Source organism: Phyllostomus discolor, chromosome X (genome assembly GCF_004126475.2).
Source record: "Phyllostomus discolor isolate MPI-MPIP mPhyDis1 chromosome X, mPhyDis1.pri.v3, whole genome shotgun sequence".
In the NCBI taxonomy this organism is placed as follows: domain Eukaryota; kingdom Metazoa; phylum Chordata; class Mammalia; order Chiroptera; family Phyllostomidae; genus Phyllostomus; species Phyllostomus discolor.
Window position 1 is genome coordinate 67644885 of NC_050198.1, and position 71938 is coordinate 67716822.

General features: G+C 37.1%; 2 protein-coding genes across 2 annotated transcripts; one reads left to right on the forward strand and one right to left on the reverse strand.

The window, feature by feature from the left end:
• Window positions 1-28162: 28162 nt before the first annotated feature.
• SLC6A14 (solute carrier family 6 member 14) lies at window positions 28163-54328 on the forward strand. Its single transcript, XM_028523355.2, has 14 exons — window positions 28163-28388; window positions 29514-29679; window positions 32864-32995; window positions 34727-34888; window positions 35674-35809; window positions 37203-37335; window positions 39198-39338; window positions 44600-44828; window positions 46563-46688; window positions 48430-48548; window positions 49184-49283; window positions 49560-49669; window positions 51773-51940; window positions 53342-54328. Exons 1-14 carry the CDS (start codon window positions 28341-28343, stop codon window positions 53507-53509), a joined length of 1938 nt encoding a protein of 645 aa, XP_028379156.1. The 5' UTR covers window positions 28163-28340; the 3' UTR covers window positions 53510-54328.
• A 1179-nt stretch (window positions 54329-55507) lies between these two features.
• CT83 (cancer/testis antigen 83) lies at window positions 55508-57764 on the reverse strand. The gene is made up of 2 exons (XM_028523394.2): window positions 57379-57764; window positions 55508-55992 (listed from the first exon to the last, which is right to left on the reverse strand). Exons 1-2 carry the CDS (start codon window positions 57451-57453, stop codon window positions 55702-55704), a joined length of 366 nt encoding a protein of 121 aa, XP_028379195.1. The 5' UTR covers window positions 57454-57764; the 3' UTR covers window positions 55508-55701.
• Window positions 57765-71938: the final 14174 nt, after the last annotated feature.

The window sequence follows — 71938 nt, forward strand, 5'->3', positions numbered from 1 at the left end:
CTTGCATTCTCACACAATGGACTTCTGTCCTCTACTAAGGGAGAATGATTACTGCCACATGCAACCACGTGTATAAATCTTATAATGAGATATGAAGGAAGCTAGACACAAAACGAAGTTCAAACTCTATAGTTTCTTTTATAACAAATTCAGAAATATAAAAGTAGTGGACAATGAAAGGAGTCAGGACAGTGTTTTACTTTTGTCATGGGTAGTATGGCTCGGGGGAAACACAAAACACTGGGAAGCCAGTAGTATTTTATTTCTTGACATGAGTGATGATTACATTGGATGTGTTCAGTTTGTGAAAAATCATCTAACTATATGCTTACAATTTTGCATTTCTCTGACAGTATGTTGTACTTCAAAAAATATATAACATATAAGGAAAACACTTATTAAAAATACATGAAATTATTCTTTCTTTGTCAGTTTAAAGTACACATTTCCATAAGAAAAGTTTAAAATTATTTATATACCAAAATGTTACATTTTGGTGGGTGGAATTAGTAATGATTTTGATTTTTTGTTTTGTACGTTTATTTCTTGGGGATGAAAGTAATGTAGAAAGACATGAATATCATGACTGTTTAGTCCAAACCCTTAGTAAAACTAGATAGATCTATACTATGCTTTGAAGTTGAACAAATTTGAATCAGGGTAGCAAGAGAAGAAAATGGTAGAGAAATATCTCCATTCATTAGCAGCTTCTGGATTTCAAGGTCTGTGCAGGAGTCCACTGTCAACAGCTCAGTATAGATCCCCTCTGTGTGGGTACAACACTTCTTGTCTTGAAGCACTGTGTGTGGTTAATGTCGACACTGACACTTGAGGGTGATTTAGGGAGGCTGAGGTAGGAACAGAATATTTTTCACATTACTCATGGCCCTTAAGGGATTTTAGACTTGGTACCTTAATAGAATGAAAAAGGAGTGGCTGAAAACTATACAGGATATTTGTAAGAGAACTTTTAACTGCTAAATCTCTATGTATGTGCAACTGCTTACTTTGTAGTTAGACCTTAGATATTAAATTTTTGATTTAAGGGATAGATATAAGAGCTCAGACTTCGATGTTCAGATCAATTGCAGACATTTTCTTAGTGATCTGGAAAAGGTCAAAGTTTTGGCCTCATGATTTGTATGCTTTGCCACAACCGACTCAATCACACATGAAGCAAACAGGTCTAACATGATTTGACTGGCCAAAAGCCAGCCAGTCTCTATGGCACTGTCTCTTAGCTCACAAGTTTTGAATAGTCCTTGTAGTGGCTGGGGCTCACTAGTTCCGGGTGCATGGGCACATATGAAGCACAGGCCCTTCGAACAGCTTCATCAGGTTCCACCATTGTCCTAGCCTATTTTTTGATAACTATGAATAAATTTAAAAGTTGAGAAATTCATTTTATTGTTAGCAATAAGAAAGCTAAATTCCATTCAGGCAGAAAAATTAGTGAAAGATTGTTCAGCCAAGGTTCTATAGTTCATCACATAACAATAGATATGATACTGTTTTGTTTTGTATTTCCAAAATCAAAACATCAATGTAAGAGGGAAAAAGTCATCAAACAGGTTTCCAATAGTTTTTTTTGTTGTTTACATAAAGGAAGCTATCTTTAAAGTATTTACACTGTATTATTGAATCATCACAACAGTCCAGTGAAACAAGTACTATATTATTGTCTCCATTTTACAAATGAGGAATCTGAAATACAGAATTCTTAGGAAACTTATCCAAAGTTCCTCAATTAGTAAGTGGCAGAGCTGGGATTTATATGAAAATTCATATTATTGTAGAGACTAATTTCTTAACCATTCCAATATATTTCCCATATGTTTGTGTTACCTAATAATAGTGAAAATACACATTCCTTGATTCTTCTTTAAAAGAATTTATTAGGGGAGAGATTAACCTTATATCCATTTATAGACATACCATATCATTTTAACCACCTCTTCCCAACCCAGTTTCTTTCCTTACTATAGCCATTTCTCTCTTCCTTACCTTATCAACAAGCTTTGAGTGGAAACTGGAAGTAGCATCTCACTACAAAAGAGTTAGGGACACTTTGTTGAGAGAAGTAATTCTCAACTGGTGGAAATTTCATCTACTACATCCATCCTGAGGCACATTTGCCACTGTCTGGAGACATTTTTTTGTCTCAACTTTGAGTGGGGCTGGGGGGCGTGCTGCTTCTGGTATCTACTAGGTAAAAGCCAGAGATGCTGCTGAACTCTTATGATGCAAAGAAATTCCTCCCACAAAAGAGAATCATCTGGCCCCAAATGTCAATAATATTAAGGTTGAGAAACCATGACTTGGAGGGATAATCATAAACTGCCTTACAAGGCTTTTTGCATGAGCTTATCTAGGACAATACCAGTTCTGTAACTAGGCTGCTATGTTATAAATTCCCAACAGCTTTAATGCAATCATCAGGGCTCCTGTAGACAAAAAGAATTGTCTGAAAGATTGTTTACTAACTGTTTATAGGGTTCTTGTGTAAGGGGTTAGTAATTTATTCCAATAAACAGTAAACAAACAATTGAAAAGCTAGCCATTCCTTTTAAGGGAAGATGAGGGAGGGAGAGGCTCTGAAAGAAGTTGATTCATGCATTAGATTAGTTCTGACTTCTTATATAGTAACATGTATCTTGACATAGATAGTCAAATTCTGCCTCCAGATATTTATGTGGAACCTAGATGTTAGCAAGAGTTACAATGAGGGTATCTGAGGATGAATATTCTCTCCCAATATTGTAAGATAAGAAAACACATCTATAGATAGACTAATAGATAACATGAAAATTTGAGCCACTGGATATAAATGATTCTGTCTTTTTAATTTTATTTTAGTTGTTGTTCAAGTACAGTTTTCTGTCCTTTACTCCCATCCCAGCACACCACCCCCAGTCCTCCCCACCTCCCTCCCATTTCAACCCCCCTAGTTTTTGTCCATGTGACATTTATACTTGTTCCTGTAAACCTTTCCCCTCTCCCCTCTGGTCACTGTCAGCCTGTTCTCAGTTTCAGTGTCTTTGATTACATTTTGTTTGTTTGTTTGTTTTGTTGTTTAGGTTCCTGTTCTGTCTTAAACACCTCTAATGTCATATGCTTTATATAGGTGTATTGTTTTATCAGGTGGCTGTTTTTAGGCTTCTAATGTGGTCTGCAATCACTTACTGCTCCAGCTTCACAATATTTCTGGGGTAGTAATAGTGCATGGTAGAAGGTTTTTGCAGGAAATAGAATAAAAAATAGGATGTCATATTAGGGAGCAGATGAAAATTATTGATCATAAGAAGTGGTATCTCTTGTTTTGGCCTAACATTTAAGAATTTCATAGGGTGAAGTAAAAAGAGGTCTTTTAAAATGTATTTTTATTTTTAATTATAGTTGACATACCTGTTATATTAGTTTCAGTTATACACCCCAGTGATTAGACATTAGATAACTTACTAAGTGACCACCCTGATAAAACTTGTACCAATCTGACACCATAGTTATTGAATATTATTGACTATATTCCCTATGCTTTACTTTACATCCCTATGGCTAGTCTGTAACTACCCATTTATACTTTTTAATCCCTTCACCTTTTTTTACCTACCCCCCTTTTCATCTGGCATCCATCAAAACTTTCTCTGTATCTATGAAACTGTTTCTGTTCTGCTTGTTTGTTTATTTTGCTCTTTAGATTCAACTGTTGATAGAAATATATTTATTGCCATTTAATTGTCCATATTTTTCATCTTTTTTCTTCTTAAAGAAGACCCTTTAATATTTTATATAATAATGGCTTGGTGATGATGAACTCCTTTAGCTTTACCTTGCCTGGGAAGCTCTTTATATGTCCTTAAATTCTAAATTATAGCTTTGCTATTATATAGAGTAATCTTGGCTGTAGGTCCTTGCTCTTCATCACTTTGAATATTTCTTGCCAATCCTGTAGGGCCTAGTGGCACAGCCTTCCCAGTCACCTGAGGTGGGTACTCCAGATATACTGCCGTGTTGGCTGTGTGTACTGTCCTGTACAATAGTTGAACCTTGATTGTTGCTGGTATCATTGGGAAGGATTGACCCCCAGGCCAATTAGCTGTGAGGACTGGCTGCCACTACAGTGGAGGAGCTGCTGTTCAGGAGTCGACCCTACAGAGCTGGACTTGCTTCCATGAGCCTTTGATGCTCACCAGTCCACCCCTTGATTGTGTTGCTTTTGGAGGTGGTAGGGTTTTAATGCACTGTGGTCTAAAGCTGTCCATTGGGTCTACTGGCTTTTGTGTCTCCTGGGAGGTGCAGGTCAGGGTCAGCCCCTGCCTGTGACCTGCCTGTGACCTGCCTGGAGTCACCCAGAACAATCTACAGAACTATCTGCAGATGGCTGCTACTTGTCCTGGTCTTGGAGGTGCCCAGGAGAGGCCAAGCTGAGAACCAAAGCTGACTGCCACTAGTGCTGGGCCTGGAGCCACTTAGGAAGGGGTACAGGGCATGCTGAGGCCACATGCTGGTTGTTTGAAAGATTTTATGAAAGTCCAAAGCGTCCAGCAAGAGAGGCCATTCTTATGGAAAACTCCCTAGAAACAGCTTGGTTGGGCCCACAAGTTGGGTGGGATGGGGTCTCAGGGAATCACCAGGGTAGGGTGAATAGTGTGAGCCAGGTTAATGGAGACTCAGATATGGCACATCCTGCTGGCTCTGTATGGAGTTGGGTGGGGGGGGGGTGGTCTCAGAAAAAGAACAATGGCATCTGTCAGCACTTTTTTCTGGGAGAAATCTGTACCCTCAGATCTTGTCCTTATGCTGGACAATGCAGTACCTCTCCCTATGTCTCTGGTGCCTTTCCAGCTGCTGTCTCAGTCCTGGAGCTCAAAGGGAGTATAACAGTGGGTAATTGTAACCCACCCCATCATTCTCTTGACACCGTTTGTATAAATACTGACTCTAACTAATATGTAGCTTGCAGATTAACAGCATGGTTGTGTAAGTATCCTAAGAACTTACTTCAAAAAATACAGCCTCCCAGTCCTAGACAGGGTGGCTCAGTTGGCTGGAGCATTGTCCCATAAACTGAAAGGTCAAGGCATCAATTCCTAACAAGGGCATATTCCTTGGTTGCAGGTATGTTCCTAGTTGTGGTGTGCTAGAGGCAACCAATCAATGATTTTCTATCACATTCATATTTCTTTCCCTCGTTCTCTCCCTCCATTCCCCTCTCTCTAAAATCAGTAAGCTTGTCCTAAAGTGCGGATAAAAAAAAAGATACTGACTGTGACCTTCAGGCATTCCAGCTCCAGGAATGGATATGTTGACATTCAACTGTGGAGCCAAGATGACATAAAACCAGGATGACACACAGCAGACCATGAGTTGCCTTATTAGATTGAACTATGTTCATCTGCACATAGAGAACTTTTCAGTCCCCTATGTTGATCTCTGTTTTGCTTTTCCTCTCTCTCTTTATAAAAACTTCTTCCTGTACTGAGATGTAAAGATGGGGTTTGAGACAACAGTTCCCCATGTTCTAGGCTGCCAGCACCTGAAAATAAACCACTTTCCTTTTTACCATAGCACCTGTCTCTGAAGTATTGGCTTTGAAATCAGCAGGCAGACACTGAGTCTGAGTAAGTATGTGTGCAGGCGCTTTAAGAGAAACTGTCTGGGACTTCAGAAGACCTCCATCTCTCTCAGCCTCAATCCTTACTGGTTTTTACACTAAGAAGTTATAGGACTTCTCTTACTGGCTCTGGAAACATGGGCTGGGGGTCCTGGTATGGGGCTGGGACCCCTCACTCCACAAGGGTACCTCTGCAGCTGAGATATGCCTCCCAATTTTGAACTGCCACACTTGTGTGTCGAACCAGCTCTTTTTTCATCTCTTCTCCTCCTACCTGTCTCCATGTGGCTTCTTTAAATTCCCAGTTGTAAGACTTCCATTCAGTGAGATTTTGGGCAGTTCTTAATGATGGTTATTCTGTAGTTTAGCTTTAATTTTGAAGTGTTTAGTGGGATGGTTTGAGTACTACATTTACCTACTCCATCATCTTGACCAGAAAACTTGCAAAGAGTTCTTGCTGTGCTATCAGATAGACCTGGGTCTTACTTGTGGCTCTGCCATTTTCTCTTGGATAGACTTGAGCTACTTAGTTTCTGTGCCTCAGTTTCCCCACCAGTAAAACAGCATACTGAGAATTTCACTTAAGACCCTAGTGAAGGTTAGCCTTAGCTGGTGTGTCTCAGTGGACTGAGTGCTGGCCCGCAAACCAAAGAGTCACAGATTTGATTACCAGTCAGGGCACTTGCCTGGGTTGCAGGCCAGGTCCCCAGTAAGGGGTATGTGAGAGGCAACCATACATTGATGTTTCCCTCTCTTTCTCCCTCCCTTCCCCTCTCCCTAAAAATAAATAATTTTTTAAGATTTTTTAAAAATGTATTTTATTTTTAGAGAGGGAAGGGAGGGAGATAGAGAGAGAGAGAAATATCAATGAGATAGAGAGAGAGAGAAAGAAACATCAATGTGCGGTTGCTGGGGGTCATGGCCTGCAACCCACGCATGCACCCTAACTGGGAATCGAACCTGTGACACTTTGGTTTGCAGCCCGCGCTCAATCCACTGAGCTATGCCAGCCAGGGCAAAAATAAATAATTTTTAAAAAAAGACCCTTGTGAAGATTAAATGAGATTATGGGGGAATGAAGATGGCAGCCAAGTAGGTGGAAGCTGAGTCCACTTGCTCTTGCATCCAACTTGGACACTTGGCTGATCTGAAAAATAAACTGAACATTCAATGGAATCTTAGCTGATATGAAGTTTGGAAGCCAAAGAGTACAGAAGACGCTTCAAAATGAATGGTAAGGAGATTTTATAGGCTGAAGGGGAAATATCCCATGTATGTTTCCTCAGCCATGGAGATTCTCATCAGAGATCGCAGCTTTGTGGCTTCCTCCCCTCCCCAGGCAGGGAACCCCCAGACCCGGGCTGGGAACAAATTGTATACACAAAGTTGGGGAGATCCAGACTACACACACACACACACACACACACACCAAGCAGCACACCCATAGCAAAACTGACAAATGCCAACCAGGAGAGAGCCAGTGGGGGGGGATTCCATCTGCACCTGAGTCAGGTGGAGGAGGGTAGCTGTGCACAGCTGTGACTGTGAGAGATTCTTGACTTTTTGGAGAGGTGGCATGTATAGACAGCAGAACAGTGACTCAGTGTTGCAGTGGGAGTGCCCAAAGAGACTTTTTAAAAGGGGAGCTGAGGTGTGCTGGGCCTGGGCCCCATGTGTAGCTGCCCTGCCAGGAAGGGGAAAGGACTGAGGGCACAGTTTGCTCCCACTGAGTGCAGCTAAGCAGACTCATCAGAAAGTGCAAAGTGAGGGGATTTCTCAGACTCAGCCCAGTGCATCTAGAAGGACAGAGGCTGCAGAGTGGAGAGTGCAGGACTCTGTCTGCTGCAAGGGCAGTGGGCTGGGAATTGGAAGAACAAGAGATGAACACCTGAGTTTATTTAAAGCTGGACAGAGCCCTGTTCCCTGGTGGTGATTGAACCTTGGGGAAGAGAAGTTTGCATCATGCCCCCACCTCCTGCAGGAGCAAAAACACCTCCTCAGGAAGCTCTGCAAAACAGGCAGGTCAGGCTCAAGAACCCTGCAAGGTGTATTTCCACAAGAGAAAGACAGAAAGAGAAACACCTAAAGGGACCACTCTGAACTTCTCTCAGGCAGACAAAATACACTGGTTCCTAGGACCCTACTCCACTAAAGCTAGCAAAGCAGGAATATTGGAAATCAGTGCCATAAGGGGGACTCAAGGCCCTGTCTGGCCTCATCTCTCACATTGAGCTGCTGTCAATACCAAGCAGGAGAGAGCTGACACTCTCACACAGATTGCCCCCCTGTGTGGGCAATCCCAAGGTGGAAAGAAATACCCAGTAGAGCAACAAAATAAAAAAAAAAGCTAAAAAAGAACAAGGGTAGTTTAAGGGAGCTTCAGGATAATGGGAATGTAACAACATTCACATCATAGCAATATTAGAAGAAGAAAAGGAGCAAGGAATAGAAAACCTGCTTGAAAAAATAATGACAGAAAACTCCCCTAACCTGGTGAGGGGAAAAGTCATGAGAGTTCAGGAAGCACAGACGGTCCCAATCAAGATGAACCCAAAGAGGTCTAATCCAAGATACATTCTAATTATAATGGCAAATATTAAAGACAAAGAAAGAATCTTAAATGTAGCAAGGGAGAAACAGATAGTAACATACAAGGGAACTCCAATAAAGCTATCACCTGATTTCTCAATAGAAACATTACAAGCCAGAAGCGTTTGGTATGAAATATTCCAGGTAATGAAAAGCAAGGACCTACAACCAAGACTACACTATTCTGCAAGGCTCTTGTTTAAAATGGCATGTGAAATAAAGTGCTTCCCAGACAAAAGAAGACTAAGAAAGTACATCTCCACTAAGCCAATGTGACAACAGATGTTAAGGTGACTGCTATAAAAAACAGAAGGGAGAGAATGAATGAGAGAGAAATGGTTAAATGGCAATGAATAAGTACCTATCAATAATAACCTTAAATAATTGGATTAAATGCTCCAATGAAAAGACATAGTGTAGCTGAATGGATAAGAAAACATGACCTACATATATGCTTTCTACAAGAGGCCCACCTCAGAACAAAAGATCTACACAGGTTGAAAGTGAAGGATTGCATAAAAAATACTCCAAGAAAATGAACATGAAAAGAAAGCTGGGGTAGCAATACTTATATCAGACAAAATAGACTTAAAACAAAAGCCACAAAAAGGGATGAAGAATATCACTACATAATACTTAAAGGAATAATCTACCAGCAGATTATAACTCTTGTAAACCTATATGCACCCAACATAGGAGTACTTACCATATTTTGCCATGTATAATGCTCATTTTTTGCTCAACTTTTTAGGGAAAAATAAGGATACACATTATATATGTATAGTATTAATTCTGTATTTTTATAATTTTTTTAAGATGACATGATAGTGCACATACAAAATCCTATAGACTCCACCAAAAAACTACTCGACCTAATAAGTGAATTTGGCAAAACATCGGGATGCAAATTCAATATTCAGAAATTGAAGGCATTTTTTACACCAACAATGAAACACCAGAAACAGAAATCAGGAAAAAAAAATCCCATTTGATATATCAACAAGGAAAATAAAGTACCTAGGAATAAACCTAACCAAGGATGTAAAAGACCTGTACTCAGAAAACTACCTAACACTGAAGAAAAAAATTAAGGAAGTCACAAACAAATGGAAGCATAATCCATGCTCATGGATTGGAAGAATTAACATCATCAAAAAGTCCATACTACCCAAAGCAATTTATAGATTCAATGTTATCCCTATTAAAGTGCCAATGACATATTTCACAGATGTAGAACAAACATTTCAGAAATTTATATGGAACCATAAATGACCCTGAATAGCTGCAGCAATTTTGAGAAAGAAGAACAAAGTAGGAGGGATTACAATACTTGATATCAAATTGTATTACAAGGCCACTCTAATCAAAACAGACTGGTACTGGCATAAGAACAGACACATAGACAAACGGAACAGAACAGAGAGCTCAGAAATAATCCCAAGTCTGTATTGTCAATTAATATTTGACAAAGGGGGCAGAAACATAAAATGGAGTAAAAATAACCTCTGCAACAAATGGTGTTGGGATAGCTGGACAGCTACAAGCAAAAAAATGAAACTCGATCACCAGTGTACATCATACACAAAAATAAATTCAAGGTGGATAAAAGACTTAAATATAAGTCATGACACCATAAAAATCCTAGAGGAAAACATTGGCAGGAAATTCTCAGACATTCCACACAGCAACATCTTCACAGATATGTCCCCTAAAGCAAGAGACATGAAGGAAAGAATAAACAAATGAGACCTCAGAAAATTAAAAAGCTCCTGCATGGCTAAATAAAACAGCATTAAAATGAAAAGAGAACAAACTATATGGGAAAACATGTTTGCTAATGATACTTTGGACAAGGGTTTGATCTCCAAAATATATAAAGAACTCACACGAGTCCACTCCAGGAAGACAAAAACCCCAATTAAAAAAATGGGCAAAAGACTTGAACAGACACTTCTCCAAGGAGCACATACAGAGGGCCCAGAAACATATGAAACATATGCTCAGCATCACTGGCTTTAACAGAGATGCAAATTAAAACCACAATGAGATACCACTTCACACCCATTAGAATGGCCATCATGAATCAACAAATAAGTGTTGGAGAAGATGTGGAGAAAAGGGAACCCTAGTGCACTGTTGGTAGGAATGCAGACTGGTGCAGCCACTGTGGAAAACAATATGGAATTTCCTCAGAAAACTAAAGGTGGAACTGCCTTTTGACCCAACAATTCCACTGCTGGGATTATATCCTAAGAACCCTGAAACACCAATTCAATAGAACCTATGCACCCCAATGTTCATAGCAGCACAATTTACAATAGCCAAGTGATGGAAGCAGCCTAAGTGCCCATCAGTAAATGAGTGGATGATAAAACTATGGTACATTTATACAATGGAATACTACAGAACAGAGAGAAAGGAGCTCCTACCCTTTGCAACAGCAGGATGGAACTAGAGAGCATTATGCTAAGTGAAATAAACCAGGCAGTAAGGGACAAATACCATATGATCTCACCTTTAACTGGAACATTATCAACAAAAGAAAAGGGCAAGCATGATATAACTAGAGACACTGAAAGTAAGAACAATCTGACAATAACCAGAGGGGAGGTGGAAGGGGACAGTGTGGGGAAGGGTTTTCAGGAACTACTATAAAGAATACAAGGACAAAATCAAGGGGGAGGGTGGAAGCAAGGGAGGGAGGTGGGTTTGGCTGGGGTGGGAGGGGAGTGATGGGGGGGAAATGCAGACAACTGTATTTGAGCAACAATAAAATAATTTTAAAAATAAATGTTTTAAATTCTTTTATTTATGCTTATGCATTAAAAGTGTAACTCTAGAAATCAATAATGATATCTGTATGCAAAATGTACCCTGGAATACAATAATAGATTTTGTTTACAACCTTAAATAAAAAATGAATTAAAAATTAAAATGATAGTTTTTTTCCCCTGAAAATTTGGGCTAAAAATGTAGGAGCACATTATACATGGCAAAATACAGTAAATATATAAAGATAATCTTGTAAGACTTTATTAAAGATACAAACAGCAACACAGTCATCATAGGGGGCTTTAGCACCCCACTGTCAACAATGGATAGATCTTCTAAGCAAAGAATCAGAAGTCTATTGTGGCACTGATCGACACTCTAGAACAAATGAGCTTAATTGATATATACAGAAACTTTTACCCCAAAGAAGGAAAATATACATTCTTTTCAAATGTACATGGAACATTTTCAAAAATAGATCACATAGTAGGACACAAAACAAGTCTCAACAAGTTCAAGAAAATTAAAATCATATCAACTTTCTTCTAAAATCACAATGTCCTGAAACTAGAAACCAACCTCAAGGAGAAAACCAAAAGCATTCGAATACATGGAGACTAAATAATGAATGGGTCAACAATGAGATCAGGAAGAAATAAAAAATTTCTGGAAACAAATGAAAATGAACACACAACAACCTAAAGCCTATGGGACATAGCAAAGGCAGTAGTGAGAAGAAGTTCATAGCAATACAGGCCTATCTTAAGAAAACTGACAAATAAACAACATAACCCTATATCTAAAAGAACTGGAGGAACAACAAAGAATGCCCAGAAAGAGTCGAAGGAAGGAAATAACCATGATCAGAGCAGAATTAAATGACATAGAGACTAAAAGAACAAAGGATCAATAAATCCAGGAGCTGGTTCTTTGAAAATATAAACAAAATCAACAAACCTTTAACAAGATTCATCAAGAAAAACAGAGGACCCAAATAAAGAAAATCAGAAGCAAAAGAGGAGAAATTACACCAATATCACAGAAATACAAAGGATTATAAGAAATTACTGTGAACAACTTTATGTGAACAAATTTGGCAGCCTGGGTGAAATAGACAATTTCTAGAAACATATAATCTTCCAATACTGAATCAAGAAGAAGCAGAAAACCTGAAAAGACTGACAAAAATTAGTGAAATTGAAACAGTAATTAGAAAACTCCTGGTACACAAAAGCCCTGGACCAGATGGCTTCACAGGACAATTTTAGCAAATATTTAGGGAAGAACTAACTCCTACACACCTCAAAGTATTAAAAAAAATTCTAGAAGAGAGAAGACTCTCAAACTATTTTTATAAGGCCAGTATTATCCTAATTTCAAAACAAGATAAAGACACAACAAAAAGAGAAAACTACAGGCCAATATTGCTGACGAACATAGATGCTAAATTCCTCAACAAAATATTGGCAAACGAGATCCAGCAATACATTGAAAAGATCATACACTATGATCAAGTGGAATTTTTTCCAGGGATGAAAGGATGGTACAATATTTGCAAATCAACAAACATAATACACCACATAAACAAAATGAAAGACAAAATCACATGATCATATCAATAGATGCTGAAAAAACATTTGATAAGGTACAGCACCCATTTATGAATAAAACACTCAGCAAAGTGGGAATAGAGGGAGCACTCCTCAACATAATAAAAAGAATATACAAGAAACTTACAGCCAACATTATACTCAACAAGCAAAAACTAAAAATTTACCCCTAGTATTAGGAACACGACAGTGTGTCTGCACTCACCACTCTCATTCAACATAGTACTGGAAGTTTTAACCACAGCAATCAGACAAGAAAAAGAAATAAAACACATCCAAATTGGAAAGAAGGAAGTAAAACTGTCATTATTCACAGATGACATGTGAGTGTACATACAATACCCTATATTCTCCACCAAAAAAATACTCAACCTACTAAATGAGTTTGGCAAAACAGTGAGACACAAAGTCAATATTCATAAATTGATAGCATTTTGTACACCAACAATGAAATGTCAGACAGAGAAATGAAGGGGAAAAATCCCACTTACTATAGCAACAAGAAAAATAAAGTACATAAGAATAAATTTAACCAAGGTGGTATAGGCCTGTACTCAGAAAACTATAGAACACTGAGGAAATAAATTTAGGAAGATACAAATAAATGGAAGCTTATATGTGTTCATGAATTAGAAGAATTAACATGATCAAAATGTCTATACTACCGAAAACAATCTATAGATTCAATGCAATTCCCATTTAAATGCTAATGGCATATTTCACACATTTAGATCAAATATTTCTTTTTTCATTTATTTATTTATTGTTTTTATCATTTGTTTTATTTTTGTTTGAACAAAAATAAAATAACTGTGTTCGAACAAAACCACCACTTTCCCCTGCTCCACCCACCCCTACCTCCCACCATCAATCCTACTCCCCTTTGGCTTTTTCCGTGGTTCCTTTACACGTGTTCTTTGATGACTCTTTCCCTTCTTTCTCTCATTATTTCCCTACTCCTTCCTCTCTGGTTACTGTCAGTTTGTTCTTTATTTCAATGTCTCTGGTTATATTTTGCTTCCTTGTTTGTTTTGTTGATTAAGTTCCACTTATAGGTGAGATCATATGGTATTTGTCTTTCACTGCCCGGCTTACTTCACTTAACATAATTCTCTCCAGGTCCATCCATGGTGTCGCAAATGTTAGGAGCTCCTTCCTTCTTTCTGCTATGTAGTATTCCATTGTGTAAATGTACCATAGTTTTTTGATCCACTCATTACTGATGGACATGTAGGCTGCTTCTAGCACTTGGCTATTGTAAATGGTGCTGTTAGGAACATTGAGTTGCATAGGTTCTTTTGAATTAGTGTTTCAGGATTCTTAAGGTATAATCCCATCAGGTCAAAAGACAGTTCCATTTTTAGTTTTCTGTGGAAATTCCATTTTCCACAGCAGCTGCAGCAGTCTATATTCCCACCAATAGTGTACTAGGGTTTCCTTTTCTCCACAACTTCACCAGCACTTGTTGTTTGTTGATTTGGTTATGATGGCCAATCTGACCAGTGTAAAGTGGTATTTCATTGTGGTTTTAATTTGCAACTCTCTGATGGCTAGTGATGCTGAGAATCATCTCATATGTCTCTGGGCCCTCTGTATGTCTTCCTTGGAGAAGTGTCTGGTCAGGTCCTTTGCCCTATTTTTAATTGGGTTGTTTTTCTTCTGGAGTGGAATTGTGTGAGTTCTGTATATATTTTGGAGATCAAACCCTTGTCTGAGTTATCATTTGCAAATATATCTTCCCATATGGTTGCTTACCTTTTCATTTTGCTGATATTTTCTTTAGCCATGCAGAAGCTTTTTATTTTGATGAAGTCCCATTTGTTTATTCTTTCCTTTATGTCCCTTGCTCTAGGGGACATATTGGTGAAAATATTGCAGCACGGAATTTCTGAGAATTTCTTGCCTATGTTCTTCTCTAGGACTTTATGATGTTGTAACTTATATTTAAGTCTTTTATCCACTTTGAGTTATTTTTGTGTATGGTGCATGTTGGTGGCCGAGTTCCATTTTTTTTTGCGTGTAGCTATCTAGATGTCCCAACACCATTTGTTGAAGAGGCTATTTTTACTCCATTTTATGCTTCTTCTGCCCTCTTTGTTGAATATTAATTGACCATAGAGTGTTGGGTTTATTTATGGGCTCTCTATTCTGCTCCATTGATCTATGTGCTTGTTCTTATGCCAATACCAGACTGTTTTCATTACCATGGCCTTGTAATAAAATTTGATATTAAGTATTGTCATCCCTCTTTCTCAAAATTGCTGTGGCTATTTGGGATCATTTATGAATCCATATAAATTTTTGAAATATTTGTTGTATATCTGTGCAATATGTCATTGGTATTTTAATAGGGATTGCATTGAATCTATAAATTGCTTTGGGTAGTATGGACATTTTGATGATGTTAATTCTTCCAATCCATGAACACGGTATATGCTTACATTTATTTGTGTCTTCTTTAATTTCTTTCTTCACTATTATGTAGTTTTCTGAGTACAGGTGTTTTCCATCCTTGGTTAGGTTTATTCCTAGGTACTTTATTTTTCTTGTTGCTATAGCAAATGGGATCTTTTTCCTGATTTCTGTTTCTGATGTTTCATTGTTGGTGTACAAAAATACCTTCAATTTCTGAATATTGACTTTGTGTCCCACTGTTTTGTCAAATTCACTTAGATTGCGGGTTTTTTTTTTTCTGGTGGAGTCTGTAGGGTTTTCTATGTACAGTATCATTTCATCTGTTCACAGTGACAGTTTTACTTCCTTCTTTCCAATTTGGATGCCTTTCATTTCTTTTTCTTGTCTGATCACTGTTGCTAGGACTTCCAGTACTATGTTGAATAAGAGTGGTGAGAGCAGACACACTTGTCTTATTCCTGTTCTTAGTGGGAAAGCTTTAATTTTTGCCCATTGAGTATGACAGTGGCTATAGGTTTCTCATATATCACCTTTAATAAGGTACAGCACCCATTTATGATAAAACACTCAGCAAATTGGAAGTAGAGGGAACATACCTCAACATGATATATTTACATTTTTATGACATGTTTGGCCATATGAAATCACACTAGCAGCTAGTAAAGATTTTCACATGGACATTTGTGCTGTAATTTTTATTGTATTCTGGTAAGTTTTAGGGTATAAGTGGAATTTATAGAGAAATTTAACTAAGAAGTTGATCACATAACAAAACCACTAGTTTTACTTCATGGTTATATCAAAAAGTAGTTTTCAAAAAATGTCCTTAGTAATCTATAAAGAATATTTCTGATTATAGGTAGTAAATTGCAGTAAATGTGGGATGCAAATAAATGGGAAATATTTTTATTTATCTGGGATTGGGTCAGAGTTTCTAAACCATACATGACAATATTGGCCCATAGTTGTCACATATGAAAAATTGCCATTGTTCTCTGATATACTTCTGGGGATGATGTGAATTGGTAGAGTTTAGGATGATAATTTAGAAATATTTTGAGGTGAAAATAATTATTTCTTTTTATTTCTAATCACAATTCTAACTATGTGTCCTGACTAAACAACCCTTAACAATTAATAGACAAAGGTGTTTATCTAAATATTTTTATAACAATATAAACTTGAAAAACTATGTATCACCAAAAATATTGTCATATCCTTGTGATAAGATGCCATGAAGTCACTTTAAAAGATGTTGTCATAAGCCCTGGCTGGCATAGCTCAGTGGATTGAGCTCAGGCTGCAAACCAAAGCATCGCAGGTTCAATTCCCATCGCACATGTCTGGGCTGCAGGCCACAGCCCCTAGCAACCGCACATTGATGTTTCTCTCTCTCTCTCTCTATCTCCTTCCCTTCCCTCTCTAAAAATAAATAAAATCTTTAAAAAAAAGATGTTGTCATAAGAAAATGCGCAAATATAATATAAAGTGCAAAAAATGGAGCCCTGGCTGGCATAGCTCAGTGGATTGAGCGCGGGCTGTGAACCAAAGTGTCACAGGTTCGATTCCCAGTCAGGGTACATGCCTGGGTTGCAGGCCATGACCCCCAGCAACCGCACATTGATGTTTCTCTCTCTCTCTCTATCTCCCTCTCTTCCCTCTCTAAAAATAAAGAAAATCTTAAAAAAAAGAAGACAAAATCCATTTTAAAAAATGGAGTATAAAACTTATTTTACATTAAACTGATTTTATTTTGTTTATACATACACACATATGTAGAGATACATTATATATATAAAGCAAATGTCCCCAAAACAGTGGTTGTATCTGCATGGAGGTATTATGTAGGACCTTTGCTTTTACTTTATACTTTCATTATTTTGTGATGTTTTAAAGCAGTAAGTATTACTTTTATAATCAGTATGTAAAACAAATAGTATAAGGTATATAGTTTTGGAGTACTGAAAGAAGCTGCAATTTTACTTTAGTTCTGAGTGTTGGGCTGGCTGTTCTGCCAGGAAAGCGGAGAGCCAAAGTAGTGAGCTATCCAACCTTGGAAAAAATCCAGAGCGACAGCCTTTTTAAAGGCCTAATTAACAAGTAAGCTGTGTCTAGCTAATTTAAGTAATAAGCCTGCCTACCTGCAATTTACCTAATCAGTGTATAGTTTATTCCCTGAAATTGCCACACTGTAAGTAGTTTTGCACTCCATCTGGCTGACTGAGCACATATAAGCAGTAGACATGGTGCAGAGGAGGGCAGCAAGGGAAAAGGAAAGAAGAAATACTGTGGACCATAGGGCATGGAGTTCAGAAAGGAATCACCATCCCTTCTGCTACCCAGGCATAACCTTGAATGATGTCAGCAAAAAGTTAGCCAGCAGGGAACTGCCTGTTTGAGGTTAATTGTCCTGTTTCTTAATACTCCCCATTTCTGCAAAGTTGAAACCAACTTTAAAGGCAGGAAGCAGACAAAAAAAGAGATTTAGACTAGAATTCAAAAAGATTGCCAGGTTAAGAGTTACCTATACCACTCTCTTTCCTCCCTGTGACATTAGAAAGTGGAAAACCATCTGAATTGCAGGGTATGACCATTGTTCAATTTTTTATTCTTCAACCTGAGGACATGCCCATTGATTTTAGAGAGAGGGGGAGGGAGGAAGAGAGAGAGAGAGAAAGAGCAAGAGAGAGAACGAGAGCGAGAGCGAGAGAAAGATTGTTTGCCTCCTGCAGGCCCTGACAGGGGGTGGGGATGGGAACCAAACCCACAATGTTGGTATGTGTCCTGACTATGAATCAAACCCACAAACACTCAGTTTAGGGGACAATGCTCCAACCCACTGAGCCATGTCAGCCAGGGCCATTCTTCATATTTTTCCTGTTGTTGTTTGCATGGATAGCCACATTGGGGCAAGAGTATTAAGATAAGGGAGAAATTTGCAGGATCACTCTTAGAATGGGCTTAGGATACTTTAACATAAGCTATAAATACCTACTGGTATGTTCCTCAATTGTTTTGAATTTATTGTCATTTCCATTTCTCTGTCTCCTTTCATTTTTGCCTTTGCAGAAGAGATGCGAAGATAAGATCAAAGACAGATATAAAAACTAAACTCAGTAAGTGTAGTTTTTCTCTAATTGTAAAAGATATACATGATAATTAGAAATATAAATTATTAATAATCTTAACACCTGAAGAACCCCCAAATATTTTAGCATAATTTCTTCCGGACTTTTTCTAATATATTTTGTAACTGTTTACATTTTTGTATGTTATTATGCTACAACAAAATTTTTTTGTTTGAATACTATAAAATGTACTTAAACATTCACAAAATATTTATTCAGTGTGCTATCTGTTTTTTCAACAGTGCTAAGTTTTTGTTCACATCTTTGTTTCTTGAGGCTACATTCTAGAATTAAGGAGTACTAGGTCAAAGGGTATGACTAGTCTTCAAATTTTTAATACTTGTTGCCAAATTGTCCTCCAGAAATTTGTACCAATTTGCAGTCATCTCAACTATGCAAATGAATATGAATGTGGATTTTCAAACCATAAGAAACAACACAAATATTGTAATAAATTTGATTCTGGTGAAAGCCAAAGAAATGTTATTTCTAATGTTATTTTCTAATGTTATTTTAGTCATTCCTCAGCCATATTTTGTGGACGCTGACTGCTCTTTTTTGCCCTTATCTACTTTGAGATATCCTTAGGTAGAATTAGGATCTAGGATGAACCGGATGCAAAATAAAATTTGAAATAATTTTAAAGACACTTTGGAGAATCCTCAAGTGATTCTGTTCTTGCTGATAACTCTGAAGGCTCCCTCTGACCTACAGAGTGAAGTATAGACTCAAACATCTCTATTATCAGGCTCAGCAGACAATAAATATTTACTGAGCTTACTGTGCTCCAGGCCTCCTTTCAGACACTGGGCATACACTGGTGAACAAGACAGGGTCCCTCCTCCATGATTCTGGGAATTCCATTGCAATGAGTCAACTATTTCCTCTACATTTCCTTCTCAACACAAAATCTTTTGCTCTAGTCAGACCTGTATTATGCTGCTTTCTGCTCATTCTTGCCTGACTATAGTTACTCTGACCCATAAGCCCTAATCGTTCCCATCAAGACTTATCCTAAGTCCCATGTGAAACTCTCCTCAGCTATTCCAATAATCTGAGCACTTAACTCTGTACTCACAATGTACTACTTGATTATTCACTGCCTTATACAACTTTCTAATACCCTCCTAAGACTGCAAGCTCCTTATATGTAGCTTCCCCACAGCACCTAGTGTAGCATATGTGCCAAGTAGCCCTTCTTTACCAGAACCTTGCTTTAATATTTTAAGATGAGATTCTAAATAAGGCTTCTTTGTTTTATACCTTCCCAGGAAGATTTCATTACAGAGATACCAAAGGTTTTTTATGTCAGTCTAGCTGCAAGCATAGGCAGAACTCCTGAAGTCAGTGTTCTAGTGGGGTTCTAGCAAAGGTCCTGGGCCTGGGAATCAGTTTCCCCAAAATGATGTATTTGCTACTTATTTCATAGTGTTGTCAGGAGGATCATATGAGAAGTTACATATAAAACAGTTATATGTGTGAAGGTGAAAATGTTGTAAGTGTGAAGTGTTATAGTTTTCTTCTTTTTCTTAAAGTAGAAGAGGAGGAATGCTCAAACACTGGTAAGGGTGGACAAGACTCTGAGATAACTACTTGTCAGAAATTGCAGGACTAGGCAAAAGAAGACACTGTCATGCCATTTTTTGTTTTAACCTCTGCTTATCTAGTGGACCATCTCCTTTGTCATCATGACTTTTGAGGAGTAGGAAAACTTAATAGGAAAGAGATGTTAGGACAAAGAAAGGAGACATCAGTGGAGCAGCCTGAATTACCAATTTGTCAAAGAAAGCATGTGTGTTTCCCACTGGTCAAATAGATGCCACCAAAGGTAGCCAGGCTCAAGTCATCTTGCCAGTATGCTGCCCAAGGGCTTCCACGTGATGAAGGTGTTCCCAGCAGCTAGAGGTTCCGAGTTATATTAGAGGCCAGCTTGGAAGAGGTTGCAACTGGATGTCAGAGAATAGTGAGAAGAGCCGTACACACATACCATTCCAGGTGATCTCATATACACTCATGACATGGACACCTGCCTTGTAGAAGGCATTGATAACCAGTCATTCATAGTCATGGAAGCAGTGATAGTGGAATGTAGATTGGACCAGGAGCTCTTCCCATTTGCAACCCAGCAGAGGAGAAAGGAACTCTGAGAGGGGAGAAATGAAGGAGAAAGTTGTATTTCTTTACCACTCCAAGTCCCTTGAGCTGATGTCTGGCTGTTAGTGGAGGGAGAGAGAAGATGAACAGTAAACTGGAAATTAATTGAAGTTTTAAAATAGGTTGGACTAGGTTAGATGTTTTAATACCTAAAAGTGACCAAAAGGCTATGGAATATACCTGAGGTGGTGTTTTGTTTTCCTCATCTGTTTTTTACTTTTTTAAAAATCTGAGGTATAATTGACATATAACATTATATTAGTTTCAGGCATACAACATAATTATCTTATGTATATTGTGAAATGATCACCACAATAAGTCTAGCTAAAATCTGTCACTGTACAGTTACATTTTTTTTTTGTCATGAGAACTTAAGATCTACTCTCTTAGCCACTTTCAAATATGCAATAAAATCTTATTAACTATGGTCACCATTCTGTTAGTTACATTCCCAATGACTATTTTATAACTCAAAGTTTGCACCTCTGACCCCTTTCTCCCATTGTACCTATCCTCCCCACCCCCTCTTTGGTAATCACCGATCTGCACTTTGTATCTATGAGCATTTTATTTTTGTTGTTTTTTAGATTTCACATGTAAGTGAAATCATATGATATTTGTCTTTCTCTGTTTGACTTACTTCACTTAGTGTAATAGCCTCAAGGTTCATCTCCATTTTTGCAAATGACAAGATTTCACTCTTTTTTTTATGGCTGAGTTGTATATGTATACCACATCTTCATTATCCTTTCATTTATCAATGGACACTTTGGTTGCTTCCATATCTTGGCTATTGTAAATAATGCTACAATAAACATAAGGGGTGTGTATATTCTTTCAAGTTAGTGTTTTCATTTTGTTTGAACAAATATCCAGAAATGGAATTGCTGGGTGGTTTGGTAGTTCTATTTCTGATTTTTTGAGGAACCTCTATACTATTTTCCATAGTGGCTGTACCAATTTACAATCTCACAAATAGTGCACAAAGGTTCTCTTCTCTCCACATTCTTGTTAATAATTATTATTTCTTGTCTTTTTGATAGTAGCCATTCTAACATATGGGAGGTGATATCTTATTGTGGTGTATAGAGATGCAATAAATTTTCATATATTGATTTTGTATCTTGCAACCATACTGAATTTGTTTATTAGTTCTGACAATTTTGGGGAGGAGGAATCCTTATGGTTTTGTATCTATAATATCATGTCATCTGCAAATAGTGACAGTTTTACTCCTGAGGTGTTTTTAAGGGTCATAAAATGAAGATTCAACACACCATGGTTAAAGGCAGTGATTAGAAAAAATTTACATGTGTACCCACCACAGTTCAATAAACTGGGCATCCTAGTCAATTGGATTTATTCCTATATCAGAAAATGTTGTTATTTTCTAGCTCCACAGACTTTTTTTTGCATCCTAAAGTTATAAAACAGCAGTATCTTTTTCTCTTAGTTATTTAGAAAAATGAGACTAATACGTTTTGCACTTATTTTACTTGGCATGCCTCATTGGAATGAGCAACTAAAATTGGTAAAGTGATTTAATGGAAAAGTATTATACAAGAGGCTTCTTTTAATTTTTCCTGCATTTTAAAATAATATTTCTTTGCACGTCTTAATTATATAGCCCTCATTATTTCTAGACACAAAAGACCTAAACAAATGAGTAAGTCAGTAAATGTGCACTGAGGCATTAGCTAGCCTTGTGTAATTACAAGACAGGTGTATCACCACTCCTAAGCCTGGAAACAATAGTATCCCCAAAACACAAGGTCATGGGAAGCCTAAAATCTTAATCACCAGTGACTAGTTGCTGTGTCCCACTAATGTTAATAACTATAAGAATACTGATTATAGAACTGAACTCCACTTTATTTATAAGCCCTCCTGACCATGGGTATTGGTAGAGGTCCTGGTACTGGTTTCATAAACTGATCTCTGTTTGTAGGAAGTCCATGGAACTGATCCAATTGACTTATACACTGAATCTTCCCTCCTCTCTTCAGTAGTATCTCAAAAGTGATCTCCTACTTGGAGAAGTGAGATATCTGGCTGTTGTTAAGGTGTTATTTTTCCAGACTAGTGATGATCACTAATTACCCTTGGTTTGTATTTTAAGAAGAAACTGACTGAGAGGGAGGGATAGATGGACGGGAGACTGCCAAGAAAGAGAAAACAATTTTATAGGAAGGACTGGGTTAGGCATACTATGGGTGAAAAGAAGGAGAAGTAAACAACAAATGGGAGGAGTGCTGAGAGGAGTGAAAGAAGTTATAGAATAATCAACAATGGCTAAGGTGGGAAGGAGAAGCTCCATAGTATGATTACTGGGAAAAGCTTGGGCTGTGTCAGAACTGGGTTTTAGTATCACACCTGCATTTTCCAGCCTGATTGGACAAGTTATTTAACTTCTCTGTGCCTGTTTATCCATTTATAAAAATGGGAATAGTAATAGTACCCATTTCATAGAGTTGTTGTGATGATTGAACATAACATTCAGCCCTGGCTGGTGTGGCTCACTTGACTGAGCACTGGCCTGTGAACCAAAAGGTCACTGGTTCAATTCCCAGTCAGGGCACATGCCTGGGTTTCCAGCCAGGTCCCCAGTTGGGGGCGTGAGAGAGGCAACTGATAAATGTATCTCTTGCACATTGATGTTTCTCTCACTCTTTTTCTCCCTCCTTCCCCTCTCTCTAAACGTAAATCAATAAATTTTTTTTAAAAGAAAACATTCTTAAAGTACCTGGCTCCTCAAACAAAGGGTAGCTGATATTATTACTGTTGTGGTGGTTGTTGTTATTGTTAAAGGCAGTAGCATTATTTGTTAGTGACAGTATTGTCTGATGGTAATAAAACACAAACAAATCATTTATCAACATCAATTCAGCAATGCAAGAAAGTGCATAGTTAGAGGAGGCCTTGGTTATCCCCTCAGGAGTCAGCTCTAGGAAAAGAAGTTAAAATATCACTGTACATGGTGAAGGAGGAAAGAATCTATTATATTATTCACATATTAGACATTCTATTGCACATCACTTTTATGTTAAAAGACATTAGCCAAGCAACAAAAAAATAAATGCTATACTTTGTGCCAGCAATTTGCAACCAGTGTGCCTTGGCAGGCACATTGGTGTGCTGCAAGAATTTTTAAAACATGCAGAACCTGACTATTTAGGCAGGGGCACTGACCTCTTTTCCCTTAGATTGTCAAACAAAAAATGACAACAGCCAATACAACAATAGCAGCCTGGTGTGAATGAATCAAAATTATACCTATTTTTTTGTCAGATTGGCAAAAGATGTAATATATTTTTTGATGTGCTGCAGAATTTTAATGTTTAGTTTATGTGTGTCATGAGATTGAAAAGGTTAAAAATCACTGCTTTATACACACGATTGGTTTTGTTCATAGCACTTCTTTTTCCAGTTTTCTAAGATATATAGTAATGGCAACTGCTAGTTTGATCTTTATAAATTTGAATAAGATATTGAATATTTCTACACATGAACATAAACAGTATTAACATAATTATCCTTGAATTGATTTTATCTTCTCAAAGGACTCTAGTAAGTGGATTTCAGGTGTCATCACGAAATGATTTTTTTAATGCTTGCTTTTATTTAAAAAGGTAACAAGAACAATTATTCTGTGGATCATAATATGAAGTGAATAATTTCCTTAGGTGGAAAAACAAAAGATTAGGCACTGGATAACTGAAGAGCCTGTTGTTTAACAGCTACAATACGTATTTCTGATACCGTTTAGTATTATAAATGCAAACAGTAAGCATGCCTTACAACAATACTTTTAAAAGGAGAAGTACCAACATATCCAGGGTGAAGACTAAACATTTTTCTCCTTTAATGTATCATTACAATAGTATCAGATACCTAGTTCAAAGTAAAATGTTTATTCATTTTTACTAACAATTTAAAGAGCATCCCTATTGGCTACTAAGGTTCTTAGCACCTTGGTTTCAAGGTGCTAAGAAAGAATTAATATTTATGTACTAAAGAAGGACCCTCTCTGTCATGGGAGAGAAAATTCTTAATTTGTTTGTTTAAAAAGTCCACATTAGCTCCATTACCTAGTGTGATTTAGATATCTCTTGTATAAAGGACTGGTTTGGTTAAAGATATTCCAAAGGAAAAAAAGGGGAGGGGAAACTGCATTGTGTTTGTTACACCTCAGAGAACAATATGTGTATTTGTTCCTAAGCTCTAAGTACTGAATTTCAGCCTTCACCCCGAACACCCAGTATTGATTGTCTTCACTATGAATTAGCTGAGTCCAAATCTCAGTCCTACTAGGACTGTGTAGCTAGTGTAGCTGATGTAGCTAGAGAATCATTGCCTCCTTGGCTGCCAGCAAGAAAACCTGTGTGATTGCCTTCCTAAGTAAGTCTTGCTATGCAGAATTGAAGAAAACTTTTAAAGAAATAATTAATCAATATTTTGGCTATAGTGAAGTCTGATATTTCAATAAGGTGGTTAATATCTGAAACTATAAACTTTCTTTTAACCAAGACAGAAACATCACTTGGTTGCCTCCCATATGCACCCTGCAACATTGGACCTGCAACATTTTGGTGTACAGGGTGATGCTCCAACCAACTGAGCCACCCAGCTAGGACTGAAACTATAAATTTTAAAGGTTTATTTTATATACAGATATGCACTATGATAGAATTTTTAAATATATGCACATATTTTCCTGTAGATATACTGATGGAGTTCCTTTACTTAGACTTTCAGCTGGTGAAGTTTAATGGTTTTTTTTTTTTTTCAGTATAGGGCTAGAAAAATATTGTGTAAATTTTTTACATCCAAATAGCTAGAAGAAAGCTTTAGGTAATGAGTCTGCTTTATTCTTAGTTAATAAAAGCAAAATTGAAAGAATTTTCATGCATAATGACATAAATTTAATCTTAGAGAGAAAGGAAAAGAATGTGCAATATAACTATTGGATCCATTTTTTAAAAATTTTTTTTCCTGGACAAAAATCACAATTATGAATAAATCTTTAAATTGCTGTCAGTACTGTTTTTTAAAGCTAAGCAGATTCATGGCTGTGGTCTGTGTTTCCTGAAAGAGATATCACATAGTTTATTTTTAAATTATTTTATTGTTGTTCAATTACAGTTGTCTGCATTTTCCCCCCACCACTTTCCCACACCCTAGCCAAGCCCACCTCCCTCCCTTGCATCCACCCCCCAAGTTGGCTTTGTCCATGTGTCCTTTATAGTAGTTCCTGAAAACCCTTCTCTCCACTGTCCTCTCCCCCATCCCCTCTGGTTACTGTCAGATTGTTCTTAATTTCAATGTCTCTGAGATATCCCATAGTTTAAAGTCCAGCATTGCACAACTCAGTGTGACATGTTCATTAATTTTAATGTTGAGGTGTTTCTTTCCCACAACTAGAGTATCTTATGTATCACCCCCAAGTTAACAATTACTGTAGTATTGCCTATCAGGCCATGGCTTAGGGCTGGATTTCAAAGCACATGAATGGCCACACTTTCTTTCTCCAAACATTTCTTAGTACTCCAACAATTAACAGAGCCTTCTCACTTTCTCCTGCACCATGCTTTTTGTGAATGAGTTTATATAGTTTCCTCTGTCTTGTGCCTATTTAATTTCTATATTTTTTTCAAGCCCCAACTAAATAAAAAAATTCACAAACTCAATAGTTTTTCAGTTAATGAGTCAGACCCCAAAGAAGAGAAAACATGCTTTTGGTACTTTATGGTCTCTTGGAGGGTGTAGGGATCTCTTGATGTATTCTACACCATTTACCCTTTCTGTGTTTTGAGCACAAAGTCATTCAATGACCCATCTGAGTCAAATCTTCTAATAAGCATTTACTGAGTGCCTGCTCTGTGTCAGGTTTTGTGCTAGGTGTTGCAAATATAGGAGTGATTAAAAACAACAACAACAACAACAACAACAACAACAACAGTTGTGTAGCCCAGAGAACATGCAGTCCAGAGAACTGTAAATGAATAGTTTCACACACTGTAAAACATGTGTAGGGTAGCCTAGGATTACAGAGGAGTGGCATGTAAACCTAGTCTGCAGTAATAGAAGTGGAACCATTGTGAAAAGACCTGGAGGAGGTGACACCTAAGCAGAGTCTTAAAGGATGAGTGGTTGGTAGCCAAATGAGGAGAGCAGGAACTTCCGGAAGAAGAAATAGCATGAGTAATGGCACAGAAGTAAGAAACAACATGTATGTACACACATAGGGAAGGACACAAAAGCTTAAGAGTCTGAGGCAAAGAATGACACAAGATGACACTAAGGAGACATGTCATGAAAAGCCATTAATGGCAATGAGTATAATATCCTCCAAATCAAACATGTAAACAACAAGACATTTTCTAAAATAACTTCTACCTTAAATTTTATGCCTTTAATGTTCTAAACCCTCAAAGTTGCTAGAATTTCTCTACCATCTACCATCTAACAAGCAGGGTAAATTGTTGGTGGTTTCCTCTGAATGCCAACAACTCTGCACCTTGCTATCCCCATAATCTATCTATTCCTAAGAATCCTATTCTCTTTCTATTCCCATGGTCACCACCTATTTGCAATGCACCATGCAAACACAACTTCGATACAAGACTTTAATAGTTTGGTAAAGAATACTAGATTTGCTTTTCAGCTCATTTTTTAAAATAAAGAGGATTATAAATCTCTCTTCATCTCCTCTCTTCTATGTCCAAGATAGTCAGATAATCTCCCATTTCAGCCTTTAGGTCATATCAGTAGTATTTCATACTAATGGACACGTGCAAACACACACACACACACACACACACACTCACCAGCTTGTGCTATGTTCAAGGCAAAGCTTGGTGAAACTTCTTGACACTTTCTCCTTAGTGCCTTCCCACTTCTCTCATAGACTTTCCTCTGCCTTATCTGCCCAGAATCCCCAGTGCATATTCCTATTACGAATGGAAAATTCACCACAGTCAGTGGAGAACAAAGGAGCTGCACATAGGGTACAGAATTTGGCTCTCTGTTTTTGCCTCTGTGTGCCCCGATTTACTGTTTCAGAGAACTGTCACCATCTTTTACCTGGGCAGATGGTATTTAAATCCTCTGAGTTTTCTGATTAAAAGGTGCTACATTGGTAAGAAGCATTATAATCACTCTTTTTCCCCCAGCCAAGCTAAGATGCCTCCTCATAGGTTAATTCCTCATAGTTCAAGGACTCCACCCTTCTTGCAAAGTGGAGTCCTTTGTTAGGGTTAGAATTTCCTATAAACCTGCTCAATAGTTTGTTTTTGTTTGGCTTTGAAATACTACACAAAGCAATCCCTGTAAAGGGCAATGCTGTTGTGAAGGCTGATAGAGGTGCCTGAGACATAGGCTCAAAGTTGCTCTTTTTAGGCAGAGCCAGCCGAGTAATCCTATTTCAGTTGGCTGCTTTTCAACGTGCCTAATACAGGAGCTTTTCCTCTGGGAGCAGCATTTGCCTCAGGGGATCAAATGCTTTCTAGTGAGGGGAAAACTTTGGGAAGTCCCAGGGCCAGGGCAGTTTCGTCTATTCATAAAAATCCTGGGGAACAGAATGGGCCCTATAGACAGTACTAACCCTAATCCTTGACCCCTCCAGCACCAGTGGAAATCAGCACTTGGCCCTAGGACAGATCCCAGAATAAATGAGGAGGCTAGAAGTAAGCAGGGAAACTGGGAAAGCAGGTGAGATTGCTAAGGCACCCGCTGGGCTCTGAGTCAAAAGCTGTCAAATGTCCTGGCTCATGCAGCTCCCGCTCTCTCATAGCCCTGCCCTTTCCTGGGGCTGGGCAGGGGATTGCTACATGTCAGTTTACCTGGGGAAAACCCAGAACCTCACTTTGGTCCCTTCCAGTAACTGACGTGACAGATAGCCCTAGAGGGGGAGGAGAGAGCTTTGCTCCATAAATGGTCCCACCCCTGGACAAGGTGGTTCACTCTGACAGGTAGCAACGGGGGAGTGTGCACCTGCCACCAGTGGAGCTCAGCCAGACTGCGAGACAAGGCTGAGCAAGCAGTGGGAGTGAGTGAACAATGGACAAGTTGAAGTGTCCCAGCTTCTTCAAGTGCAGAGGGAAAGAGGTAGGGGTTTGGGGGCTGTGGAGGTATGGAGGGCCTGGGGAGGACAATTTTAAGGGGGGGCAAGTCTCAGATTTTGCTTTCTGTGGCTACCACTTCTTCTCTACATTTCTGTTCAACTGCCTTACAGTGAGCCTGACGTGTCCTCATAGAGTAAAGGGAAAATAGAGCACCTCTTTCTCTGGTAGCTGGAAGACAGGGGCACCTCAGCCTATGCCTTAAGTGTGCCCTGAAAACCCTGTTTTCCACTCCTCTCTAGACTGTGTTCATATGCTGGAGGAAAATGAGAAAACACATTGTCCTTATGCGACCTGAGGAACCCTCCATACCCCAGAGCAGTTAACAGGTTGGGAGATAACCTATCTCCTCTGAAGTGGAGAGACTGCTGCTCCACCTGGTGGGACAGGAAAAATTGTCCCTGAATATTATTCTGTGGCTTTCAGAAAAACACTGATTTTACTCTCAAGATAGGGAGCAAAGATAAACTTCTCTTATCACTAAACATCCAAAACTATCAGCCTATGGAAAGGGAGTCTATGAATTTCTCCCTCCTTCCCTCTTTTCTTTTTCCTTTCCTTTCCTTTCCTTTCCTTTCCTTTCCTTTCCTTTCCTTTCCTTTCCTTTCCTTTCCTTTCCTTTCCTTTCCTTTCCTTTCCTTTCCTTTCTTCCTTCCTCTCTTCCTTCTTTCCATTTTTTTTTTTTAGTGGAAACTATAGTTGATACTTTAAAAAATCTTGTACAATCTTAAGTGTTGATTTTACCTAATTCATTGTAAATATTTTGTATTTCAAAACTTATTTGTCCACCTTCATTTGCCCTTCATGCTGGGTGCCACATGTAATATTTCCACCAAAATTTGGATAATCTAACCCAAAGAAGTAGTAGAAATATCTGCCTACAGTGATTTTCTATTTCAAGAGGTAAATGTAAAATAAAAGCAACCATTAGCAGAAATCTCCCCAATCTTAATAGTGTTCCCCTTGGCTCTGGTTCTATGGCTTTTGGGTTCTCCCTGTGTCTGTGTCTGTTGCTCTGTCTCTCACTGTCATTCTGCATTTGTGAAATTATTTTTCTTTTTTAACACTAGAATCTCTAATAATAATAGTGTTGATGCTTTCCATTTTCCAGAAAGTGACAGTTTCATCTGAAAATTTCCATGTTGGCGAAAATGATGAGAATCAGGACCGTGGCAACTGGTCCAAAAAATCAGATTATCTTCTATCTATGGTTGGATACGCAGTTGGATTGGGGAATGTGTGGAGATTCCCATATTTGACCTACAACAATGGCGGAGGTATTTTCTCTCACCCACTTCTTTCCCCTCCAGTTTTAAGTAGGGTTCTGTATGGCCTCTGAGGGTATTTTATGAACTGAGGAATGGTATATGATGTTTTGGGTTAGTGGGAGGATGGGAAACAAGCATACTGCATTTATTATTAGACTATAAGTTTGCAGCACCAGTTAAGAAGGTGGCTTCACAAAATCCTCAGATATAATCATGATAAAAGTTGTACATTCAGCACTTCTGAGTTTCTCATTTGAGATTCTATGTAATCTGTTGTGACTGGCTTTTCTTAATTTATAGGTTCTTGTGATAATCTCTTCAGACTTTACTGTTTTGCTTAATATACAGCTGAGTCTAAGCAAAAGACAGTGAATTCTAGGTCAGATAAGAAACTCAAGTAAATTGTTTGTGTAAATGGACTATGGCAATGCATTTTGGAAATTTAAGTGTGGACATAGTTAATTAAAAAGTAATTAAAGGTTTAGTATTTTAAGCTGCAATATTCAGTTACATATATCCCTAATTGAATTGATTATGTAGAAGATCCTTCTAAAATGCAATAGAATGTAATTCAAGACTGGGTGTTTAATTTCTGCAAAATAATACTGTTTATACCCCAGAAATCATTAAGGAGGGCTCAATTAGAGTAAGGAGAAAAAAAATAACTCTGAGATGACACACAAAGGGATACAGAATGAACTGCATAATTCTCAAGTAATGTCGAAACAACTTTTCACTTACACCATATTTTATTTACTTGTAATTACAGGTTCTCTTAGAAGTACAGAGGTGACATGCCTTTTTATTTCATAATTGGGTACCAGTGAAACTGTGCCACTGTAATTATTTTCTTGGTACAATAGGATTTTGTGTGGTGATATTTCAATCTTATATTCCTTGTTAATTGGTTGCATTAAAAGATTCACAATGGCCTTTAGAGATTTAAGAAAGAAGCTCTGTTTATTAAAAACTTTGTGTTGGTGGCAAAAAAATTCCCCTATCTAGAACCTATGTCATTCAGTCATGATATGTTTCTGTCATAATCTGGTGTAAGTTTGAACTGGAAATGGGTCAGAAATCATAACCTTTTTGGTGTCTATGTCTTAAGATCTAGTGTAATGAAAAGAAGCATTCAAGTTCCTTTCCAGCCTCCTGTATTCAGGTTTAGAATAAGAAATTCCCTGTGACTCGACACCATAGGTAGACCCAGTAGTTGCCATCAATTTCTAGGAACCATATTAAACTAGGTTTAATAGAGTATTTTTAAACAAAGCCAAAGCAAAATAGTATTATTTATTGTATGCCATTATCTTTCACCATTTCCTCTAATAATTAATATATTATGTGGGCTCTCAGTTTTTAAAGGTCACATCATTTTGGTAATGGGTGATCTAGGCTCTCTCAATTGCTTCTTTTTCTTTTTGCCCAATCATAGAAGATGAACATAAAATTCAAATTTGTCAAATGTTAATAGAACCAATTTTAAATATATGGTCAGTTGAAGTTAAAAATATGGTAAAATCTGGAATCATTTTTACATGTAGATTCTCTTTAACAGTTTATGAAAGACAAGTATCATACTACCTTAATGTCCAGGTTAGCAGTATTATGAATTCATGACCACTGTATTATATTAGCAATTTACCAACATGGTTGTTATTAATAATGAAAAAATGTAATGGGTAAAAAGTCACATATAACACAGAAAAATAATTATTTTTCTTCCCCCCCCACAGCCTATATACACTGGGCTAGCAAGCCTTTGATTTCTATTGTATTTAAACAGGGATATTTTGTATTATGTTTTCCTTGTATTTACCATTGACAGGATTTACACTTCTATTAGTCGCAGTAATGAGAATATGCATATTGCAACATCTATAAAAACATATTTGTCCCTATATGCAAATGACTAGTAACTTGCACATGACAAGTAGTTATTGTCTCATTATTTATAGTAGAATATATTTTGAGGGTTGGAAAAATGTAATTTCCAGGTGTGATGTTACAGTATCATAATATGAAAAATTCATGAGAAAAAAATGTAACATGGTAAATGAAATGTACATAATCCAAAAGCCCATTTTTATCCACTGATCCTCATATTTTCTTATTAAATTTTGTTCAGACTTCTAGAGCAATTGATCAGTATGTTTAGCATTATGTCCCTGTTTTTACGCACAATGTGATAAAAATTGTAATGAGCAATATTATGCTCCAAAAATGACCAGGGAAAACATAAAAGATTGTTTCTTAAAAAAAGGAGCCTGGATAATCTAAATGTAAGATAATTAGCCCTTATGAAATTGCAAGTTTACTCTAAATGCATCTCAAAATTTTAGGCTCTTCTAACAAAAGCAATAAATTTCTTATTAAATTGAATGAAGACCCTTATAACTGGACAATAATGACTTTAACTGCAATGACTTCCACTCCAAACCACATTTAACATTTATACCCTATGTCTTAAAAATAGACTATTTTTAAAAGAGAAAGGAAGAAAACTAATTGTGAAGATATGCCATGTGCCTGCCATTTTGCCAAGTGTTTTCTCATAGGTCCTGTAATTAAACTCTTACCACACACTGATGAGTTGGTACACATTGTTCTTCCTATTTACAAAGAATGCAAAGTTCAGAGGTTAGGTAAACTGCCCCAGGCTGCATAACTAACTAGTAAATGGTGGAACCAGGATATAAACCTAGTTCTATCTGGATCCAAAATCTATGATCATTTGACTCCTCTGTTTTGGTTTTTATGGGCTATTGTTTTTAATACTCACAACAACCTCATTATGAAATACAGCCAGTCCTCGAATAATGTCATTTTGCTCAACGTTGTTTTGTTATAACATTGATGAAATGCCGTAGGAGCTTACCTCTTGTTTATATCAATTCGTTTTATTAAAATTGGCAACATTGGTAAAATTGGTTTAATTATATGCCATTTTGCTTAAAGTCTCAGAACCTATAAAGGATGTCAAGTGAGGACTTACGGTACTAGTATCCCCATTTTATAGATGAGGAATCCAAGTTTAGAAAATAAAGGACTTTCTCCCAGAAAGTAGTGAATTTGGGGCCTAAGCCCAGTAGTCTCTGACACCACTATGTAAGAATGCTTTCAAATGTTATGCTGGCTGTCAAAATGCCATTAAGATTTAGAGATATAATATTCCTTTTTTTTCATTTTCTAGGTGCCTTCTTGATCCCTTATGCAATTATGCTAGCATTGGCTGGTTTACCTTTGTTCTTCCTCGAGTGTTCACTAGGACAATTTGCTAGCTTAGGTCCAGTTTCAGTATGGAAAATTCTTCCATTGTTCCAAGGTTGGTATTAAAACATTTTCTATATTGTACTGACTGGCCTATTCATGCATATAGTTGTCCTCACTATTTGGAATAAAACTGTGTAAGATTTGGACAGGTTTTTAAAAAATATATTTTATTTATCTATTCTAAAGTGAGTTTCTTAGAGAGCAAAAAAAAAAGATTTAGATAGGTTAAAGGCAAAGATGCATACATTTTTTCCTGCATATTTGCCAACATATAATTTAAAAATCAAATGTTAACTTTTATTTCTGGTTGTCTCAGGCTGCAGATATGGGGAGGGGTAAGGAAAGCTATTAGAGAGGGTTGTAAGGGTGTCATTCCTTTCCTATTTTCACTTTTTCAGTTCTCTTGGCACATGTTCCTGCTCTGCAGTCACTTCATGGCTCTGACTTTTGCTACTTTGGATGGTCTTTGACTTCTTGCTTTTGCATATGTTTTATAAAGCCTCATTCAGAAAAATTGAAAGGCAGGTCACAATTTTTTCCCTTGGATGCTCCTAACAGAATAAGACACCAGTAAGAAAAATTTTTAAATGCCTTGACTGTTATTAAACAGCCTTTTTATCTGAAAATCAGATATAATTTGGAATGTTCTAGCAACTGAGAACTATTTGTAAAAGCCTCAAGTATCATCAAAAATAAATCTATAGTGATGTGAACAGTATATTTTGCTGGAATATTAAGGAAACTAACTCAAAAGCTAGTCTTAAGCATAGGAGTTACATTAAGTACGCTCAACTGCATTTTGAAACTACTGAGTTAAAGAAAACTTTGGAAGTTGTTACTGAGTTATTGAATTTTCTTTTCTTCTAGAAAATTTTAAAAATATATATATATTTTTAATTTTAGAGAGTGGGAGGGAGGGAGAAAGAGAGGGAGAGAAACATCGGTGTGTGGTTGCCTCTCATACGTCCCCTACTGGAGACTGGCCTGAAACCCAGGCACGTGCCCTGACCAGGAATTGAACTGGTGACCCTTTGGTTCACAGTCTGGCACTCAATCCAATTAATTACACCAGCCAGGGCTGAATTTTCTTTACATGTACTGTAGAAATGGTGTACACTATCGTTTAGGACATTAATTCATAGGCTGTATCTTTTACTTGTCAAAATGTTGGTTTATGGATCAAAATATAAGTGTTAGTCAGTGAGTCAATAGGATATAAGCTTTGAATAGTTTTTCTCTCTTTTTTTGTTTTTAAAGAATAGTACCTACTCTGACAAGAATTTACAGACTTCATAAGAATGATTAATGGATATGCCCTTGATCTTAGTACCTTTTTCTAATCAACTAAAAACTATCTCAGAAAGCCAATCATCAAAATAATTTTATTTTATTTTTTAATCTTTTTTAAAAGATTTTATTTATTTATTTTTAGAGAGGGAAGGGAGGGAGAAAGAGAGAGAGAGAGAAACATCAATGTGCAGTTGCTGGGGGCCGTGGCCTGGAACCCAGGCATGTGCTCTGACTGGGAATTGAACCTACGATGCTTTGGTTTGCAGCCTGCGCTCAATCCACTGAGCTATACCAGCCAGGGCTCATCAAAATAATTTTAAATTTGGAAAGAAAGGTACTTAGACAGTTGTATTGCCTTTCTACTCCTCAAAGAAAAAGTTGTTTGAAATAACCTTATTTTAAAATAGATTTTGTGGAAATTGTGATATAGCTTTTTTTATGAATTAGCAAAAGAAACTTCAGTTGTTGGATTTTTAATTGTTCTGTTTTACAGGTGTGGGAATTACAATGGTCCTGATATCCATTTTTGTGACCATCTATTACAATGTCATAATTGCCTACAGTCTTTACTACCTATTTGCTTCTTTTCAAAGTGAACTACCATGGAAAACTTGTTCTTATTGGGCAGATCAAAACTGTAGCAGATCGCCAATAGGTAAAATTAATTAATTTATTTTTGAAACATTGTTAAGTCTGCTTTATTCTTTTATATTTTATAAAAAAATTAAAATATTAAATCATTTTTAACCAAGTCAGGGGCAGTTTTAAGTGAGCCATACGTTAGTGATAAAAACAGAAGAAAGCATATATAACCTGAAAATTGATTAAAGCAATGTTAATTTCTGAGGACAGGCAATAACGCTAAATAACTACTAGGAGTACTTGCAGATCTAGGCTATGGGCAGGAGAGAAAAAAGACAATGGAAGGTGAAAAGGAGAGAAAAGCACTGTCTGATAGTTATAGTGTATTTCAGGAGACAGTGAGTATTGCCCATGTCATATGTTGCTAATCTTTGGAATAATGCATCATTAATATTGTAGACTGTTACCACTGGGGTTGTCTTTGTATATCAGAGGATAAAGTAAAAAAGATTGAACAGTAGGGATTTAAATGTGTCATTTTCTATATAGATTAAATAAGTCCACATACTAAAGTCCCTTAGAGCACTAAATCCCAACTGAAATTATTGTTACTTTATAGCTGTTATGACCATAAATATAATCACAGTTTAAAAGGCAAGATATTCCTAGGTTAGTAGTACAGATTTAAGATACTGAATGTGCATGTCTTGTTCCATTTGTACAATTTTTACCCCACCTTCACCAAGTAACAGTTTAGACAGTCTTTATATATTTTACTGTTAAAATTTTCTTTCCAGGAAAGTACTCTACTAAAACTAAGTACATGTTTGCATGTGCATTCTTTTTTATAATTTTTAGTAACTCACTGCAATGTGAGTACAATAGGGGTGATCATCCATGTGAATAAAAGCTGGGTAGATGCCAACAATTTGACCTGCATCAATGGAAGTGAAGTTTATCAGCCAGGGCAGCTTCCCAGTGAACAGTATTGGAAGTAAGTACCCTAGACGATCTACTTCTTAAATAGATATTACTAAAAAGTTTTTTAAATAAATAATGATAAAATATTAATCACCTCTTTTCTTAACTCATGTAAGTAGAAAAAAGGGAAGCAGAACAAATTCTACTCCATTTGATTCAAATCTTTACCGCTCCTGTCTGAATAGTAGTAACATGCGAAATTAGCTCATAGTCAACAAATTATCATTTATAAATTAGTTATGTAAATGGGCACAACAGTGCCAGTAATTATTTATTTAGCACTGATTAATTATAGGTTAGGTCATTGCTTTGAAGAAAAAGTATTCAAATTTTAGACTGTAATTAGCAAGTTCTAATGATAAACAGTTGGATGATAAGTAATTTGCGGGTAAAATTGCTATTTAAGGCTGCAACTCATTATTATCCTTTTTGCTTATAATTGTCACTATATGGTAGAAAATATTTTGAGTTATATTTACTTTTATTAATTTGAAATGTTCTTTTTTAATTTTCCTTATTGTATACCTACCCTTCTTTACCCTGACCTAATTTCTTGACTATTGCTGTAATGAGTTCTTTCTCATCTGCTTGCTAATGGTCCTTTGTGACCCCTTTAAAATTTGGATCTTGAATGTTCCTAAACGTCAAGCTATGAATTAAAATCCAGACTAACACAAGTCCTAGTGGAAATCATAGAATTTTAAAGAACACCTTTGAAAGAGTTATGAATAGCAGGGTCAGTTAGGTTTGGTGATAAATACAAGTACAATGTACAAGTACAATGAAGAAAATCTTTGATGTAATTTTTTAAATTTGTATTATTATTTTTATTGTTATTCCAGTACAGTTGTCTCCATTTTCACCCCACCATGCCTCGCTGCCCCACCCACCCCCACCTCCCATCTTCAAACCCACCCCCTTTGGCTTTGTCCATGTGTCCTTTATGCATGTTCCTTGAAGGCCTTTCCTCTATTATACCCTATTATCCTTCTCCCCCTTTTCTCTGGTTACTGTCAGATTGTTCTTTATTTCAATGTAATTTTAAATGATGTCTTTGTTATCTTGAGAAAAATACAATAAGTAAAATGAAATAATATAATGCAAGGTTATTTTTGACATATGGACCTTTGAAATATTACAGAAAAATTATAGGTAAAGGAATCAGTAGATCTTTTATTCTAGGGCTTGCAACCTCATATCGATTGCATTTAAGCCTAAAGTCAGTCTGGCTTTTCACTGAACTATTTTTGCCCCTCCATACAACAGTATCAATAAAAGGCTAACACAGCATTGATGTATTAATAAGATAAAATACTCATGAGGCTTCCCCCCGGATTAAATGTGACAAAATTCAGTGTATTAAGACACGTGATTCTGTGTTCATAAAAGGGCTTATGTATTTTCAGCAAAGTGGCACTCCAACGCTCAAGTGGACTGGATGAAACTGGAGAAATTGTGTGGTATTTAGCACTTTGTCTTCTTTTGGCTTGGCTCATAGTTGGTGCAGCACTATTTAAAGGAATCAAGTCTTCTGGCAAGGTAATTTAGGAAACACATTAGATAGTGATGGAGCCGTTTTCCAATATCATTATAGTTCAACTATGAGCATTATCAAATGCATGTTGTTTTCCATATTGGGAACATTCAAATGTGTGAAAAGCTTTCTAAGTAGGCAGTCTAGATCTAAGAAATACACAAGATCACTGCTATCATTGAAAAAACAAAACAAGCACAAATCAATATTAGAGTTGTGCAATTGCTCAGTCAAAACTTGGACCCTTCTAGTTGATACAGTATTCTGTAGTTTGCAAATATATTTTAAAGTTACCTTTCCTACTATTTAAACAAGCATCTTATATACTGTAATGTTTGATTTTGAAAGTGCAGATCCTTATTCTATAGGGTAATTATGTCAGGATTCCCCTAGTTAGGAGGAGAATAGAAAACAACAACTATGTAATCATTCTCTTAAAGTTTGCTAAAAATGAATGAGAAACCTCTCTCTCAACAGAGTCCTCTTATGGAGAATATAATTTCCTCCTTCATTGTTTTATTTTTTAAAATTTCAGAAAGCACCATGATAATTTCAGAGAACAACATGAAATTTTCTCTGTGAGCAGTTGTACAGTACCCAGAAAAGTGAATGTTTACATGTTTATATCTATTAGAGTAAAATTTCCTTTAAAATGGAGAACAGGAATAACTATGGATACTATCTTTGATCCCTAGTACAATATCTAGCACATTCTGTTAATGTTCAGTTGTGATGGGACATCCTGTTAGGTCTCAAAAATATTGTGAACATCACAAATCAATGGAAACTCCCCAAAATAATGTTTCAATTGCACAGTTTTGAAAGCCTTGGTTCCTTTTTCATGTTAATATTGAAAGGGTCCATTAAAAGTCATTAACCCAATGCATTAATTTTTATAGGCCTCTGGATGACTTGTTTAAATTTTCTCCTTGGGCATATTATCAAACATAGGACATCTATGGATCAAAGAGATCATTCACATTAATGAAAAGCCAGCCTCAAAGGCAATCTGCTCATTTGAAATCATGTTTTATCCAGGACACAAGCAGTGCACTTGTATGTGTGCTGCCAAACTGTATTAATGGTAGCTTTAAGGATGACAGTAACAACAAGTGTCTACTGTTCACTTTAATCAGCTTCCATGGGATTTGGACATCTCCTTAGAGATTATTGTCCTTCTCCTTGGGGACTGAGTATATACTAACCATTGCAGGCTTTAAAATCATTTTTTAAACATTTATTTATTTATTTTTAGGGAGGGAAGGGAGGGAGGGAGGGAGAGAGAGAGAGAGAGAGAGAGAGAGAGAGAGAGAGAGAGAGAGAGAGAGAGAGAGAGAGAGAGAGAGAGAGAGAGAAACATCAATGTGCGGTTGCTGGGGGTTATGGCCTGCAACCCAGGAATGTACCCTGGCTGGGAATCCAACCTGGGACACTTTGGTTCCCAGCCCACGCTCAATCCACTGAGCTATGCCAGCCAGGTAAAATCATTTTTTAAAACCAACTCAATGCAGTAATTTACAGAAAGGTGATATCCAGTCCCCTCAGGCATTTATAAGGATATATTTTACAAAACACTCCATCTGGATTCCAAGTTATCACTGCTGATATATTGTGTGTTTACAACACGAACCTGGGAAATGCTATTTCATACATCAGAATGTTTGCAAAATGGATAATTTGAGAGTAGTGAGAATAAGAAGAGGAAATTATGCCAACTTAACTATTGGTATCATCAGATTTATTAATAACTGAATGAAATTTTTGATACTTTATTTTGTTAATCTCAACTGGCTAATGATTTTATTTCTATACAGTTACATACTATTATTTGTAAATGAAATTAAATTTTGATTGCTTTTCTTGATAGGTGGTATATTTTACAGCTATTTTCCCCTATCTTGTCCTACTTATCCTGTTAATACGAGGTGCAACTCTGGAGGGTGCGTCAAAAGGCATTTCATACTATATTGGAGCACAGTCAAACTTTACAAAACTTATGGAAGCAGAGGTAAGACAATTTATATTCCAAATTATCTGAGGAGATAAACCTTAAAAGCAAATGCCAAAAATCTTTGGTAACATAACAGTGTCATAATGTAGCAGCTTGCAAAAGAATATACAGTTAGTTAAATTTATTAGTGTTCCTGTCCACTAGGATGTTTGACTTAGCTATTTTACATGACACTAATGATTTCTTACTGGAAGTGTGATCATCATTTTTAGCAATAGGATTCTAAAAGTCCTTTTATTCATATAACTGATTCTATCTGACCACAAAGATTTGGGATTTACTGGTTTTTCATTTTTTAAATTTTATTGTCGTTCAAGTATAGTTGTCTGCCTTTTCCCCCACCACTTCCCCACCCGATTTGGGACTTATTAATCTGACAAACAGTATTTCATGCATGAATACCTATAAATTGACGACTAGGATCATGTGTTTTATTGGGTAAACTCATAGTAGATTTAAAGATTACAGTTGAAAGTTTAATAGATGATATATATTTTAATTCTCTTCAAAAGTTAGTATCCCAAAGGTAAGATCAAATTTTGACAAATGAATTGTGAAGTGAAACACAAATTTGAAATGGATAAAGTATTACATAAACAAAATTGTCACTGGCACCAGAAACATAAACATGCATCATGGATATAAATTGGGTAACCCTATTTTAACTTTCCTCCATCTTAGATAATGGCTATCTGAATCACAGGTACATAAAACCTTTTACAAAAACTTTTACAATTTTGAATGTAAGGAACATCAAAAGTAAGTGTAGTCCATATACTATGCTTGTCTTGATAACAACCTAAAAATGCACTCACTTTTTTATTAGTCACATCCGGTAATGTTATCCAAAATAGATATTTTTGTTTGCTATTGTATTCTTTGTGGAACTCATGCTCATTTCCTGCGATTGCTATTTTCTTTTCTTTTTTTAAAAAATTTTATTTATTTATTTTTAGAGAGGGAAGGGAGGAAGATAGAGAGAGAGAAACATCAATGTGCGGTTGCAGGGGGTCATGACCTGCAACCCAGGCATGTACTCTGACTGGAAATCGAACCTGCAACACTGGTTCACAGCCCGCGCTCCATCCACTGAGCTATGCCAGCCAGGAGCAATTGCTATTTTCTAAACACAGGCATGCCTCATTTTATGCTACTTTGCATTATTGCACTTCTCAGATAATGTGATTTTTACAAATTGAAGTTTGTGGCAGCTCTGCGTTGAGCAAATCTATTGGCACCATTTTTTCAACAGCACTTGCTCACTTCATGTCTCTGTCACATTTTGGTAACTCCTGCATTACGTCAAACTTTTAAATTATTAATATTTGTTATTTTTGATGTTACTACTGTAAATATTGAGGTACCACAAATCACACCCATATATGACACTGAACTTAATCTATAAATGTGTGTGTTCTGAATGTTCCACACATTAGCCATTTTCCTATCTCTCTCCCTCTTCTTGGGGCCTCCCTATTCTCTGAGATATAACAGTATTGAAATAAGGTTTATAAACAACTCCACAATAGCTTCTAAGTGTTCAAGCAAAAGGAAGAAAGGCACATCTTTCATGTTAAATCAAAAGCTAGAAATGATTAAGCTTACTGAGGAAGGCATATTGAAAACTGAGATAGAGGAGACTCCCAGTCAAGATGGTGGCATAGGTAAACGTGGCTCAACTTCTCTCACAGCCACATCAAAATTACAACTAAACTATTGTAACAGTCATAGCCTGTATGTCCTTTTCCATATGAACAACTGTAATCCTGCTTTTCCCATCCTTGTCTGTTATAGACGCAACATTTTATCTAAGAAGGGGAAGCTTCATTTTCCTTAAACACCACAACTTTGAGCACAGTTGGAAAATCCCTTTCATATTCTTTACATTGCTTTTACCAGACTCAAATCACCTGGGCTTTATAGTTCCTTGAAGCTATCCTAAAAAATTTATATAAATATTTTTTATTGGTCTGTGTTTCTGTGTCTCTATTATCTTTGAAGCTCCTTGTGAAACATAAAATTTAATCCTCCCAGCTCCCCACTGCAACACAAACACTACTTCCACTGCTTCTTTGGGTTTGCTGGCAATTAGAATTTTTTCTTAGATCTAAAAAAAAATTCCTCTCTGTCCACATACTAGGCTTAGGATGTATATTTTTCCTTATTTTTGTGTATTTTATTTCTATTGGGATCTGTAATAGAGTAGAGAGCCATACAAATTTATAGCTAGAAGGATCTTCAGCGATTACTTTACTAGCTCACTCATTTTACAGCAGTAACATTGCAACCCAGAAAGATTCATATTTAGTTAAGTTTACACAACCAATTTCTGCATCTTGAATTAAGATTTCCTAACCCCTAAAGTAATTATCTTGTATATAGCTATGAGATTGGTAGACATGGACATTATAACTATCTTTGGAATTTTGCTTCACTTTTCTTTGCAACCTAGGTAAACATTATGGTATTCTGTAATGTTTTTAGACAACTCACATCTGCCACACCATTTCCAGCTCCCTCTAATTCACATATGCATACATAATATAACAAGTAAAAGAAACTGAACAACCAAGATAAGTGTGTTATTTATCTTTTAACATGTACAACCACCGAAGAAATAAGAGAACATTTTATTTCTAACATGATTTTGTTATATATAAGTAAAATAGCCATGATCTATCTCTCTCTCTATCTATCTATCTATCTATCAACTATCTATCATCATCTATCTATCCATTTGCTTCCTCCTGGCTTCTCACCATTGTAAAACAGTTACAGTGTAACAACAATCTAATATCAAGCTGTATTTTGAAGGTCTAGTAATATTCATTTTACTCTATAAAAACTTTATTTCTATTGTAATTAAAAATAGATTATATACCTTTCAGGGGGGAAATTATTGTTTTTAACTTCCATAAGTGAGTATCAATTCATGTTTACTTTCTATAATAACAATAATAGCTACCATTGAGCATCCTACTAATTGCTTTACATGTTTCTCACATCATTTTAGGATACATAATAATTATCATTGTTGCCATTTCCATTTTATAGATGAAAGAACAGGTTTAAACATGTTAAATAAGTTGAAGTCAAAGAGAGTGAGAGATATTGGATGTAAACTTTATTCTTGTTGACTATAGAGCTAAAACTCAGTCACATCATATAGCCTGCTTCCACTGACAAGTCCTGTTTTCAGATAAACTAAAACAAGACTTTTTGATCAAACATATGCCTGCTCTATTATTTGAAATCTGCACAAATAGATTTTTTATTTGGGGTGATGTTATATCTACAGAACTTCACTATTAAATGGATTTACCTAGATTAGTTTCTAAGATTAATTATCGTCCTTTAGAAAAGGTATAACAGGGGTAAATTGTAAAAGGGGGAATAATTGAGGAGTGGAGTAGGTTGAGATGAAGAGAAAGGGGCTGCTTAAAGTGGTGAGGCCAGTTACATGAGGCTCTAATCAAAACATGGAATGAGGGAATTGGGTGATCTAAGGGATGCCTAAAAGTATCATCATTGTTCAAAAATTGCCTAGTACTATCCTTGTTAGAATAATGCTTCTGTTGTCTCTAAATTGATATGTAGAGTCAAGAGAATTCCAATAAAATCCCCAGCATATTTTGCTGTGGAACTTGAAAACTGATTCTAAAATTTATGTGAAAAAGACAAAAAAAATGCTTCTGAAGAAGTGAAGACTTGTCCTACCAGATACAAAAAAAATATTATAATGCTATAGGTATTAAAATAATGTGGTGTTAGCATTGGTATAGACATATAGACCAGTAGAAAAGAATAGTAGCCCCAGAAATACTCATGAGCATATTGAACTTGACATATGGCAGAGGTGGCAATGCATATCAACGAGAAAAGGACAAAGTATTTAATTGACATAATTGGTATCTAACTGACATAATTAATTATATCAATTATCTTTGGACAATTGATATTCTATTTGAGAAAAATTCATTGATATTTCCAATTTAATATACATGATATCAATTTCAAGTGAGTCAAAACTTAAAATAAACAAAACTTTAAATCTTTTAGAAGAAAATATAGCATGCTATCTTTATGACCTTGGGTTAAGGATTATTTTTTTAAGGATTATTTTTCTAAGAGAAATGAAGGATAATACAATACAAGCAAAGATGGACACCTTTAGCTACATTAAAACAACAAAATCTTTGTTTCATACAAGGACACAATGATAAGAGATGAAAAAATAAGCCACAGATTGGGAGAAAAAATTAACAAATATAGTAGACAAAGGATTAGAATCCAAATTACATAAGGTATCCCTAAATATCCAGTAAGGCAAATAATGCAAACAAAAATGGCAAAAGACATGAACAGGAATTTCACAGACAAAAACAACTGTGTAGTATAATACATTAAAACATACTAACCATAAAAATTCATTAGGATAATCAGCTCTCACTTCACAGCCACTAGATTAGACTGTATTAAAAATTCTGACCAAAGTTAGCAAGGATGTGGAGGAATGGGAACTCTTATACCCAGCTGGTAGAAGTGCAAGGTGGTACAACAATTTTGAAGGATAAGTTGGCAATATTTAGTTAAAGAGAAGATTCATATATTCTATGACATCACAGTTCCACAACCAGATATGAGGAGACAGACAAGAATATTCACAGCTACCTTGTTTCTAATAGCAAAATACTTCACAACCTAAATGTCCATCAATAGGATAAAGAATGAAGTGTGATATACACAGTGGGGCAATACAGCAGTCAAACAAATGTTTAAAACTACATATATTTAACTGAACCATATGAATTTGCCTATAGTCTTTCATTTTTGACTTATAAAATTGAAATGTCTTATGGTTCAAATTGATAAGGGATAAATTTCATACAATACTGACTGGAAAAGGAAGTTGTATACATTTACATGTATTAAAAAACTTTTCCATGAACTCCAAAAATGCAAAGCTAAATATTGTAGTATTTAGGTTTACATATATATGTGGTAAAATATAAAGAAAAACAAGACAATGATAAACACAAAAGTCAGGATAGCAGTTGCCACTGGAGGTTGGAAGGGTAATATGATTAAGAAGGACCATGCAAGGGCTTTAAAAGACTGATAACACTTTATTTCTTAGGCTTAGTAGTGGGTACTTGCATGTTTATTTCATTATATTTATTCATTTGTATATATAAAATATTTTATGTAAATGATAATTAAGAGTGTGTGTTTTTAAATATTTAATTATTTTTTCATAGGTTTGGAAAGATGCTGCAACTCAGATATTTTACTCCCTCTCAGTGGCTTGGGGTGGCTTAGTTGCTCTATCATCTTACAATAAGTTCAATAACAACTGCTACTCAGATGCCATTGTGGTTTGTTTAACAAACTGCCTCACAAGTGTGTTTGCTGGATTTGCTATTTTTTCTATATTGGGACACATGGCTCACATATCTGGACAGGAAGTTTCTCAAGTTGTAAAATCAGGTATGGAATTTATTATTATTATTAACTTTGTTTTTTAATGTTTATTGTATTTTTTCCATTACCATTTAGTCCCCTTATACCCTACTCTGCCCAGCATCGCGACACTGTTGTTGATGTCTATAAGTCCTTTTACCTTTTGCTCAATCCCTCCACCCCGTAACTCCCCCCACAGCTGTGATCCTGCTCTCTATGAGTATGACTTTACTTGCTAGTTCAGTTTTTTTCATAAGATTCAACATGAGTGAAATCATATGGCACTTGAGTTTCTTGGACTGGTTTATTTCACTTAGCATAATGTTCACCAGCTCCATCCATACTGTTGCAAAGGGTAAATTTTTCTTTTTTATGGCTGAGTAGTATTCCATTGTGTAAATGTCCCATAGTTGTGCTATCTACTCACCTACTGAAGGACACATGTGAAGTTTCTGTATCTTGATGATTGTGAATAATACTGCAATGAACATAATGGTATTTATGTTCTTTCAAATTAGTGTTTTGGGTTCCTTCAGATATATTCCCAGAAGTGGGATTGCTGGGTCAAAGGGCAGATCCATTTTGAATTTTTTGAGGTATCTCCATACTGCTTTCCATGGTGGTTGCATCAGTCTGCATTCCCACCAACAGGGCAAAAAGGTTCCCTTGTGTATATATGTATAAGTACATGTATATATGTGTATATATGTATGTATATGTACCCATACGTACATACATATATATGTTCCTCCATGTGTGATTACAGTATTGGTCTGAATCTTTAAAACACATTAACATCATATACATAGAAACCCAAGTGAGTTTTTACGTCTGGCTGTGTCCAGCCAGAACTAGTGTGATGAATGAACTTCCTAACCTTAAAGACATTAGCTAGGGTCGCTTAATTATCTGGATACAGAGTGTCAGGAAAATAATTCTAGGGTACTTTTAAGTAAGACTTTCTTATTAAATTTTTATTTATGGTTAGTGTCATTTGGTGGAGAGACTGATGAATGAGAACAGAATGTTAGAACTAGAAGGGACCGTGGAGGTCATCCAGTGTCCAGCTCCTCATTTACAGAGGAAGGGGCAGATGCACAGAAATGTTAAGTCTTGGCAGAAAATCAAATAATTAGGAAGTGAAAGTGCCTAGACTACAAGCGAATTCTCCTGAGGCCTAAGTTGGTCATCTGGGAGGATGGAGAATCGAAATACTTAAAACTAAGTGTCACATAGTATAATTGAAAGTTTTAAAAACATCTCTAAAGATAACATACATCAAATAGAAAATAAGATTTAATTATGATTTTGGGCACACATTTGAAGAGATGGTTGGACACTAAGAAGTTCCATAAACATATTTTTTTGATAGTGTAATTCTTTTAGAATTTCTAGGGTACATAAGGTAACCGAATTTAGGTTTCCAAGTTTAAGATAGCTGTTATTGTTCATCAAACTTAAAAAATAAAGTCAGTTAAACAAAATCAATGACATAGTTTAGATTTCCTATGAGACAAATGTACCACTCATAAAGTTAATCTCAGTAGTTTAACTAATGTCACGTGTTCACACTATCACATTGCTCAACAACCACACCAAATGCTTTTAAAGTGAAAGTGAAACAGCGGCTAAAGAATGTATATCATGAATTGGGTCGCCAAATTCAAATGAAATTCTTCTAGTATGTAACTTTGAAAATATCCAATTATGTCACTTTTCTTGGGAACTAATTTAAATGAAAATGCTATGTATTTTTCTCAGGTTTTGATTTGGCATTCATTGCTTATCCAGAAGCTCTAGCCCAACTCCCTGGGGGGCCATTTTGGTCCATATTATTTTTCTTCATGCTGTTGACTTTGGGTCTCGACTCTCAGTTTGCTTCCATTGGTAAGTAATGCTTCCAGGGTTCACCCATCCCTCTTATATTGCACTCATGTTTCCCCTACTTAAAAACATTCTTTTCTTAACCCTCGTTGCCTCTCCTAGGTTTTACTCTAAGAATAATCTTTCTAAAACTTCTTTTTAGCCCTGGCTGGTGTGGCTAAGTGGATGGAGCACCGGCCTGTGAACCAAAAGGTTGCTGGTTCCATTCCCAGTCAGGGCACATGCCTGGGTTGTGGGCCAGGTCCCCAGTTGGGTTACCACACATTGATGTTCCTCTCCCTCTCCCCCTCCCTTCCCTTCTCTCTAAAATTAAATAAACAAAATCTTTTTTAGAATTTTAAAAATTCTTCTTAATAAATTAAAAAATACAAAGTAGTCATGAGCCAGACGCCCAAAATGAGCAAACATTAATACTTTACCATATTTGCTTCAGACATTTTTTAGAAAACTAAACTGTTACAGATGAATTTGAAGTATCTATCCCATGCTTCTCTCCCTAATACCACTCATATTTCTCCCTTCCTAGAAATAAACATCACCATGAATGATGTTATTCAGCCCGTGTTTGTATACATATTATAATGTACCCATAAATACCATGAATGTTCAATGCCCCCCCAAATGTGAAATTTCACTTCATACATACCATTCTGAAAGTTGTTTTTTATGTACTATCAACATATATGTCTATGTGTTCATACATAGACATATAGATGTCGCTAATTCATGATGTGTTGCTGTAATGATGGGGGCATTTGGATCATTTCCGGCTTTGAACACTTGCACACACTGCTACACTGACTATTCTTTACGTGGCTCTATGTACACATAAGAATCTTCCTTAGGGTACACACTTAGAAATTCTGAAACTGTTTTTATTATATCATCCTCTTATATAAGACATTTTATTTATTTTTATTTAAACATTTTTTCAGCCTCACCCGAGGACTTTTTTTCTTTGCTTTGAGAGAGAGAGAGAGGCAGGGGGAGAGAGAGAGACAGAGAGATAGAGATGGATGTGAGAGACATCGACACGAGAGATATCAATGTGATAAACATCGCTTGCCTGGTCGTCTTCTTGTTCATGTGCTGACCGGGGACAGAACCTGAAACCCGGGTATGTGCCCTGACTGGGAATGGAACCTGCTGCTACCTTTCAGTCTATGGGCGAGGCTCCAACCAACTGAGCCACACAGGTTAGGGCACATGAAACATGTTAATAGCTTACTGTTTATAGGATAAAGTCGAGCCTCCTCTAATTGATTTTCCAAGCCCGCAAATATTTCAAACGTGTTTCTTAGTCCTTTCACTCGTACATTTTTCTACTTTTAAGCCAGTGCCCATTTCGTGAACACATTAATTTCTTAAACCTGGAAGGACTTTCTGTCTCCATGTCATTTATTCAAATGTTCACCTTTTTGGAAAGCTGCGCTGGACTTCTTCCTTTCCTATAACTCTCTCAAACTGCTTCAGCCCTCGGGGACCTGTTTCCTTATAGTTGCTACCAATGCAAATCCTTATAAAACAGACTAAGACTGACAAATCCAGCCGCATTCGACTTTTATCAGCACTGACGAGTGGTGACGGCCAGAGAAAGGACTCTGTGGCTCTCAAAAGCAAGGAGCAGGGCCCAGACCGCATTCTCAACATATATTTGTAATTTCATTAACATAAGTTGAATTCTGTGATTAAACTTATTGGCAAATGAGTTGACATATGACATGCTATTTTTTCCCTTCTGAAGAAACGATCACAACAACAATTCAAGATTTATTTCCCAAAGTGATGAAGAAAATGAGGGTTCCTATAACTTTGGGTTGCTGCTTGGTTTTGTTCCTCCTGGGTCTCGTCTGTGTAACTCAGGTATACTACCGTATTTTTATAGACAAGATATTACTTGGAATATTTACCTATATCTAAATGAGAAATTCTGAATTGACATTCAATTATTATCTAAATGAGAAAATCAAGGTTTAAGAGGATGTTTAATGACAAGTGCCAGTCTGATTTGGACCAAGGTTTTCTGACTTTTAGTTCAGGCTGTTTCCCTCGATAGCACAATTTCGATAGTACGTATAGTTTGCAGAGGGGGAGGAGGCCCAATAAGGAGCACTTTCCTTAACCACAATAAACTTTTAGACTTTAAAAACACACTCTATATCTTGGCCGCTACTACGGAACACACAGACACTGCCTATCATTTTGACGATTAACTATCTGACTCGGCACAGAATAAAAGGAACATCCTTTTTGGGATATTTAAATCCACATCTGTATTCACATTCGAAAGCATTCCTTTTCACATTTTTGGCAGAAACGAAACCAAGGAGCATATGTTATAATCAAATTAATAAATTTAATTTGAATCTCTAATCAATCATAAAAATAATGACAAGTTATACTTAGAAGTAATTGGTTTTTAAAAATTATTTTATTGTTGTTCAATTACAGTTGTCTGTATTTTTCCCCACCCCTCCCCCCATGATTTTTTTTGATAGGCTGGGATTTACTGGGTTAATCTGATTGACCATTTCTGTGCTGGATGGGGCATTTTGATTGCAGCTATACTGGAAATAGTAGGAGTCATCTGGATTTATGGTAAGTTGTGACTATAGACTTATCTATACTTTATATGAGAATAATTTAGTTTGATCATTTCCACTCTGTGCACTGTAATGGTAAATTACAATACAACTGGGCAAAATATAGTATATATATATTTATTTATTTGTTTGTTTATAAATAAAATGTAAAGGTGTATGCTTTGTTCCTGTAGTATAGGGAAACATTCTGGCAGAAAATTTGGAGCCACAATGATTAATGGAGGGAAAATGAGCAAAGACTGAATGCACTGTTTGTCGATTGTTTTGTTAGGAGGGAACAGATTCATTAAAGATATAGAAATGATGATTGGAGCAAAAAGGTGGATATTCTGGCTATGGTGGAGAGCTTGCTGGTTTGCCATTACGCCTGTTCTTTTGATTGTAAGTATTCATATGGTATGGATTTGGTGTCAACAATGTGTATTTAAACATTTCTAAGATAAACTTGAATAACTCACATTGGAGACAATAAGGCAAAGTAATGTCATAAATTAATGATTTTCAACTTCTGCTTTATGACTGGTGCCTCTGAGTTGCCTAAATTAAATGCCTCTGCAGTGTTAGTTTTGAGGCCATGGGTTTAAACATTTACTTTTTGACAAAGTAAACAGGCCCCTATAGACTTAAATTTCCCATATATTTAAGATTTACCAGTAGGAAAAATAAATAGAAACCATTCGTTTGCTCATTCCCTAAAAAATATGCTAGGTACAGACAATGCAAATATGAGCATGACCTCTGCCTTTATGGAATTCAATCCAAATACACGGATTGCTAAGAATCAACACTCCTATTTCAATGCATATTTTTGTCTGTATAGGAGGTACTTACTACATTCTATTACCAAAAGAAACTCAGCTGTGACAGTGGAGACAATAGGTTATGTCAGTAAATGTAACAGTTGTTGCTCTTTAGGAGCTGAGGGAAAGCACAGTCCGTTGTACTGGAGAGGCATGACATACAGACACGCTATCTGCAAGTAACAACAGTTCAGGGCAATACATGGCTGCATGCGAACATAACACTGGATGGGATAGACAATTATCCTCGACCAAAGACAATGGGGTGGGTGTGACAGTCACAAAGCTTCACAGAGGATGTTTTGGTTCTTATTGCCTCCATGATTCAACGGTTTGTCTAGAAAAGGCCACTAAAGAATTTGATCTAAAATTTGCTTCACATCTGAAGTACCATGCTTATTTGCTTTTAGAGGAAATTAATTTTTTTAACATTACAAGGTCAGTTTCAAGTTGTGACCAGTTTCAGACTAAATGTGCTGAATTAAAATATTTGGATGCCCTACATTCTCGCTAAATGATTTTGACAGTGCTGGGAAGTATAGTTTGACCCTTCTGACGAGTCTCTGTAATAAACTAAGACCCTTATCGAATCAGAAGACCTAACTAGACTTTTAGCCAACCAACTTTCACTGATTACATAGGTTTGACAACTGAGTTTATTTTTAAATGCAAGCTATTGATCATGACATGATATACATCATCAGCCGTTTGAGTCAAGTTACATACATTGAGCTTCACTGTCCCTCATTCTTCTCCTGTAGTTATGTAGGATTATGGTAATTGTAAAAAGTATTTAAATGACTGTCACTAAATTAATGGAATTAAGCTATTTAACTTTGAAATTAAATTTGATTATCCATTTTATAAAGACTCTTGCATCTAAACACATTCTAAACTAAATTTAGAGGAACTACTACTAGGTGACTTTTGGTTTTGATCACTTCATTTTGTTTTACAAATTTCTAAATATCTGATTAGTTTTAGGCTACAACATGTTTTTTTAAGAGATTTTAAAGAAAACTTGGCCTTAACATGTTTCAGCTTTAAGGTTCAGATTTGTTTCACCCAAACGTACATTGAACTGGTTTTTTTCTCAAGAGGCTGGAAGTGAAGTGTGCTTTGGTAAATATGTGCGTACTACTAGAAAGTGAGTGCGTGAGTGCTTGGATGTGGAGTAGGGATGCTCCATGTGGTGGGAAATACGAGAAACAATTGCTAAGCCAGGAGCAACAGCATGCTCTCTAATTTGTACTTTACATTCTCATTGAATTAATTCACATGTGGGCTAGCTTATGGTGTAGAATAAAACCATGCTACTGTAAGTTAAAAGTTAATAACAAAATTTCTGGTATTATTTTACTCTCCCTCAGGTATACTTTATGGTATTTTATTGAAACACATGTTAGACAAGTGTTAGTATGTTTTATGCATGTGTATGTGGAGGTGCTAATTTTGGAAGAATTTATTCAAAGCCAAATACAAATTACATAGTTTGGTTCCCTTAGTATTGCCGTCTTCTGGCTAGTTACCTGGTTGTCTTAGTTCCTCAAACGTGTTTTCATTCATTGTCATTGCTTTATTTCTAAGGAATGGAATCAAATTGCTAATAATTAGCGCAATTGAAATCACTTGTGCAATGAAGTCTGCTCTGCAGCATTGTCTTTTCACGTGTTAACTTTCACAGGCAATTTTCATCTGGTCACTGGTGAAATTTGACAGACCTGATTACGGTAAAATTCCATATCCTGACTGGGGAGTTGCTCTAGGCTGGTGTATGATTATTTTCTGCATTATCTGGATTCCAATTATGGCTATTATAAAAATAATTCAAGCTAAAGGAAACATCTTTCAGGTAAGCACGTAAAATCAATATTATTTGTTCACCAGTCCAAGTCAAGTCCCCTCCATCACCCTTTATCCCCCCTTTGCCCTCTCCTACCTTCCCCCACCCCCTTTCCTTCTGGTAATCACCATGCTGTTGACTCTGAGGGCTTTTCCATCCCTTTACCTTCTTCAAGCTGTCCACCTAACCCCTCCCCTCTGACAGCTGTCAGTCTGTCGTCTCTATCCATCAGTCTGTTTCTATTTTGTTTTTTAGTTTATATACAGATGATGTATTCTAGCAATGTACCTCTGAAACCTATATCATTTTATTAACCAATATCACCCCATTAAATTCAATTTAAAATTAATATTATTTGTACTTCATATAAAGCACTAGGATCAAACCAAAGATTAATCTACCCATACGGTGGTAATGTGAGATTATGACCATGAGATCAAATTCAAATTAATCGCTCTTTCCTTTAGGCTGCTTTTATACCTGAGACGAACATTCACTGCTATGTGCATAACATTGTATTATGCTGTACACAGATTTGCGTGTCTCCCTGTACTAGACTACAAGCTCCTTTAAGAAGAAGTCTTGCCTTGCTTGTTGCTGTAGCCTCAGGCCCTGTTAGAGTGCTTAGCACATGAAAGTTATTATATCTGTACCGGTACTAACTTGTTCTTGGAGATGTTGCAATGCAGGTGATCTTTTAGTTTTATCCCTACAATCTTCACTTTTAAAACATGGTCACACACACACAGGCACACACACAACATCCTGTTTTCTTTATAATGCATTTCCTAATAGCGTGTTTAGACTGAAAAAGCCTGGTAAATGACCTTGAACACAAACTAGATCCTAAGTCATCCCTCTTCCATGGAGGCCTAGGGGGATGGAGTTGGTTATGACACGTCACTAAGACAAAGGGCAATGGCAAGGTGAGCTCAGCAGTCAGATTTTAAATAAACCTAAGCCCGTTCAAGAATGGATGTAGATCAGTTGTTTCACCCTGGAGCTCCCTCTCTTTGGTTCTTGAAGTTTCCCAGGTATACACTGGTTTACCTGGGAAACCAGGTAAACCTAACTGTCACCCTCAGGGCAGGGCAAGGAAATTTAACATCCTAGCCCTGGCTGGTGTGGCTCAGTGGATTGAACACTGGCCTGCAAACCAACTGGTCACCAGTTCGATTCTCAGTCAGGGCACATGTCTGGGTTGCTGGCCAGGTCCCCAGCTGGGAGAGTGCAAGAGGCAACAGATCAATGTTTCTCTCCTGCTCTCTGTCCCTCCCTTCCCCCTCTCTAAAAATAAATAAATAAAATCTTTTAAAAAATTTAACATTCTAAAATAAAAGTGTAGTTTTATATTTATTTATGTACAGATCGCAGCACTTAAGTTCTAAGACAGCATTTTCCCCATTTCAGCGCATTGTAAGCTGCTGCAGACCAGCTTCTAACTGGGGCCCATACTTGGAACGACACCGCGGGGAGAGATACAAAGACATGGCAGATCCTAAGAAAGAGACCGACCATGAAATACCTACTATCAGTGGCAGTGGGAAACCAGAAACCAGAATAAGTTCTAATTTTTAAGAATATGTGCCTGTGCAATGTGATTGCTTTAGAATAGAGAAAATTTTATTTATTTGTATGTTAACTGAACAAAAATGTATATATTATGTTCATAATAGTAAAACAACTATTTTTCTCACTTAAGCAGGAATGTAATATAAAAATGTGAATCTACTAATTTTTATCAATGTGCTTATTGTATTTCCTTTAGATGATCTATCTGTATAGCACACACTATGTGCATTTCACAGTAACATTTCTGTACATATTACCGTCCAGTTTTTCTAATGTAGTAAAGGTTGGCATTTGAGCGAATTATATAGAAAATAGTTATATTTTCTATCACACAAGTTTTAAAATATTACGTGCTAATATTTTCTCGCTATATAGACTTTTCTCCGTAAACCTGGAGAAAATAAATCAGTCTATTTAAAAGAATGTGTTAAAATTGAAGGCCTCAGTCGATTAGAAATGTTATACATATGTGGAAGAAATGGACTATATATATAGCATGAGGACTGTAGTTTAATACTTGTGATCGAAATGTCTAAAAACTTCATGGATTTATGGCTCACCTTTCATTGTGAACTTGATAGTTATATTCTTTATTTTCATATGTTAAAAAAGACAGAAAAATTAGGATGCTGTGGCCAGTAAGTGAGAAATCTAGAAAACGGAAACCAGTGTCTTGGAATACTTCTCCATGTAACGTCTGTCCTAGGTTACATTTGAAAGGAACATCTGACCCATCTAGTTTGTACTGTTTCACAAAATTCAGAATAGTTCATTGGACTCTCTGAAATCTAGGTATCATTTCAAATAGACTATGGAACAAAATACTAAGGTAGAAATGACTTCAATCAAATTTAAATCTTCTGCCCTGGCTGGCGTAGCTCAGTGGATTGAGCTCAGCCTGCGAACCAAAGTGTCGCAGGTTCGATTCCCAGTCAGGGTACATGCCTGGGTTGCAGGCCATGACCCCCAGCAACCGCACATTGATGTTTCTCTCTCTCTCTCTCTTTCTCCCTCCCTTCCCTCTCTAAAAATAAATAAATAAAATCTTAAAAAAGAAGTAAAACATTATTATAAAAAATTAAATCTTCTGTTTTAAGATGAGCTCATTTAAAATATTCTGAGGATATCCCTAGGCAGTGTGGCTCAGCAGATTCAATGTTGGCCTGCAAACCAAATGGTCACAGGTTCGATGCCCAGTCAGAGCAGATGCCTGGGTTGCAGGCCAGGTCCCCAGTAGGGGACGCTCAAGGGGCAACCACACATTGATGTTTCTCTCCCTCTTTTTCTCCTTCCCTTCTCCTCTCTAAAAATAAATAAATACAATCTTTAAAAAACATTTTGAGGGTAGATCGAATGCTGTTAGTGAACTTCAACAGATTGTTAATTCCTCAGTTACAGTGGATTTTAAAAAATATTATATGAAATAGATGGGTGACTACAGCTAAGAAATACTTTTTTTCTTAATTTTAATCCATATTACATCACAGACATTCTACCATTGTATTTTGATAGTGTTTGGGGTGTGAATTTCTTACGAAGTAGTAAAATGCATGCAACTTTCTATAGGTGACTCTTGCAATGCAGGAAAGATTTAGATACATTTCTAATGAAATACTATCGAATTGGCAGTGGGAGAGGTGATTAGGAAGAGATTCCCTTTAAGAGCTCACTATGAATGTGTGTAATTCCTCACAAAGGTGTGAGGCACAGACTATAACAGAGTGCCTTGTATACTTTAGGGCACTCATAGACAGCTCTTCCTATATTATTATACGCAGATTCCACAGTGGTAAGAAAGACTGTTCTGCAAATGGAAAGTGTCTTATCGAATCTCATTGACTTTAATACAAACCAGGAGACGTCCAGTACTGTAGTATAAACTGCCAGAGAAAACCATTTCTCACGCTTGAGCAAAATTAAAATCACTATATGTCAACTAGATTTTTTTCACTGTAGCTTATTTTCAAAATTTTTTGAATGATTTTTTTTTCTCTGCTGTGTTTTCATTCCTTCCCTGGTAAAATATGTATTAGCAACATGTAATCCACTCTTTAACTGTGAGTATGCAAATTAATAATGTCTGGGTTTTGCATCTTACTTGGCCTATCCTCCCCTTCTAAACAATAATTAATTTGGTGTAAACACATATACTAGTCCAGTGAATGCATTCAAAGTGCATTTAATGATTGTGTACACTGTCAGCACATGCTGCCAGCCTGCCCGGTGGGTTTATGGTTCACTAGTGTGCCACTTAAACGCCTGGTGACTACCAAACGTTCCAGTTCGGCGAGGTTGTATTCCACCACCCTGAGGTTTACCACTACTAGTTTGTCCACAACCTCGGAGCTCGGGGAATTAATTAAGGTGTCCCGAGAGAGGCGGATGACTGTCACACTGTTGTCACCATCGCTGTTAGCTGACTCAGTCACAGAAGATGGTCTCACTAGTAGGAAAGCAGTCGAGTTTGATGATGTTTCACCAGTGTGTCTCTGTAAGGAAAACAAATTACACACATGTAGTTTACTGAGTTTAGCAATTTACAAATACTACCAAATAAGAACATGCTCAGTCTTGGTTATGAAAATGAACTGACTGTCCTCCCTTAAGAAATGCAGATTAGGCCCTGGCTGGCGTAGCTCAGTGGATTGAGCGCGGGCTGCAACACTTTGGTAAGTGTCGCAGGTTTGATTCCCAGTCAGGGTACATGCCTGGGTTGCAGGCCATGACCCCCAGCAACCGCACATTGATGTTTCTCTCTCTCTATCTCCCTCCCTTCCTTCTCTAAAAATAAATAAATAAAAATCTTTTTAAAAAATGCAGATTCAAAATCTGTTGAAAGACTACACTGATTTGGAAATGTGCTCTTCCCATCCAGACTGAGGGGAAAATGTGGGAAGGTGACCTTTTAACACTAAATGCCGTATTCTCACCTGACATGTCCTGGGCAGTGCAGTAGGTCTGTATTTGGGCCCTGTCTGACCCTTACCTAAAAGGACTTCGTTTGCAAATTTAAATAGCACCAGGAATATCACATTTTGACCTGAACTGTTTGTGAATGCCCCTAAAGTTATCATCAAGATGGGTGAAAAGGAAAACACAGAGGAAGAAGAGGCTCCGAGGTTGTGGACAAACTAGTAGTGGTAAACCTCAGGGTGGTGGAATACAACCTCGCCGAACTGGAACGTTTGGTAGTCACCAGGCGTTTAAGTGGCACACTAGTGAACCATAAACCCGCCGGGCAGACTGGCAGCATGTGCTGACAGTGTACACATAGGGGCAGTAGAAGCCAGAGAAACATAGGGGGAAACAGAAACATAGGGGCAGTAGAAGCCAGAGAAGAAAAGTGAGATGGTACAGATTCTTTTTAACAAACTTCGAAAACATTGAATTCACTGGGGTGACAGTGCTAAGTACAACTGTACAGGTTTCAAGGGTGCCACCCCACAACACACCATCTGCACACTGCACCGCCTGCCCACCGCCTCCAGTCAAGCTTCCCTCCGCCACCGCCCCTCCCCCCTCCACCTCCCCACTTCCCCCCTCAACCGCTCCCTGCAGCGGCCCCAACAACCAGAGGTGGTGCTGCAGAGCGGACACGTGAAGCTGTGCTTTCCGAGTGGGTGGAAAACTGACCATATCATTAGTGAGTGGGGCCTTTTTACAACACATCACAGCTATCGAATCACCGGCCAAGATGAGAGAAGTGTGGACGTAAAGAATAAACATCGGGGGCTCTTGCAAGAGAAAAAGGGGAATGAGGTGCCCTCCCCTTACCCTAGTTTTACCGTTTTACCATCTTCCTAGTTTCTTAGATGACCTCCCACGCGTATCTTCCCCTAGCTTCATGTCTTTCCAATCTCTCTGATACACTTTACCTGACAGTCACGGGGCCAGAAGACCAGCAGGAAGAGGCACACGAGGCAGCCCAGGAGGAGCAACAGGATGCTCATGGCTGCTCCTCGGCCTCTTCTGCGTCTCGGGCACCGGGCGGGCAGGGGCCGCTAGCCTCCGGAGGTCCGGGCCAGCGGCCAGCGTGCTCAGCTTCCGGACTGCCTGGCGCCACTGGGGGAGCCTCAGCGCCCTGCGTTCCACCCTGGAGGGCAGGTGACCTCACAGTGGAGCAGAACGTGCAGCCCCACGCCACAATCGGAGGCTGCAAACTCCCGTCTCCAGGAGACCAGGCGGCAGTGGTTCGAGAGGAGAGCCAGGGCCGGACTGGTGAACCCAGGCTTCCCGGGGAGCCGAAACATGGTGGAAGTGCCGACTCAGACTGGTTAAATGCAGCATTTAAAAAATGCTCTTTCGTCTTTTCTTTCTTCCTTTTAAAGATATGTTTGCCTCTGCTGCAACTATTCCATTATTCATTTCAAACACAAGTTCAACACCAACATACAAACACACTGTAAAAAGTAGTTACGTAAGACTTTCCCAGAAACCTCTTGATGCTCTGGTTCCCACGTTAGGCCTCACTCCAACCCTATGGCACTGAGATAATTATGCACATCCGTGTCGCTGCACAGCGTAAACAGTGATTCAAGAGACCTCTCCCCATGTAATTCCCACAGTATTTTGAACTACAGGTGTTTCCAGTATTCTGTCTCATTTTGGAAATGCAGAAACAGATTGAGGTGGCAAGTAAAGTCCTTTGAAACTAGAAGCAAAACAGGACCTCACGTCCACAGGGTTCAATCCAGAGGTAAACCCCCCCCCCACCCCCTTCTCTTGCCTTCACTCCCAGCCCAGCACCCTCTCCTGCACTGCTGACTCGAGGGTGTCACACTTTCCGCATGGGGAATCCAGCACTACAGTCGGAAGAAAATAGATAAAAACTAACAGGTATAAGAAACACTGTACTAGACAAGTTACACATTTCCAAGAAATTTAGATAAATGTACAAGGTGACACTGAAGCAAAAAAAAAAAAATTGCCAGGGTAATTTCAAGATGAGTATCAAACTGCAGCCCCCCAACTGCTGGGGGAATAACTTTCATTTCACATAGACATGATGGAGAGGAATGGCATGTGCAAGCTTTTCATATCAAACTTACTTCCCAATTATGAGTTCAAAGCTTAGAGGTTTATTTATTCACTAGGTATGGATTGTACTCCCAAGTAAAGGGTGGGCACTGTGGTGTATTCCTTTTATTGTCGATCTTCAGGTTTGCCCAGCTTTTACTTATCGTAAGGATGGACTAGCATCTTCCAAGCTTGTTGCATAGTGGACTGGAAACCAGAAGTCTCAAAGATTTTTGCATCCGCATTCATAAAGATAGTGCTCTGTATTGTTCTTTTCCTTCTTTTTCTCTTTTGCAGTGCCTTTGGCTGGCTTTGGTATCGGGATAATGCTGGCTTCAGAGAAGGCATGAGGAAGCCTTCCACCCCCTCCGATTTTTGGAAGACTTTGAGGACTGATGTTAATCACTTTCGATATTTGGTAAAACTCACCGTTGTTGCCATCTTGCCCAGGACTTTCCTTGGTTGGAAGTTTTGATTACTGATTAAATCTCCTTGCTAGTGATAGCTATATTCATATTTTCTACTTCATCATGATTCTGTTTTTGTGCATTGTGTGTTTCTAGGAATTTTTTATTGCATCTAGGTTATCCAATTGTTGGGGCATGAGTGTTTGTTCATAGTACTTTCTTATGATCCAGTTTGTTTCTGTAAAATCAACATTAATGTCCACCATTTTTAAAATTTTTGTTATTTGTGCCTTTTCTATTTTTCTTAGTCCAGCTCTTTATTGTTTTGTTCTCCTCTATTTCCTTTATTTCTGCTCTAATATTTATTATTCCCATCTTTCTGCTGACATTGGGTTTACTTTGTTCTTTTTCTGGCTCTGTGTTTAGACACTGAGTTTAGGTGGCTGGGGAGCACAGACCTCTGCTCTGTGCCGTCCAGGCGCTGTCCACAGCTGGGCCTCGAGTCTGCACCTGCACATTCCTGCAGCTCCTCAGAGTCTTGTGGACAATGACCGAGGAGACAAACCACGCAGGAAACATGTAGCAAAAAGAAAAAAAATACATAATATGAAATGTGTGGTGTGTACAAAAAAAAACTAGACAGTTTTTCGCTTCTTGGGTTCTAGTTTTCTCTGTAAGAAAACAAGGTTTCCTTGTTTGGTTGGTTCTTTGGTAAAGGTGAATGGGTGCATTTGGACTAGGGACAATGAGCATATGGGAGGTAATGAATATAACTTATGTTTTTGTTTATTAGAAGAATTTTATACTTTCCTCAAAATAATTTCAACATGGCTTATACATTGTTTTATTTAATATTGATAAAGTTAATTATCTTTTGAAAATAAGATGGGAACAGCATTATTACATAACTTGTACATTTACATATATGTCTGAACACACACACATACAGTTATGTTAAGGTTAGAAATAAAGGTGGCTTATGAATTCTTTACTGGGAATCATCATATGAATGGTGTACCAAAAATGAAATGAGAATTTGAGATTGCTTTCTGCTCAAAGACCAACTTATTCTGTCCACAGAGTACAGGCACTTTTTCTTCTTGATATATTTTGTTAACTCTCTGTACTTCTAGCATATATTAAATTACCTTTTAAAGTTTCTTATGTTTGGCCCTGGCTGCTGTGGTTCAGTGGATTGAGTGCTGGTCCGTGAACTACAGGGTCACCGGTTCGATTCCCAATCAGAGCACATGACTGGGTTGCAAATGCAGGCCAGGTCCCCAGTAGGGGGCACCTGAGAGGAAACCACACATTGATGTTTCTCTCTCTCTCTTTCTCCCTCCCTTCCCTTCTGTCTAAAAATAAATAAATATAATCTTTTTTTAAGTTTCTTATTTTTGGAAAAAAGTGAAGTTTCTAACAATCATTGTTGCTTATCACTATGTTTTCAAAGTATTAGTCTTAAATATTTTGAGATCTGTACATATTAGTCATTGGCGAAAATGTGCTCATTCGATTACAGAATGCTATTTCAAAGATCTATGCTGCAATTTTATTTAAAGTAATGGCGTTTTTCTTTTTTAAATATATTTTATTGATTATGCTATTACAGTTGCCCCATATTTTTTCTCCCCTTTATCTCCTTCCGCCCTGCACTCCCCTCCCTCCAGCATCTCCCCCCTGAGTTCATGTGCATGGGTCGTACGTATAAGTTCTTTGGCTTCTCCATTTCCTGTACTATTCTCTCTTTTTTAAGATTTTATTTATTTATTTATTTATTTATTTAATAGAGGGAAGGGAGGGAGAAAGAGAGAGAGAGAGATAAACATCAATGTGCGGTTGCTGGGGGCCGTGGCCTGCAACCCAGGCATGTGCCCTGACTGGGAATTGAACCTGCGATGCTTTGGTTCACAGCCCGCGCTCAGTCCACTGAGCTACACCAGCCAGGGCTCCTATACTATTCTTAACCTCCCCCTGTCTGTTTTGTACCAATTGTCTTTTTCTATATTTCTTTAATACTTCCCTCCCCTCTTAAGAATTTTATTTATTGTGTTAACATACACAACAATCCACTCTGCCTCCTTCCAAAATCCTGGTTTGTGCTCTGAAAGGATGTTTCCTACAAACCTCTTATCTTTGTAGACAACTGTAAATGCAAATAAAAATTTGCATTTGCCTGGTAGTGCCTTTTCTTGTTTATACATGCAGGAAAAGTATAGCCTTGCATAACAAACAAAAGGTAAAAGTGTCCTCTAGGTCTTTCCCTGTTCTAAAGACTGTGCCTTCTGTGTGTCCCCAACAATGTGAGTTCAGCTTAAAGACACTGTGCAGAATGTAGGCTCTCACAGGTCCCTCTGCCTTTATGAATCAGTGTAGTCCACGCAGAGCTCATCCTTCTCCTTCCTTATAAGTACCGAGCGCTAACCGATTGCGCCACTTGAGCTCTTCATCCTTCTCCTTATTGGTTAATTACTATGACTATCCGAAAATCATGAGATGTGAAATATCGACTTTTTGAATCTTATGAAATGTGGAAGGTTGTTGTTTCTTAAATGTTATTAGTTTTCAAATTATCTCGGAGAAGATATGTCTGATATTCTGGACCGTGATGGTACGCATTAGACACTGGCAGGTCATCGGCTAGAGATCCAGTACCCATATGCAATTTCAGGAGTGGGCAACTACCACTCAGAGCATGGGGAAACATTAAGGACATTAGAAAAGAACACATCAAGTTAGTGTGGCTTAGAAGAATGGTTCAGAGATGAGAGGTTAGGGATGTGTGTCAAAGAAAGAGAATGAACACTGAAATTGTACAGAAGAAAAGAAAGACGGGAAACAAGCAGAACTGGTGCTTCTCAGCTAATTGCTGTTGACAAACTAAACTCTGCAGTTCCATAGGCTGCCTTTACTTGGTAAAGCTACACTGTCCGGACAGAGACTACAGAAGACTACCTTACTGTTGGGGTACGATGGGTAAACAATATATTCAACTGGATTTCCCACCAGAATCAGACTCATATGCTTACAGAATGTGCTTTTGGAGCCGTTGGGCAGGTCCCTTATGCCCCTATTCTTACACAGGAAAAGATTAACCCCCTTATGCCAAACTGAAATTCCCTGGGGCTGAGCTTGTGAAAGCTTTTGTTTATTCCACACTTTAGACATAAGGCTTAAAATACTTCTCCTTCCTGAGACCTTAATTTATAATATGGTATACATGACATCAATTTTTCTAATAATGTTTTTAAATATCTGGATTACATTAGTTATGTGATGGGGTTTTGCTGGTAGAAGTTGATAAAATGAGAAAACCTGTGTAATGGCGTGTGTGACGGTAGGGAGTAGACAGAGTCGACAATGAGGACATCAGGTATAAATTGTATCAGTTCTCCAGAGTTTTCCCCAGTACTTACAACGTAACAATATTGAGTTTGAAAGTACCAGATTCTTCCGTTCTTTGCTTATCGTAGTGAAATATTTGTGGGCCACATGGTGAATGTTTGAACACATGAGATTTTTACATTATAGTTGGATCGCTGGTGTGCGATCCAATTTTTTATGGTGACAGGAGTCAGAGAAATGTATTTTGTGACATGGTCAGTTTATTTATGAAAACGATTTGCTATCTCTACTAACCTGCATAGCAATTCAATGTCCTTACATTTGTTTATCATTTCGACTCTTTTCAAAGCATCTGCACTTCCATGTTTTTATTTAATTCTCCCAACAATACTGTGTAGTAGGTGGAACAGGTGGAATTCCCATTTGATAGTGGAGGAAGCTGGAGTAATTTAATAGCTTTGCTTAAGATCTCCGAATTAGTTAATTAAGTAGGAACCTGGTTTCCTGATTCCAGCTCTTCTCATCATGCAAGCTACAAGCTACATGTTCATCTTCAAATAGAGATGAATTGTAATTTACATATTCTATGGTGTTAATTTCCTCTTCTTGTGTTGAAAAGCTAAATAAATTGAGATGTCCTGGTAGCACTTTACATATACAGTAAGTGTTTCAGTGTGTCTGCCATCAGGCACATAGACAGTTAACGCGCCATCTCTCTAGTTGTGAAACCGATGGAGGTTTTATCAAAGAATGTTAAGATTTTGCTTCCGTGGTTTAAGTATTTGCTCCTTTAGTCGCACTGCATAGATTCCCTAATTTCTCTTGGGTGTGCTATCATGTTTAGACACAGCTATGACAATGTCACACATCTCAAGCTCAAAGTGAAGTAGTTTCTGGTGTCTGAAAGCGGTGGACCCATGTCCATTTGATTTTGAAGGGAAAAATATGAATATAGAATGAAAACCTTAGTGTCCTCAAAATAGCCTTTGCACATAAAAAGAAACCCTGCATTCGACCTGAATCAACAAGGAAACTCCTTAACAAAGTAGTAAACATAACCGCAGATATAAGGTAAATGGTAATTGATATAATGGGAAAGATCTCCCATATGATCATCTAAGTCATATTTTTCCTTTTGTAATCATAAAATTTACCCTAATGCTTATACAATATATCTTTAACACACTCAATAAAAATCCAGCGCAAGTATATTTGAGTAATGCTATAAAGGTTGTACAAATAGTTGTTATAAAGTAATTTACAGCATCACAATATTTGATGGTATCATTTTCCTCTTTTGTACTTTACAGTTTTACAGGTATGTGAAATAGGTAAGAAGTTTGGTCAGTTGAGCAACCCCCACTCATACTCTACTTGGGATTTAATACCGTAATATTTTTTCTGTTTCAATTAGGTCTAAAATAAACTGTACCTGAGACCCAAAATAATCACTTACACAAAGAAAATGTTGGTTAAGAAACAAGTAGACTGGGTAGGTGAGATTCACAAAGGTACTGGAAACCCACGTTTTTTACACTGTGTTGCTCTGTCACCTTCAACATATATCTTCCATCTCATGGTCCAAGAGGGTTGCCTAAGCTGCCCCTAGTCACCAGGCTGGCGGGAACGGTGAAGAGGAACGCACCTCCTCTCTTTTAAGGACATTTCCCAAAAGTTGCATATGATACATGGCCAAATTGACCTGCAGGGGATACTAAGAAATGTAGTACTTACTGAAGGGCACCAATATGCCCAAATGAAATTTATGGTTATGCTACTAGGAAGAAGAGGAGGAAGAGTTATGGAAGGATGTCTATCAATCTGTGTAACACCTTCTAGAGAAGGAGATTTAGATTTTTGTCTCAGGATGCCAACATAGGGTTGCACCCAAAACCCACAAGTGAACTCCATAATTTATGAGGACTTGGCTGATATTTGAAGATCAGAGAAAATTCCGGGAGCCGGGGCAGCTCTCTGGCTTGTTCAGAATAGCACCCATCTACCTGTTTCACCTTGCCTTAATTAAAATTGTCTAAAAATGCTTCTGCCCTTTCTATTGTTGTCCTCCCAGAATGAGGCCAGACTGGATCACACCTCTCCAAGGCCATGAAACTAGAACTTCTGCATTAACCATTTATATTTTGATCTTTTTCCTTTTACCTTACATAATTTTTGTTGACTGCTATGAGAACATAAGAACAGAAAACATTTATGTTACAAAATTAAATTAGGACATATTTTAAAGAACCCAGTTTAAACTGAAATAAAAATGAATTGAAAGCATAGGTTGAATTTTTTCTTTCTGATCATGTAGTATCTAGTCACACATTTCATCAACAGAGGGCATTGTAGGTTTAATGCATTTTTTTTGTTGTTACTCTGTACTTTCCGATACAGCTTCCTTTAATGTGGAATTGCACCATGTTGCCTGGGGTCAAATAATTAAGTGGCCTGTTGCATTTGTGAAATGTACCACAGACTGTTGATCTATGACACCATAATCCACAAATCACTGCATATAAACTACCATAGTATTTCGCTGAGATCATGCTATTTAAAAATTTACCATAGTTAAAATTACTAGACTATCTTTCTTTTGTTTTAAAAGAGAAGGGACACAGACTATCTATGTGATGATGAACCCTAATCTGATACAGGCTTTTGCTCCTCTACCCCCATATCGCCCCTGATGTTGTGGTACGAGCAAAATAAAACAAGTATAATCTGAGTGATGATGCTGAAAAGTGGCACTTTATTTTCAATGACATCGTTTTACTTGAAGTGAAATTTAGAGCTTGTTTAACTGACCTTTGGATCTGTAATATGTTCTGGCAGAATTAAGGGACGTGGAAGATAAATTGCTTTCAGCTTTTTCACTGAGAGAATGAGCTGCATGTTCATCTCAGATTAAGACTTTAATAACCCATTACATGTATCTCTGAATGTCTGAAATGTCAACTGGAAATTTTTCCTAAAATATAATTTGCAGCCTTTTTATAATTTGTAAAATAGAAAGTATTGGGGAATTTTGATTGTTGTTATTAATGTCATTAGGAAATTTAAGTACAATACATGGTTTTCCTAGTAATATCTGTACTTGAATTCTGTAAAGCAAACCATTTTTTTTTCCAGAATGTGTGTGGTACACTAGAAGAGATTTAGAGAGCAAAACATGGGACAAATCAGAAAAGAAAAACCCTTCCAAACAACACTACAAAGAGTGTAGGGAGACTATTCACTACATGTAGTCAACAAATTTTTACTAAAGACCTACCCTGTGCCAGACACTGTTCTAGAAAGTAGGGATTCAATAGGGAACAAAGCAGACAAAAACCTTCCCTGTAGCTAATAGTCTATTTGGAAACTATATTGAAATCCCAGACTGATTGTTTATGGGGTTTGTTTTTTTTTTGAGATTTTCATGGAATATGCAATTAGCCATTGATTTAAAAAACCAGGTCATGGGGAAAGAGGGAGAAGTCTAAAGCAATTTTTGAAGCTGACATAACCCTGACATATCTTGCCAAATATAGCACAGAAAATGTAAAAAAGATTTACTTAAAATGAAAAGGTCTAACATAAAGCATTAAGCAAATAAGATATGAACAATATTAAAAAGAAAATATCACCAAATATAATGTATTCCAGAATGTCAGGATGACAACATTAAGACATCTTTTAGTATATCATATCCATTGGTCAGCAGGAAACTAATATCATGATATTCAGATGAACACAGAAACCCATGTGATCTGTAACAGTGACACGCTGCAGACATTATCATCAGAAGCAGGAACAAGATAAGCATGCTTCAGCACACACTATTTAATAATGGTATGGAAATTTCAGTGAATGCAATGAGAAGTATCTGCTGAGAAAATCTAAAAGATTCTACATAAAATGTTTTTTTTATGAGAAACTAATGAGAAAGTTTAGTAAAGTGCCTAGGTATGCAGTAAGTGATCAGACTAAAGACCTTTCTTACATGTACACAGATGGTGGACTAGTTAGACAATATAGTAGGAAAACAAGACCATTTCAAATGGCCCCATAATATGCAAAATATCCAGAAACAAACAATAAAAAACTGGCTGAAGAAAGTTTACTGGAAAGACACAAGATTATGTAAATGTAGAAGAATAACATGTTCCTGGATAGAAAGACTAAACACTATAAACATGCCAAGTTTTCCAAAATTCAGATGTAAGTTTATTGTAATTCAGATGAAAATCCCAACAGAATTTTTGAAACTTGAGAAAATGATTTGAACATTCATCTGGAAGTTCTAAAACACTAAACAGCCAAGAAATTTGTGATGAAGAGAAAATAGAGAATACTTTCTTATACAAAAATGTATCAAAGAAACACTTTAAAAAACAACGTGATGTTAGAACAGGAATATGTAGACATGGGAAGAGACTGGAAAATTAGGAACAAAGATGAATATTCTTTTTAATTTTTTCAATTACAGTTTATATGCAATATTATTTTGATTTTATTTCAGGTGTATGGCACAGTGGTTAGACAGTCCTATACTTTACCAAGTGTCTTTCTCCCCTGGAAGAGTTCTGAAGTGAGGAAACCTTTCCTCCCTTTATGTCCCTTTTGCCTCCCCTTTTATAATATACTTGGTCAAATATTTCTTCTATGTACATTTAAAACCACATCCGAGGGTTATACTTTTTTTCAACCAGCAAATATAATTTAGGAATCTCAGGAGCAGAAGAAAAGCCTGTTACATTTACCCACATTTTTGCCTGCCATGTCCTTCTTTCCTCCTCATGTTCCAAGGTTCTTTCTTCATCATTTCCTTTTTGTTTAGAGACTTTTTTTCTTTTTTTGTAATTTTACTTTAATTGTTCAAGTACAGTTTTCTATCTTTTACTCCCATCCCATTCTTTTAAAGTATGCCTGTGCTGGCAACAAAGTCTCTTAGTTTTTTCTTTCATCTGGAATGTCTAGATTTTTTTTCTTTATTCCTGAAGGTACTTTTGCTGACTATACATTTATACAGTTGCCCATTTTTTTTTCCTTTCAGATAATTCTAACATCTGCATCATCTCAACCTTGGCATCTACTGATTGCATTTTCTCATTCTGTGTGAGAACATCCTGGGTTCTTAGTGCAACGAGTGATTTTCTATTGAAAATGGGAAATTTTCTTATTATATTATGAGGACTGTATGTTATTGAAGGCTTCAGGTTTTGCTTTCTCTTTTCTCTGACACTGCTCTGGCAGAGGAAGAAGCCTCATTATTGTCGGGTGAACCAGAAGTGAAGTTTCCCAACTTGGCTTCCACTGATGGGCGTGTGTGGGAGGGGATGGATGCACTCACTTCTGCCACTAGGAGGCCACTCTCAGCCTCCCACACAGCTTCCTAGAAACCATTGCGGGCAGTGACTCCATTACTTTACATAAGGGAAAAGCCCCTAGTCTCCACTGGACCTCCTCTGGCACAGCCTCAGCACGGAAGGAGCACAGTAGCTCAGGAATGGTGGGTGGGGAGTAAGCTCAGGTTCCTGGGTGCTGTTCGCTGACACAATGGAGTGGGATTTGTACCCAAGAGCCCAGATGAAAGTCTCTACCCTTCAATTTGGCTTTCTCTGAAGTACCTAATCCAGGCTATAGAGAGAGAGCCTTGTTACAGCTTTGTGAAATTGGATGTCTAGGTTCCCCATTTGGCCTTTGCTTTCATGGGTGAAGTTCAGGCCACAGTATTGGGTTTTAGGTTTGTTTTTTGTCTTTGGTGGAGTCTGAGTGTAGTAGAATCATTATTGTCTAAAAGTTGTCTTATTCGGTGCCCCTTTTTTTCTGGTCCTTTGGCAAGAGAGAGAATAAGTTTATTGACTTTTTTTTTTTTTGCCTGCTCTCACTGGTATTCATGGGATGGAGAGCTCTATGTCTGGGAATTCCCCAATGTATCATTCCTTGCTGCCGAAAGTGCCCAGTTGATTTGCTTTCTTCTCCACTTTCCAGAGTCTTTGTATGTTTGTTTTTTATATACTTGCATATTCTATCCTCAAGTCTTAGAATGCTTGTTAGATATGTCATTCACACTTCTATATTTTTAAAAATATTTTTATGTAAATTCTGAATCAGTTTAGTTTTGAAATTCACTGACCCTTTCTATTTTTATTTCTAGGAGTTTTATTTGCCTATTGCAAATATTTTCTTCATTTTTTCCCTGTGTAACTTCTATCCCTTTGATGCCTTTAATCACTTTAAATATATTTATATTTAGGATTTATTGGTATTGCTCTTTTATCTGTGGATTAGTATATTGTATCTGCAGAATTTCTTAAGAATAGGTGGCATTCAAAAGAAACCTTGCAGGCAAGAAGGGGCTGGAAAGAAGTATTTGAAGTCATGAAAGGCAAGGACCTACATCCAAGATGACTCTATCCAGCAAAGCTTTCATTGAGAATGGAAGGGCAGATAAAGTGCTTCCCAGATAAGGTCAAGTTAATGGGGGTTCATCATCACCAAGACCTTATTATATGAAATGTTAAAGGGACTTATCTAAGAAATTGAAGAAGAGCAAAAACTATGAACAGTAAAATGGCAACAAACTCACAGCTATCAACAAATGAACCTAAAAAAAAAAAAAAAAGAAAAACAATGAAAACAAAACTATCCAAACAACTAGAACAGGAATAGAATCAGAGAAATAGACATCACATGGAGAGTTTTTAGTGGTGTGGGGAAGTGGAGGAATAGGGTGGGTAAGGTACAGGGAAGAAGAAGTATAATTGGTAGGCATAAAATAGACGGGGAGAGGTAAAAAATGGTATAGGAAACAGAAAATTCAAAGAACTTTTAAGTACAGCCCATAGACATGAACTAACAGGGGGAATGCTGGAGGGATGGGCGTGCAGGGTGGAGCAGAGATAAAGGTGGAAAAACTGGGAAAACTGTAATAGCATAATCAATAAAATATACTGAAAAAAAGAATAGGCGGCATACCTGTGTGACTTACATTTTGTTATTGTCTGAATGTGTGTCTCCACAGAGGCATGTTTGTTATTGAGGCGGTATTTCATTCCCTGTGGAAGTCCCTGGCACCCTGGTTGTTGAAGTTACCTATAAAAATAATGTTTGCATTTGTGTGATAGAGGTACCAGAGATTTCACATATTAGGAAGCAGATTTTAATATTTAATTTTTACCTTACCTGCCTGAACCACATATGCAGTATAAATTCAGACACCATAGAGACATGTGTCACAAGTGTAAGGCTTCTTTTTCTCAGAGTGTAGATACCCTGTTTGTTTGCTTTTCACCAAGATCAAAGGAGATTGTTTCTTTGAAGCTTCTGTGCTCATTGGGCAAGGTATGTTTTCTAGTTTTTGTGGGGACTCAAACAGTAATAGTTTTTCTCCCACCTTCTAAATTGCTCTAGCTGGGCTACTAATCAGATTAGTAGGGAAAAAATTTTAATGCCTGTACACGGAGAATTCACATAAGCATGCAAATTCCAAAGACAGTGCAACAACATCAGATAGAGTTTAAGAAGTCATTGTTCTCATGTATCTCAGAGAGCAGTGATTCCATGCAACATTCTCAAAATATGTTGGGTGGGCTTTTCTACTTGCTTTTGTGATCATTACACTTGACGATGTGTCAGTTTTCCCAATGCCTCAGAAAAAGGATGCCCCCTTTTTAAGGTAGTATGACTTTATTGAAATGTTTTAGTACAGTCTTAAAAGATTTGAAAATATTATATTCAAACAATACAAGCACTGCAAATGATATATTTCTCTGTCTAGTTGACATCTAACAAAAGGCAGTTACCCTAGGAACATCTGTAAGTTGATTAATATAAGTTGGAGGCTGAGTGATTTTGGTGTGTCCACATTTCTCTGACTCTCCAAGTCAGCCTCCACCTGGCAGAGCTGGACAGGACCAACATGTCCGGTGGTTTCATGGAAATGTTTCCTCACTAGCAGTAGGAAAAGCATGAGTTCTGGGAGTTCTGGGACAAAGCTGCTCAGAGGCCACCTTCCTCATCTTTACTGAACGGAAACCAAATAGTTCAGGCCCACACTGCCATTATGTATGGCTAAGTCTAATCTAATTAGTTAATCAAGGTATTAGAAGTACTTTCAAAAACACACTGGTACTAAATAATGTAAGAAACAATCAGGTCTTAATTCAGAGATTACAATAGACTTTCTATCATTTTTTTCCCTTCGGATTATTAATTTAAAGTTAACTCCCTATTTTACTAGAAATTATAAACGTTAGATGAAAGGATTATCTTTAAGGCAACTGGTTTTAGTCATGTCATGTCAATAGGTCTACACTTGTGTGCCAAGCTATCTACTTATGCATATTCATAACTCCATTTTCATTTCTCTATGCATAGAAATTCCAAGAAATACAGATATCACTAATCTAAAAAACTAAAATTACATAGCATCTAAATAAACTGAAAGCCCTTTCTGAATCAATCTCTAACAGGGGAGTGTACAGATACACGCTCATCTACAAAACACCATAGATCATCCTTACTGCTTTTAAGGATCGAATATTGATTCTAGTATATGACATGTTTCACTACAGTGATATTTTTTTTAAATGAACAAATGTCACAGAACTTGTGTATCTTTGTTTGGTTTTGAGGGAAAGCAGACTTTGACCACCCCAACAATATACTCTTTGGGATATTGATTATGTTAAGCTGCTGATTAAGGAACAGAAGATTCAGAAAGAACCTTTGAACTTCCCCTTTTACCTGCTTGAAGGAATTTAGGTAGAAAAAACCTACTTAAAGGAAGCTATGTATTACCTTAACACCATATGGACTAAGTGAGGTAGACCAGGAGGAATACGGCAAGGTCTCTTTGTTAGACACCCCTCTGTGCCCCATTGTTTCTGGTTGGCCCACCAAGAAATTGTTTATCAGATGATTTCTCCCATTCATCTACTTGTGAATTGCCTATTTTCTTTTTAAAAAATATTTTATTGATTACGCTGTTACACTCTTCCCATTTTTTGACCCCTTTATTCCCCTCCACACTCCATGCTCCCTCCCACCAGCATTCCCGCCCCCCCCCTTAGTGCACATTTATGGGTCATACATATAAGTTCTTTGGCTTCTCCATTTCCTATACTATTCTTAACCTCCCCCTGTCTATTTTGTACCTACCATTTATGCTTCGCGTTCCCTGAACCTTTTCCCCCATTCTCCTCTCTTCCCCTCCCTACTGATTAACCCTCCATGTGATCTCTATTTCTGTGATTCTGCTGCTGTTCTAGTTGTTTGCTTAGTTTTGTTTTTGTTTTTTTTTTAGGTTCAGTTGTTGATAGTTGTTTGTTGTCATTTTGCAGTTCATAGTTTTGATCAGCTTCTTCTTAGATAAGTCCCTTTAACATTTCATATAATAAGGTCTTGATGATGATGAACTCCTTTAACTTGACCTCATCTGGGAAGCACTTTATCTGCCCTTCCATTCTAAATGATAGCTTTGCTGGATAGAATAATCTTGGATGTAGGTCCTTGCCTTTCATAACTTGGAATACTTCTTTTCCAACCCCTTCTTATCTGCAATGTTTCTTTTGAGAAATTAGCTGATAGTGTTATGGGAACTCCTTGTAGGGAACTGCCTTCTTTCCTTTTGATGCTTTTAAGATGGTCTCCTTGCCCTTTTTTAATTTTAAAATTGTTT

Coding starts and splice junctions, on each gene's coding strand:
- SLC6A14 (XM_028523355.2), top strand. CDS start 28,341: ATGGACAAGTTGAAGTGTCCCAGCTTCTTCAAGTGCAGAGGGAAAGAG. Junction 39,339..44,599: donor CAAAACTTATGGAAGCAGAG/GTAAGACAATTT, acceptor ATTTTTTCATAG/GTTTGGAAAGATGCTGCAAC. Junction 49,284..49,559: donor AGGAGTCATCTGGATTTATG/GTAAGTTGTGAC, acceptor TTGTTTTGTTAG/GAGGGAACAGATTCATTAAA.
- CT83 (XM_028523394.2), bottom strand. CDS start 57,453: ATGAGCATCCTGTTGCTCCTCCTGGGCTGCCTCGTGTGCCTCTTCCTG. Junction 55,993..57,378: donor TCTGGCCCCGTGACTGTCAG/GTAAAGTGTATC, acceptor TTTTCCTTACAG/AGACACACTGGTGAAACATC.